This window comes from Brachypodium distachyon, chromosome 4, assembly GCF_000005505.3.
Source record: "Brachypodium distachyon strain Bd21 chromosome 4, Brachypodium_distachyon_v3.0, whole genome shotgun sequence".
Classification (NCBI taxonomy): domain Eukaryota; kingdom Viridiplantae; phylum Streptophyta; class Magnoliopsida; order Poales; family Poaceae; genus Brachypodium; species Brachypodium distachyon.
Genome location: NC_016134.3, coordinates 18345021 through 18405968, shown reverse-complemented (window position 1 = coordinate 18405968; position 60948 = coordinate 18345021). Strand labels below are relative to the sequence as shown.

Genomic DNA, 60948 nt, shown 5'->3' with positions numbered 1-60948 from the left:
AAAATCACGAGCGGCCCCTTGGCGGCCTGAAAATTTCGTGCCGGGGTCCTCAGAAAGCCAGAAATTCACAACAAAACCTCAGCAGCTTCATCATCCTGCGAAAGAAGTCCCCCGATCTCCAAACTTCGCAAGAAGACCTCCGTGGCCTTGGTTTTTCACAAGACCTCGAAATGTCTGTTTCTTCAGAAATAGACTTCACGACCGGTGAAGCCTCGCGAAGGAACCCACCTGGGTTTGGTTTCTCATCGAGAAACTAGCCTAGCCAGTGGTTCTCCACGCAAAAGATTCTAAGGCCCTAATTTTCTGCTGGAAAAATTCCTAGGAGCCCTTGCGATGTGTCAAAATTCACAAAGCCGCAAATTTTGTGCAACAAGCCCACCTAGGTCTATCTTCCTCCTCGAGGAAGGTTACCTAGCTGGTGGCTCCCCAACGCAACATCTCCAAGGTCACTCCCGAAACTACGAGTATCTCACAAGGCAGCCCACCTAGGCCCAGTTTCCTCGTGAAACCTACCTAGCCGGTGGCTCGCCCCAAGGAGAGCTACGCTCCAGGTGTCGGAAGAAGAATCTCAGCGTGCCATCAACGTTGAAGTTGACCCGAAGGCATTCCCAATGCCTCCGGCTCAAGGGGGCTACTGTTGTAATATAATAAAATCCTTACATGGGCCGGGCCACAATTCTACGTGGCGACGACCAAGTCAACTAATCCCAAAGACCGATCAACTTGCCAACAAGGCATAGCCATGCCAACTAGGCGCCGGTCAAAGAAGTCAACGAGTCAAGCCTCCCATGCCATGGTCAAAGGAGAAGGGGAGCTTGAGTAGGAGCCAAGAAAGGTGTAGGGATGAGTTTACCACTTTGGCCTCATTTTTCCTCTCCCTCAAGGGTAGCTATGGTCTTTTGTCATGGACCCCTAGGCTATAAATACCCCCCATGGGATATGTATCATTCACTCTCCATTAGAATAAGATCAAAGGGGAGAGTGCTAGAGCCACCTAAGGAGCCCGCTCTCGAGTGCTTGGGTTGAGCCTAGTCTCGACCTCGGGGACGCGACTTAGGAAGCCTAGTTTCGAGGTTCCGGGCCGTCTAGTACGACCTCGACTCGAAGTAGAGGGATCGTGTTAGTCTCGAGGGTATTTCTACCTCGCTACTTGGGAAGACAAGTTCGGCCCAAGTTCGAGGCGGTCCCTAGAGATCTCTCGCCATAAGTGATTTGGGAAGACGAGTTTGGCCCAAACACGCGGCTAACGACCCCCACGAAGCCTCTCCTAACATAGGACTAATTCGTACCCGTAGGGTCGACCGAACCTATTCAAAAAATATCGACGTGTCAACTTGTCCAAATGTACGGCAACCTTCGCTATAAGGCCGGCGTACACCCCTACATACTATTCTCGCATTTGTGCCATCGAGCATTGGCACCCCATACTCCTGTTGTTTTCTAGAACAACAACAGGAACAAATGATAATAATATGATTCAATTAAAAGAAATATGAATATTGTAGGACAAAACGAATTTATCATTCATAACACCTATGCTTATGCAGCAAAACAATATATATGAGTAATTTTGATGTACGTGTGCATCAAAATATGCTTATTTGCCAGATCTTAGGAAGATTGACATACATGTATGAAAATATGTGTACTTGGTGAAATATTTATATAGGTGAAGGTGAAAAATCCTAGGTATCAAAATATTAAATTTAAAAAACCCACCAAAATGGATTGCTTGTGGTCTACAACACATGATGTGAATGGTACAACAAAACAACACATTGAGAGTTAAGATTTCAATTTGCCACCGCATTGCAAATTTTATGCGAAAAACATCTACGATCGAGGCAGCTCGTACTAATTGCACTGATCATTCGCTAAGGGCGTCTCAATGTCAGTTCTGAAAGCGGCGCCCACTATCCAGGCAGTGGGGGCTAGGGCTGGCTAACGAGCATGCTCGTTCCGTTAAGAGCTCGGTTCGTTAAGAGCTCGGATCGTTAAGATCGTTATCGTTAACGATCTGAGACCATTGTTCGGTTCGGTTCGTTAACAGCTCGCGAGCGCTCGTTAAACACGTTAAAAACTCGTTAAGAAAAATATATGGCATGTTGATCTAATTATTTTGGCATTACCTATTTGCTTGGGATAATTTTTGGCAGCAAACAAAATATATCAAAAGCTGTACAACGCTATAAAGATTGGATATAACACAACAGAAGAGAAATAACAACACAATACTGACATCAAAATAAGTTTCAGTAACCACTCACAAAATGATGTACGAGACGAGCTCGCTAACGAATTTAACGAGCGCTGGCGAGCTTGCTCTTTAAGATCGTTAAGCTTAACGATCTGAAAGAGAAGCCCTGAAAGAGAAGCCCTGTTTGGTTTTTTAGTTAACGAACCGAACTCTTAACGAACCGAGTTAGCGAGCTTCAATAAGATCTTTTCTTCCAGACCCAGCGGGAGCGTGGATTAGGGTTGTCCAACTATCAAATAATCCTGCAACATTTGCCCTCCAAACGTGGAGCCCTTCAGGCAGTAAACGTATTCCTGACATCCGCCTTCCACGGCAATAAGCGACTCCCAAGTTGCGGAAACGCCGGAAAGGCAACGCAAAGAGGCTTTGTCGTTTGGCCGAGAACGCTGCCACGCCGCACCGTCCCGCAGGCGCCGCGCAGCAGCCACTCCAGCCAGCAGCACCAGCAACAAAACCCCGACTCGTGAAGAGGCGGCGGCGGCAGCTAGCCACGTCGCGCATCTCCCTCCTCCGCGATCTCTCCTCTACCCTCCTCTCCCCGCTCGCCTGAGTTGCCATGGCGGCCACGCTCCTCCGCCGGGCGCTCCACCTCCGCCGCGTCCTCCCCTCCCCTTCCACCCACGCCCTCCTCCCCGCCGCCTCCCAGCGCCTCCTCTCCGGCTTCACCACCACAGCCTCCACTCAGCGGAACACCGCCGCTACCCCCATCGACCTCTCCTCCGATGAGAGCCGCCGCCGCCTCGTCAACAGGTGCTCCCTCTTCCTCCCTTTCTACTATCGATTTCTCCACCTTTGGGATCACCAAGGAGGACGGTCCCTGATTTGAGATGTCGGGTCTGCGTGTACGTGTTGTGCTTTGCAGCTTGGTGTACAGGAGCAAGCAGAGGGGGTTCCTGGAGCTGGACCTGGTCCTCGGAACCTGGGTCGAGCAGCACATACGCTCCATGGATGAGGCCAACATCCGCTCTCTGCTTCAAGTCCTCGACCTCGTAAGCTATCCTGCTCCTGCCACTCCTCTTATCGTTCGTTGTCACGCTATAGTTTGGTGTGAGTGGCGATTTGTCTGATTTCTGTACAAACCGGTGTCCACTGTGATGCTCAATTGATTTTCGCCCTGTGTTACCGTTGGCACGGTCAAATTGGCTCCTAACCATCCCAGGCTCCCAGCCAGCGTATCTGTGTAATATACAGGTTAATAATTGTCAGCAGGGACAAACTGTATTGCTCATGCATCTTTTTGATGTTGTACCCCCTCCGATCCTAAATTCTTGTCTTTGAACTAAAACAACGACGACAAGAATTTAGGGTGGGAGGGGGTATGTACCTATTCACAAAGTGTGCAGTCCGTTGGCAGCATTGCAGAAATGTTATTATGCCCCCTAGTTCTAGTGAAAATCTTAAAGTAATTTGGCGGCTGGATACGTAACTTGGGCAAAACCGAGTATTATCAGATAGGATTGGGGAGGAAGAAAGCACATGAGAGAAGCATGAGCTTGACTTGTTTTCAATTCGATTATTCGTGCCGTTGCCAGGAGGTGCTAGGGAGCAGAGCCTGTGATGCCAATTGTCAAAGACATATACGTCTGTAGTATCTATGTAACACAAAGTTAAACCATACTTCTGTTACCAGTATAGTTATGGCAGCTAACAAACGAAAACCCTATGATGTCTTTTGACATCACAGGATACATGTAGCTTCGCCACTGTCCGTTGCATGGTAGGGATTAGGGAGTATTTGTACCCAACCGCACACGGTCCATCTTTCATTTGAATCAAACAAATTCCTCCCCCAACGCCGCAACGTTGGTGGCTTGTAGGTGGCAGTCGGTTCGGATTTTCCCAGGCGAACCTATGCCTTACCCGCCACCCGAACCCGACAGCCTGCCCGTTGCCCGGCCGCCAACTTGCTCATGGGCATAAAACCATACCCGTATCCGTACCCGACGGGTTACCCAACGGGTACCCATCAGGCAAGAGCACAAGTCCAATGTAGAAAGCACACGGTGCAGTTCAAACTTCAAAGCACACACATACAGAGCATTATTGCTCAAATTGAAAGCATAGTGCATCACATACACACACAATCTGTTCGGCTCACACAGTTAAAGCACAAAGTGCAGTTCAAACTTCAAAGCATCATAAAGAAAGTTTGATACATCATTATTTTGACATGCTTAAGCCGAAAGAAGCAACAGCACAGCAGCATTTTTTCACCATACTTCAAATTTAATCTTCTTCCTCTAGGCTTCAGTTATGATGGCTTCATTCTCATCCTGGATATGGAAAGATAAATAAGATTAAGAATTCAAATCAAAGATACGGAGAGAACATGTGCTGCACTGTAAAATCATTGATTAGTTGTAAGAATATGTTACCATGATTTCTTCATCATCCTCAAGAACAGTTTGAAATTCTGCAAAGAGGGTTGAATTGCAATCCCCTAATGCAAATATTCCTAGTGAACCAACAATTAGTAAAGAAATAACTCTTGTATAAGGAAAGCAAAGACATCATATAGAAGATTACCTAACATGTCAGCACTAGACCAAGCTTGCATACACATAAGGGCTTAAGCCATATTTGGTGCAAGCTGACTACGATGTGCACTTAGTATCCTCCCACTAGTGCTAAAGGCAGATTCTGACGCCACGGTTGTTACGGGAATAGGCAAAATATCATGAGCCATTCTTTGCAAAGAAGGATACTTGATACCTCTAAATTTCCACCAAGTAATGATGTCCAAATCTGTAGCTCTAGGGAGAGTAGGCTCTTCCAAATACAAATCCAGTTCAGTCCGCAATTGAGCAGCAGAAGTAACGGGCTGCGAGGACATATATTGATCAAACAATTGAGCCACTAAGGCAATTCCAGCACCTTGGAAAACATCAGCAGTGCTAGCATTCTCTGGTGTATTTGTATACATACTCTCAGAAGTTTGATATTGCTCCAACAAATCAACCATTAACTTCTTTATTTTTTCCACCTCCCTGTTTGCATGTTTATATCCATAGAGAGAGCCAAACATAGCCTGCAGCATGTGAAGCTTATATCTTGGATCAAGGACTGTTGCAACAGCCATCAGACCGTGCACATCTTTCCAATACTTTTCAAACTTTAATTTCATTTCCTCCGACATCTTCTGCACAAGCTGATTCTGACTAGTACCCCATTGCCTTATAGCCAAACGAATGCTACATATTTTGGGGAAGAAGGGATTGGATGTAACATATTTTGACCCAGAGAATAGCTCAGTGATTTCAAAGAACATTTTTAGCCTATCACAAAGTTCTGATGCCAATTTCCAATCTTCTTGGGTTGGGCAGCAAGTAAACAGTTCTTCACGTGTGCTTAGCTTTTCAAAAATCAGAATGTAACGTAATGCAATGATTAACATTGTATAAGTTGAATTCCACCTAGTTTTACAATTTAGGTATAACCTTTTACTATAGTCAATGTTCAGAGTGGGTGCCATCTTTTCAAACTTCTCATGCCTTTTAGGGGTGGCTGACCAAAATGCAACACTATCACGAATCCTTCCAATGCCAATCTCCATCACTCTCATTCCATCTTTCACAATCAGATTTGATATATGTGCACAACAACGCATATGCAAATATTTACCCTCGACCATAAGAGATTCAGTAGCCAACTTTTCTCACAAAATGTCGACAACCTTATCATTTGTTGTGCAGTTGTCAAGAGTATGGTGGATACCTTCTTCTCAAGAGGCCAGTCAACAAGACATTCATGGAGGGCTTGACATATAACGTCGGCATTATGTGGGCATGGCACATAAACAAACCTAATACATAAGAAACATGCAGGTTCAGATTCACAATGATTAAGAAAACATTTCAGATTGATAGTGATAAAGAAACAACTCATAATCACAATGCTTACCTCAAATGAAGCTCTTTAGTTGCAAAGATTCATCAACAAAGTGTGCGGTGACTGCCATATACCCTTTCTTTTGATGGCCTGCAGTCCACAAGTCTGGTGATGGCTACACGATTTTCTAAATTTGCGAAGTACTTCACCATCTTTTCCTTTTGGGCTGCATACATGATTAAAATATCCTTTCGAATGGTATTCCTTGAGACCATCTTGAACAATGGTTGCAATGTTGAACAGAATTTCCTAAAACCATCATGATCAACCATAGCTAAAGGATATTCATGAACACAGATCATTAATGCCAGATCTTTCCGAGCAACTTGGTCAAAAATAGTGTTCTCTAAATTGACTTTACCACAATCACCTTTCAACAGCCTCAAATTTTGTTGCTGTAATCCTACTGGTTCACTCTTAGCAGGACAAGCTGTCAAATGAGTGTCCAAATGTTTAGTGTCATTATTACTGCCTGCACTGAGCCAATGTTTACAATACATGCACTGGGCTTGCAATTTCCCTCGTATCCATCTTTTCTTTAACGCATTCCATACAGGAGATGTAAGCTTCCTCTTTTTACCACCTCTTTTAGGCCCACTAGATTCATCTACTTCATGAGGCAGTACCTTGTGGTGCTTGTGTGTGGACAGTGTCACCTGTACCTTGTGATTGTGAAGCCGATGAGCTCCGGTCACATTTCCGCCCATCGTTGAGCTTTGTGCTGCTTGTGAGGAGCTATTACCCGGTGACGCCATGCCTGCTGCTCTTGCTCTGGTGCTCTGCGCCTTCGACACGCAGCCGCAGCTTCGCCCTCCTCCGACTCGCAGCTGCAGCGACGCAGTCGCAGCTTTGCCCTCCTGCCGGACATGGCCAAGTATCACTTGAGCCTGGAGGTGGAGGGTAAATGGAGTGGAGTGGCGGCGGACTGGATCCTGGAGATGGAGGAGAGAGTGGTGGTGCGAGATGGATCGCTGGAGGGGGGGAGAACGGCGGCGGGCGGACTGGAGGGAGGAGTGGAATGGGTGGTCTCGTCGCCTGGAGCCTGGAGGTGTGCTAGGTTTAGCTGATGCATTTTTGGGCTATTGGGCTGGAGGAGGAGTTGGGTTGGGTAGGCAGTGAGTTTAGATTCTTTGTTTTTTTTAATGACAGTCAGTACAGTACCAGCTTCAGCAGCTTACGGATCCGCTTGTCATATAATTAAAAGTAATATTTATTGAATTAAGTTATTAACCGGGCGACCCGTCGGGTACCACGGGTATAAACCTATACCCATACCCTACCCGTGAGTAATTCGGGCGACCCGTCGGGTATACACATGGGCGTAAACATCGACCATACCCGACCCGAATCTTGCCCGTGGGCGAGATTGCCATCTTTACTGGTCTGCCGCCAATTTGGTCCTTCAGCATCCTCTTACCCAGTGTAGCTCTGCCCATGGTAGCCACAGCGGTGCTCACAGATTTATACATAGTTTTTTGGGTTCGATTCCACATGTTGCATGCTGCAAGTGTTAAATATAGTTTGATGTTCATAGGTCTCTCTGTAAGGCTCTGACTAGACAATCACTCATTCACTTTTAATGGATTTCAGTTTCAGGGTTTAGTGTCTTAGATTTACCTCTCTGCCAAGAAATCTTTCTCAAAAGCATAGGTTATTCAGATGTCTTTCGTCTGCAGTCTTATCTGGTTCTGTTGTGACGCACTGCATAATGAATATATCAACTTGCTCTTATGGTGCCAAGCATTCAAATCATCATTTGAACATGATACACAAAATAGCTAGTTTCTGGTGATAGATCTCTGACCTTCATCTCTGTCTGTGTTAGTTTGTTGACAAATAATATCAGATGCCAATTTCAGTCCATATGGCTGTTGTAACATCCCCTCTGTGCTTGGGTTGAATATCTCTGGTACTAGCTTTAGTTCTTCTGTGAATCATGAGGCAGTTGCAGAACATCATAAAATACTCTTCCAGATGATACAGTGATTTTACCTTTCTCAGCTGATAGAGTATCTGTTCTTCGGTTATAATCTCTACTTCAGGATTTTAAAGTGTACTATGCAGAGCATGTTCTTACCGATTAGCATTTAGTGCTAATTTATGGTAGTCCTTCACTGTCAGCCGCTCTAAATAATTTATGCACCTCAATGCTCTTGCCTTTTCTGAGCATCTTCCATACAAGAATTCTTGTATGCTGCTTTATATGTGCAGACTGGTTCTAATTATAGAATGGTTTGATTCATCAGGAGAATCCAGATTTGTGGAAATGGCTTACTGGTCAGGAGCAACCACCAGAGGCTGTGAACTCCAATCCGGTATGTGATACCGTAAATAACTATTCTTCTGTCATGTTGATACTCTCTGGTTGCTTCTGTACTGATAATTTCTGCCCAAACAGGTATTTATTGCTATTAAGTCAAAGGTCACAGATAACCTGAGCAAGCACGCTTCTCCGGAGACCCGGTCAGCACCTGGTCAGCCATGGGTGAGAGGGTGGGATGACAAGAGAGGCATAGATGGACCTAAGTACGGAAATCAGTGATGAGATGCTTGAAATAAAGCGTACACATTAAATAAGATGATCTTCTCTTCATCCTTGTTATGATGCTTGTGTAGTATAAAGTAAATCATGGTGAGCATTACATAAGATCATCTTAACTTTCATCATTGTATATGATGCTTGTGTAGAATAAAGTAAATCATGGTAAACAATTGGATTCATTGCATTTGTGCTAATATGCTTTCCTCGTTACTATTGAAGAAAAGGGAACAATTGTAGTGTTAACATGTAACCAAATGTCTCCTCATTCCAGTTCCTAGTAATTGGCAATATATTCCATAAATGTAATGCCTGAAATCTTTAATATCACGCTGTGCATCATAGGGTCGGTGTAGAAGCAAACAAGAATGACAAATATCTGGATGTTGACGTGCAAATCACTTATTACACTTTATACACAGGGAAAATAAAAATCTGAAATAGATCGCTCTTACTTACACAACAGATGAATGAACGAAATAATAACACGAGGCAACTATAAGATTACATGACAAAACAGCTGTAAGAAGAAACTGCCTTCGTGGATTAATAGCACAACAGTCCTCCGAAATCTTCAGAGAAGGGGACATCATTCTTTGCACACTGTAGAACCTAAGGACCAGCTGGGGCTTGCTGGGCACGGATCACCATTTCTTCAGTGGTAGTCCCTATAATCTCATTTGCCCGCTTCAGTGGAACACATAAGATTCTCCCGATCGAGTCCTGGGTACAGAGTTACTCTAAGAATCGAAACTTTTGAAGAGATCTGTATTCAACCAGGAGCCTTACCCGAGAAACAATACCAAGCTTCTCTAGCTTCTTGACAGCATCAACGACATCGAAATTGCACTCGACACCAAACTCTTCCTTGATGAGCTGTTCACAGCGTAAATCAAGATCCTGCAAAGAACAGTAAACAGTATCCTTAGGGGAAGTATACTTGCTTCAATAAAGCAAGCCATACAAATGCTTCTAGTGTGAGACTGTTTGCTCATACTCCCTCCGTCTCATATTAAGTGGCTTAAATTTACTCAAATATGGATGTATCTATGCCTAAAAAGCGTCTAGATACATGTATTACAAAGTCACTTAATATGGGACGGAGAGAGTATGTGCCAAAAAAAGAATTTACGCAATCAAATGATGAATGTTAACGAACTGTGATGTCACAGAAATTTATCCAAGTCTGTTACTGAAAGTTCAGATGAATCAGAAAATATTTTGTGCAACTAGACTACAGGAAAATCATGGTCATGTCAGCATATTATTTACTCAGCAAGAAAATAATGGAGGCACAAGCTGTGGTGCAAATGCAGTAAAAGCAGATTCAGAAACATTAATGGAGTAATAAAACAAAATGAGGTAAACAGTAGACTTTAATCTAACATAAAAATTGGCAGCATAGATGGCAAATATGGAATTCTCTCCACATAATATGCTTACTTGTATAGTTGCCTTTCCTTGCTCCATCAAAATATAATAAGATACGATGATCTCTTTAACCTGAAAGAAGTTTCGGAGATGTCAGCAGACCATTGCACGTACAAGACCAGCTACACATAGTGAAGAGACTGTCAGTGGTTCCGTACTTCTTGCTGGATAACGTCATCGCACAAGTGCAGAAGTGTTCCTTTCCCACTATCAAGCTGCTTATCATACATTGATTTGGTAATTAAATTCTGATAAGTCACCATATTTGCCTGAAACCTGTTCAGCAAGAGACAATTTTATCCCATGGAAGTGTCAGGGTATTAACCATTTTGGTACACAATTGTCATTTATCAAATGGCACTATATGTTAATTCACTTACGTGAAGTAGATTTTAGCACAGTATCCAACCAAACCAGAAACTATTGCTGTCACAACCCATATATCAGCCTTTGGCATTTCAAGAGAACCTATTAGAGTGACCTGAGAATAAGATGCGTTTGAGATGGTCAAAGATTAACTCTCTAGCATGTTTGGTATCTAAAGCATAAGACACATACCAAACCAAGCACAGCAGAAATAAGAAACTTGACCCAATCCATAGGCGTTAAACTGGGGTTCTTCTTCTCTGGCTACATCACAAGTACTAATGTCAGGTATGTACTGAGAGGAAATAAATAAACCTGCCAAAACTATATATGCTGCAAACATCACTTATGAAGCGCACATCAGGCAATTTGTATTACCAAGACTAACTCCATGTCAGCCATTGGAATGTTCTTGAAATGCTTCACAAATATTCCTCGATCTGGCTTAGTTTCTTTGCAAGCCCTCCTGTAATCAGAATAATCAACTGCATCAATATGTCAACTCTGAAGGTAAGAAACTGCGTTGTTATTTAAGCAAAGACAATGGAAATGTTCACAGCATATTTACCTATATACCACGATCATCCTTTCAAATGTAGGCTCTTGAATTGTCATCTGTCTTAGTAGATTCTTTATGCTGCCATAAAAAGGACAAATACGGATTGGATGGTGAGTTCAATTTTCGTCAACAAAAATAATAATATAAAGCGAGTCCTAATCTAAAACCTCAGCTCCATTTTTTCTAGGCGAATGCGCTCAACAAAGAGGTCAGCTTCTTCTTCTTCATTAACTTCGTCAGTCTTCTTTGTGTCCTTTTTTGGCCTTAATTGCCGCTTCTTGGAGAACAGTTTATCAATCCTGTTGTTAAAATAGAAATATGTCATTTTAGTGCATTATCGTATTAAAAGATACGTTCACTTTAGGGGGAAAAACATGATGCTAATTCTGGATCACACTATCATACATTGTGACTTTGAGCAAGAATCTCCAAAATCGTGATATGATTACATCTACTTTCTCCATGAAGAAGTAATCTGTTGTCAGGTCGATTCCAATGCCTCGACGGAAGACAATATACTACAAAGGCATGGTTGAGGTGATCAGAATGCATATAAAAGATTTTCAGAACTGAAAACTGATTTCAACATCAAATGCAACTTCTACATGTTGGTGAGTTATGGGTAGCAACTAAAAAGAGAGGAAGTCATTATAACATTAGAACAAAAAAGCTGGTTTCCTCCTTTTTATTTTCCTATTTATCAATGCATCCATCATCATGTGTGAAAGAAAAGTAAAATGTAAAGCAGATACCACTTAGGGTCCGCGACGAGTACCTTATCAACGAATGCTGGTAGATTATCATGAGGGTGCTCTTTAAAGTACTTTGTCAACAACTTCTTGTCTACCTACAATCGTGCACAAATTAGTTAAACAATTCAATGTCTTGTGAGCACAAATAGTTGTGATCCTTAATCTAAACTGGTACAAAGGTACAAAAGTAGTTTCTGACCTTAGATTCATCAACTTTGATTGGAAGGTTCAAAAGATACTGTCCAGAATGAGCTACTTCATTCTCTTCATCAGATAACAACTTGAAGTTGCTCTTATCCATTATCTACTTAAGACCAGGAATATATTTTGGAACAGAGCGAGTATTGTTATCATCAGATAAAATCTCAGAGATAACATATATTAAAACGAAAAAGATGCAGATTGTGGTCCAACCTGAAATAGATAAGTCAAAAAGTTGAGTTCAAGAGTTTCAATCTCATTGGGTGTCAGGCTCTGCTGCTCCAAACTCTTCTCACCAGAAACAGGATCGAATAGCGCGTACAATTGCTGAACCACAGAATAACTATTCAGCTAAAATAAACTATGCAAACATGGAGACAGTTCCAGAATAATTAGAGAAGAGAAGAGGGGCCTACCATTAGATCTTCGAATTGCAGGAGATACCATGCACGGACGGTGTACTCCACCCTCTTACATAGCTTCATAAACTCGGCACGGTCCTTGTCTTGCTCTGAAGAGTAATTCAGGAACATGAATCAGCTATGTTTTTTCGGAAAAGGGTGAACTCTCCGGCCTCTGCATCGAAACAATGCACACAGCCATTTTTTTTACAGAAACACATAATTGCAAAATTATATCAGCTATGTGAATGTAAACAAAACCACACCATTTCAAGTAAACAGTACCAATAAAATTCATATAAAACCAACTCATAGAACTACAAGACGACATAAAGATATTGGATTAGAGCCTCACTTAAATGAAGTGGAATCCACCCTGTCCGTGATTCGTGCTAGAACGCATCAGTGCCGAACTGTTTTCTTTTTTGCGCATTTCCTTTGGGCAATCAGCTTGTTTTTTTTTTCCTTTTTTTTGGAAAGGGGAAGAATGAGCTAGTAAAAAACCCCAAATGGTATTTTTAGCAGAGAGAACAACAATCTATCTAACTAACATTCTCCCAATGTTCCAAAGATATCGTTCCAATTATCGCCTCTTGGTCCGGTCATGGCAATTGGAAATGAAAAACAAGTAAACGATGGATAATACAAGATACGGAGAGAGATCATTCCTCTATGGTACAATCAACCTGATCACCGTAATCGCAACCAAAATCAACGATTTCCCGTCCCATTATCAAGGAACGCAATGCCTCCGGGGCAGCAGGCAGGCCAATGCGACGCGCGCAACGATCAAAGCAAACCCAAGAGACGGGCGCGGATTGATAGATAGGACATGATACCGATGAGGTAGGCGAGCTTCATGGCGAGCTTGGGCTTGAGGATGGGGATGACGGACTCCCTCTCGAGCCGTATGACCTCCTTCACGACCCCGTCCTTGGTCTCCTTCGCCTTGGCCTCCATCACTGCCGCCGCCGCCGTCCCGGGCCCGTCAGGCTTCTTCCCCAGCGCGTCCAGCATTGGTCCTGGCGACCGGAGAGACATATAGCAGAGGCGGCCGTGGCCGGGATTCGAAACTTGGGGTCGAGGGAAGGGATGGAGTCGGTTTGCAGGAAGATGGAAAGCGATCAATGTCGAGGCAGAGGGCCAGGGAGAGAAAGAGAAAGAGAGCCTTTTGTTGGTACCACCCGTGGCACCAACGCTCTGTTGCCAGCCCGAGAACCTTGCCATTTGCTCTCTCTCATCCTTGAAATGTAACGCGGAATGAATCTATGACCCTGAAAAACATCGTAGTATTTCCAAAACGAGGGTCTTTTGGTGCAAACGAATTTCAAGAATTTTTCAAATGATTCTAATTTTGAGGGATATATTTTCTATATGCCTCATCTCGAAGCCAAATTTCTTTTGTTTCCTTGAGATCCAAAATAAGTTTGGGTATGCATTTTCTTATGGTGCAAACAAACATCTTCTATTTCCTATTTTTGTGTTTTGAATTTCCATATGATTTAACACGGCATGTCATTCTATTAAATTTGGGAATGCTTGTACGGTTGAGAACCAGGTGGTGACTATGATTGTTTTGCAAAATTGTGCCCGATAGTAGGATTTATTCTGGTGGTGTTGGCATCTCATGAATAATACTCCGTCAATTAACTGACGCGGGAAGGTAAGCATTGAAATTTCTCTTACGTTTTTTAATTTTGTTTGATTCATCTTCTTTGGGCTCCTTTAAGTTGGCGGAGGCTGATTTCAAAGGGAGGGGAATAGCTAAAATGAACCGGCAAAGATGAGGCAAACACGAAAATCACATAACGAATCCGTCTCTGAACTAAACCACTCAAACGGCAGGCAATCGCCACAATGCCACGACATGGGTGTATATGCAAAAAGTCAGCATCTTTTGGGGTCCCAAGTTTTTAATATTTGGGTTATAAACGGTTATACTTAACATTTGCTTTGGCCCATCTTAACTTAACGTTTTATTGGCCACATGTCTCCGCGGTTGGATGGGTCCCACACCTTTTTATACTAGATGATGTCCCGCACGTTGTTGCGAAAATTTAAGTTAACATACGTGAGCTTTGAGAAAAAATTTAGTTAACACACGTGAGTGAAAAGGAGCAAGAAAAAAGTATCCAGTGAAATTGTATAATGGAATTGTATGATAGATTATAGATTTTTCAATTAGTTGAGATAGCTTGATGAAAAATAGTATGCATGCATGTGCAAAAAATATGAGTTTCCCATTAAATAGGTGTGAACAAATTAATGATGTGGCATGCTTCCATGTTGAGAGAAATCAAGTAGTGGTTTTCTCCTACTTAGATATAGAAGATTTCTAATTGTTTTGCTCCTCTCCGGCTGTCTCCAAATCTGCGCTGACACCTCCCAATCAGCACCTAGTTGCCTCCCAATCCCCGCAACCCTCCTATAAAACCCCCACCCCCGCCCCGCACCCCTCCCCCCACCTTGCCACGCACCCCGCCGCCTCATCCTGACCCGCTACGTTGTTATGAACCCTCCCCTGCTGCCGCCACCGTCCACCGCCACGGGGCGCGGCCAGGGTGCCGCCTCATCCTGTCCCGTGGAAAACTCCGTTGATGCTAGGGCGGTGCGTTTTTGCACCGCTCGCACAGACCAAATCGATCCTCTTTACCGTCGTTCAAATCGAGTTGATGACTCGTTGACCATCCTCGAGAACGGCGGTGCCGCCGCCCAGGAGATCGTCCGGGACCTCTGGCAGATCCAGGAGCTTTGTACCGCTCGCCTGAGGGATTGGGAGATGGAGGAGCGCGCCGTGTGTGAGGCGGAGAGCACCGGCAGCGCCCCGACGCCTACCTGACGACCTGAGGGAGTGATCCTCGTCTCTGATGATGAGGATTAGTTTAGATTCATTTCGTATTACTATGTTAATTTAGTTTTCGGAAATGTATGCAAATCATGTGTTTTGTAAGGGTGAGTTGCACGGCGATGTTCCTTCCCACATGTTGGATTCGAACTGATCCAAAGTCGAAACTGATTCTGTGAATGTTGTTTATCAATATAAATATAATAGGCTTTCGACCAAAGAAAAGAAAAATCTTCGCAATAGTTTTTTTTTTTAGGAAATCTTTGCAATAGATGGCTATGTCCCAGGTAGCGGAACTTTTGGGAACCAACCGTGCAAAGGTCAAAATATAGTAGGCATTCAATATTTCAGCATGGCTAGTTGTGGACCAACAAAACAATACTCTATATTCGTTCTATATGACCATACGTATACAGAGAGGCAAACGTACGGCAGAAACAGTCTTAAATATTTCTTTTCCGCACACCAGGCGATTTTTCCTTTTCTTTCTTTTCTTCTCTTCATCTAATAGACACTGTTCAGGTAGAAGAATAAGGCGGCGAGTGCAACGATCCCAACGGCAATACCGATAGGCAAAGCTTTCCTGCAATGAGCAAAACACATTTGCCATGTTCACTATCAGTAATACTACTAGATTCCACTCTACGGAAATTGAGTTAAAAATCAAATAGATGTATATGAAAGGAAAGCGTCTTGAATTTACAGTTACTTACCCCACGCTTTCGTCCTTCTTCAGCTGCTCCTTGCGTGCCTTGCGTGCGTCGGTGGCGTTGGCGTTCTTGGCCACGGGTGGATCGTACGGCCTGAATCTTCTCTTGGGAGCAGCACAGACTGCATCCAAAAGCAGTGGTGATCGACGTTTCGTTAACAGGGTGAATGCCATGTATCCTTATATGTGTAGTACGGAGTAAGAACTAAGAAGTTCGTTTTTCTACAGAATTGAATTAACGACGATCACCATCAGAAATACGAGTGCAAAACAAACAAAGAACCCACGTTCTTCACCCTGAACCTGGTTCTTGCGTGCGTCGGCGGCGTTGGCGTTCTTGGAACACACTCGTACGCTGATTGGTTGTTGCAAAAAACTGCTGTACACTCACCAATATTAATGTTGTGGTTTCTACCAAAATCTTTTGTGGTCAACAATTTTTGTTAACAATTTAAACCAGTTTCCACGTTAATCAGTATATGTGCCCATGACATGACATGTATGTATACAGTACAGAGATGTCTGTGAGATATGGATGGTAAATTATTCTCACCAGGGCAGAAGTAATCATCGGACTGCTTCTCGAACGGAGTCCTGTCCTTGTATATGTACCTGCAACATGAACACAACACAATCAGAGTCACCACACACACATCCAAGCAGAACACCGCGAGTTCACTTCACTTCACCGTCGATCCCAACTCACCCGCAGTCCCGGCAGATGTAGGCCTGCTTCGACGCGACGCCGCCGAAGCGCATCGTGATCCGCGCCGCCGATGCTGAAGCCGCCATGGACGTCGCCCTGCCCGGCAGCCGCACCGACAGCGGCGGTGCGCAGAACGCCGACCGGAGCGCGGGCCCGGCCGCTGGCGCCGCGCGCAGCAGCGGCGACGGGGACTGCAGCTGCAAGGCCATTGCTGCAAGCTCTTCTTCTTCCCTGGCGCGCTCCCTTGTGTTCGAGCACTCGACACACAATCAGCAAAGAACCACCGATCGAGGAGGGGATAAGAACGAGGGACGATGGTTGGTGCTTGGAACTTGGAAGTGTTGCCCTTTTTCCTTTTTGCTAGCTCTCCGGCTGGTGTGGGCGTGCACGAGAGTCGAGAGATGAGATCGAGGGGCGAAGAGCGATGTGGCCGTGTGGGTAGCTTAGTGGAGATGCTGGGGACAGTGTGGAAGCTGCGTGGCGTTCGTGGCGTCCCTTCGCTCGCTATCCCTTTCCTCTGGACGGGGCTGCCACTTGTTTTGTTTCTGTTTTTTCAGTAGTTCTGTAATACTCCTACTTCATCTTTTTCGAAAAGGAGCGTGCACATTTTTTTTCAGGAATTCCAAAAGGCAAGGCACGAGCTCTCTTTCTCACCCGATCTGTCTAGGCTCGGCGATTTTGGGCAACAGAGCGAATGAAAATAGAGATGGAGGGAGTATAAAGGGCTGTTCTTCGCCGATTTTAAAACGCTAAAAAAAGAAATAATGCTGCAGAATACAAAAAGGTTGCAAAAATAAACCAGACATCGATAAGAAATAAAAAATAATTCTGTCTTCTTTTTGGGGGAAAAGATTTATTATTTTTATACATTATCTTGCAACGTATTTTTTTTAGGTTCTATTTTGGTTTCACGTCAACATGCGGATCGTTTACCACACATAATAATGTTCATCTGAACATCATGGAGGTTCAGAGGCAGCTTCAGGTCCCATTTCATATGGAAATCACTACTCTTGTTTGTTGGAAACGAATATATGTTCAACAATGTCAGGCCATCTCTTTTCAGATGCAAGAAGATATTCAAAGATGAGCTTAATCTCATTTTCCACAGAGCTATAAGAAAGAAATATTCTCATTTTCGTAGCTGGATAGACAATTTTAGATAGATTTGCCTGATAATTTTTGGGTATCAGCATTGTAAATAACTTTTAACTTTTTACTGATATATTGTTTTTCCTAAAAAAACATACGGTTCGTCTAGTAAAAAAGTATGAGGAAATTGCATGGCGGGTTCATTAACTTGACAAGGATATTCACTTTCATCCACTAACTCGTGAATTTGAAAAGAGCATCCATGAACTTGACAACTTGGTTCAAATTAGTCCAAATTGCCGAATTTGGCCTAATCTACGCCACACTAGCCGCCGACGTGGCAACGTAGGGTGTTTTTCGCAATTTTGCGAGTGACGTAAATTTGCACTTACCCCTGACAATCCTATTTTGTCGTCCGGCGGTCTAGGCAGCCACGTTGCTCGAGAAAATTACATAAAGCATTTATGTTCATGTCTTCTCCACCATTGGGTCTGTCCCTCTTCTGTTCCATCCTGAGCCCCAAGCTTTCTAGCCTCAACTTTTGGTCCATCTCAATCTCCAAATTGACAGCAGCGTTCTCATTTCCTGGACGAATACGTTGTCGATGCAAAACAGACAAATGCTAAAAAAAAGACGCAAAGAGAGAGACAAACTCAATGCAAAGGAGATGAACGGGAGAGATGCACTAGAAGCTACAATTGCTCTCCTCGACGTCTCGAGGCCAAAAAGACATGGAGTCGCCGGTCTCCATGCGAACGACTCCATCGACTACAACCACTCGAACGCCGACGAAGGCTTCAGCGTTGCAGCAGCTACGAACAAACCCTTCGATGGAGTAGACGGACGATGGCAGCGGCGGAACAGGGGCGAGAACTTCAGGAAAAAAAGAGAGGGGAATTTGCTTTAACCAGAAAATTGCGGCCTCTGTTTCTCAAAAAATAACAGCCGGTAAGAAAATGAGATCTACGAACATTCATCAGACATTCAGACGGCCCACCGTAAACTCTAATTACGTGACATCCCTCGTACCCTCCCGATAAAAATAAATTCCAAATAGAAAACGACCTTGGCGCCGTCTTCCCCTGCCTCCTCGCGCGGGCCGCTGCTGCGAAACCCTCCTACGCCGCCCGCAGCCGCGCACCCTCCTTCGCCGCTGCCGCCGGGACCCCGACCCGCTGTAAACTCGCCGCCGCGATCCACTCCTCCACCACCGCCCGCCGCGCGCCCTCCTCCTCCGCACTCCATCGCCGTCGCCATTTTTCCAACAGATAAGACCTTGGTGGTCGTGGAGGCACTACTTCTAGAACACTCAGGGCCTCATCTTTGTTGTTGACAGCAAATCAGAGCGTATTACACTATTATACTGAGGCCAGAGTTGAGCGTTCACAGAATGCTGAATGAGAAGTGCCATATAGTTGTTGAAATATTGGATTGTGTTGTCTTCTGTACATGCGCACCCTAATTTTAGTGAAACCATGTATTATTGAAGTTTTTTTTTATAGATCAACAAGATCATAGCCTCTGCTCCATTTCATTGTAGGACTGGTACTATAGATATGGAGAAACCTGGCTAAATTGTTAGTCACGTTCTTTTTTTCATGACTCCTCCTGGTAGGCAACTGTCTTTATCACTTGTCAGATTGATATGGAACGTGAAGCAGCACACCTAAAAGATGTCACCAAACCGTGCAGCCTCTGAGATGAGAAATGCAAGATTTTTCTTCTTCATAGTTGCATATTGTTAATTTTAGTTGTGCTTGTGTTCAACAAGTTTTATGTACCAGCGAAGATAAATGTCACCGGTATTTCAATTAATATTGGCCCATTCGCAAAAATAATAATTAATATTGGCTCCACGGTCCTTCAAAAAGATCTACGGAGTACTTTAAGATATCCATGATATTGACAAAAATATCTGTGAATATATGATTGGAGTTCTTAAATTTAAATTAACATCTGGTGCCAAGAAATACATAAATGGCTATTATGGAGCTTGGGACCGTGTTTGCTCCCCTTGGAGCTGCGGTGGTTTAGGTCTGCTCAACCTCTTTGCTGATGAAATTTCTGTTCAAATTCTTCTATTGTCGTGATGCTCCTTGGGTCAAGCTTATCTGGAATTCTCACTACGCGGACTCTATGCCTTCTGTCGATGATTATAAAGGCTCAGTTTGGTGGAAGGATTTGCTGGCTCTCGTTCCAGACTTCAAGGATTGTTCTCACTGCTTGCCCAGGAATGGCCCCTCCATCTATTTCTGGTTTGATGCTTGGGAGGTGGATTGGTTCCGCCTTCACTTCTCAAGGCTCTTCTCCTCCATCAACAAGAATATCCTCCTTCAAGTGTTTGCTACGGTTAATGATCCCATTGAAGCTTTGAGCTTTTACTATGCCCCTTTCTGATCAGGTGTTTCAAGAATACCATGCCATGCTCTTAATTGTTGACTCTATTGCTCATCACACCGATGACTCTGACCTTTGGCTCAGTGTTTTGGGGAATGGATCTTGTGCTCCTAAAAATTTCTATTCCCATTGTTTCTCTTCCCGTCAAAGATCTGTTGCTCACTCTTGGATTTGGAAGAGCAAGTGCGTGCCCAAGCTCAAAGGCTTCTGCTGGCTTCTCTCGCTTGAAAGGCTCAACAACCGTGGCCAGAAAGAACTGCAACAGAGATTCCCTTACTTCATGCCTTCTTTGCCCTTGTGGCGCTCGTAAATCCAGTTAGCACCTTTTCTTCATGCTTGGGCATCAATGGTTTCCGCAGGGATCCTTCATTGATTGATTTCGCTTTGCACGGGCCTCGGCGCCTGTATCCGGTGCCTCTGAGATCTTTACCGCTGCATGCTGGCAAATCTTGAACCAGCAAAATTGCCTTATCTTCAATCAATCTCCACCGTCCAAGGCCTCCTGACTTCGCTGATTCAAAGAGGATATTAGTCTTCAAACGTGCGGTTCAAGGATGGCGGCAAGGCTAACGTGCTTGCTTGGCTCGTTTCGGTCTCTTTAGAAAAACCTAGTCATACATAACAAGCTTTGCAGGCATGTGATCTTTTTCTCAAATTTGTGCCTATGTAGTCTTTGAGATTCACCACCAAAGAAGACATGTCATAGTTGCAAAATTATTTTCAATGATTTATTGCATTGTGATCGACATGTATTGTAGTTGAGAAAAATATTTTCAATGGTTTATTTCATTGTGACTTTGTGATTGCAGTAGCTTCAACCGAGAGAACTAGGCTTTTTGTAGCTCCACACATCTTCCAGATAATGCACATTTTCCCTGCAGAAACAATGCTAACTGTTGTTGCCTTTTGCGACTATCTTCTCAGTGATGAAAATTCGCTTGGGAAGCTTGACTCAGAAATCTGGACTTGGGGTGAACAAAACAATGAACTCTACACTGTACGTCCTGCAGACCGGCTTCTTTTAAGTTCAACTTTTCTTATTGTTGACAATGCTTCTACCAGAATAATCTCCTCTTTTACTGTAGGACGTAATAGTGTCTCGTTTTAATGTGACTTATTCTTCTATTGGTTATTGTATTTACTGAGAACAATTTATGTATTTCGTTAAATGCCATCGTTGTATGGAATTATTTACAAATTGATGTTGGTGCTAGAATATGTGTGTGTGTGTAGGTATATGTTGTCTATAGGCTGTAGTTAGCCCAAGCCCGTGTTGGCCCATGTAACTTGTGCATATAACCCTTGCTGCAGTACAAAAAAAACTTATTTGACCATTTCCTATTTTGCAAACATGGTATCAGAGCTGAGGTCTCAGGTTCGAGTCTCATTCCTTTCCCGCATTTCCGCAATTATTATCCACACCTACGTCGGACATAAGGGAAGCTTGTTTTGTTTCTTTCCACATCCACGTCGGATGTGAAGGAGGTGTTAAGTACTCTGCTTCTGCTTGACTTCACTACTAAGCTTTCAAGTCAAGTGATTCTTCCCCATCTTCCTCACCCACCTGAACATACATATGTGTCATCTGAGGATGGAGGACAGAAAACAAGCCAGAAGGCATCATTAGCAAGGAGGCAGTTGAATACTTTGAGTCAAAGCATCACTGATCTCTTTTCTGGATTGTAGCAAAATTTATCGAGGATGCTTATCTGCATCCGATCAAGAACTCCATAAGCACAAGATTTGGTCGGCGTGCCCACGACGGTTTTATGTATCTATGTGCTAGCTGCAAGACCAGATCTTGTCAAGATCAATGGCAGATCGATGAAAGAATCCATGTGCGGCGCCTTGGATGGAGGATTCCGGAACTAGTTTAGTACACCACCGATTCTTACTTAGGGGAAACAAAGAATTAATTTACTTTAAAGGCATGTGAGACTAATTAGTCTCATCGAAGGGGGGCAGCACTTGAGCTCATGTGACCTGTCTACGATTGGTGATCATCCAGGGTTTCACAAAGCACACTTGGTTTGTTCTTCATCTCTTTCCTTGTGCCTTTGCTCTTGTAAACTGCAATTTTTATGTCTTAGGACCACTTGATTTCTTGGATCTGTTGCGCTTTGGTCTCTGTGCGTGCTTGTCCTATCTAAATGATTAGATTCAGAGACAACACTTGCTGCAGGCAAAACTAAACCCTATACTGACCAGTGTGCAAGATAAGGTTTTGAAAACCTGTTGATATCTTGTGCTGGGAAATCACAAGATGCGCAAGATAAGGTTTGAAATTTAAGATCGCCAGTACTTAATTTGCTAGTAGCTTTTTTAGATCATCAGACTTTGAGTATGGTTTGTACCCATAAAAATGCATCCCAATAGGAGGCAAGGGAATGGTGTGATCTCACCAGTGTCAAGTGGTCCTCAGGACAGTCTTTGCGGTTGTACTTCACATAATATATCTCTTGAAACTAGGAAAATATTTTGTGGTGGTCCTGTGTGGTCTACCCATGCATCTCTTTGGAGGATGTTAACATTATTATCAGTGGTCAAGGATCACGTCACAGTTCACGCTGCTCCACCAGATGGAAGTGCCAAGTGGTTTCCTAAGAGTTCTTATTCTAATGCATAATGCTAGTGAGATGATCGCAAGAAGCTCTATGGGTCATCCAAGCAGGAATACTTTTTTTAGCTTGTCACAAGGTTTTAAATTGCATAAGAAAATATTAATTTATGTTGAAAAAGTAGTTATTATGCCTTTTTCTTCACATCAAGTAGTTAATGAGTAAGAAATATATGTTGGAGTATAGAAAAATAGAAAGACTTATCTCATTGAGTACTGTTTCTAATTGTTTAATATTATAATTTATGTATTTTAACTTTGATAAACTTATCATAATATATTTAGACTTGAAAATTTCCATATGCTACCATTGCCGAATGTAAATTTTTTGCTTTGATACCACATAAAGTGCACACAGTAACCATTTGATCCAAAATCCAAAACTGAAGAAAAATTGAGTAATGATGTATGATTCAACAGCCCCCTGTTAATGTTATGTGGGGCCAACATTACCAGCGGCGCACCAAGTCCAAAGATCCTCTAGGGGCACTGGATCGAGATAAGTTAGGAAGTTTAAATATAAGTTAGAAAACCAGTGTTGGTTATGGTAGAGTTTTTGTCCTGTGGAAGGTTTCTCTACTGTTATCATATCTGTTAGTCAAGATTAGGAGTTCTTCTTTTCCAAGTCAGTTGTAATCCGTAGGCTATATAATGCCCCGGACTGGTTATTCAGAATCAAGCAAGAAATTAATCCCTAAATAAATCTACGTCTCAGTCCCCTTCTTTGTTCCACAAATCCCTAGCTCTGGGGCGCTGCGGTTTCAATCCCCGGCCTCCCCTCGAGCACCCCTACGACCTGAGATCGGGGTCGGGGGCTGTTCCAACCTCTAGTTCTACCAATTAACCTGCTTCATTTTAAATCATATGCGCATTTGGAAATCTGAAAGCTAGCTAGCTCATCTCTGAAACCAAGATTCCATGATAAGTACCACATCACCATTGGCCGGTGCAGTCAACAAGTACAAGAAGTGATCAAATATTAATGCTTTTATTTGTACATTTGACGCAGGTAGCATATGGTCATATTTTTGCACCAAAATTTCAAGTCTACATATTATAACGTCATGTGCACTCGAATGTTAAGTGCAGTAGAACTTTTTGAAGTGGGAAAGAACTCTGGAATAATGGACGGGAACTAGGAACACACCAGTCACCAGAGGAGAAATATGCTTAGGTTAAGCATTCATGTTCCACATTATCATTTTGTACACATTGCAATGTAATTTATTACTGATGCAAGACCGGTCTTAGGAGCCAATGAACCAATAAACGTGTTCGCAATTTTCTTAATTCAGAATATAGTTATCACGGCATTCGCCAATAATAGTGAGTACCTAACTAACCTGTTTGTGGACAGAAGACTATTTGGTAATTGGACGTAGCTATATGAAGTACGAGACAACTGTGCTGTGACTTGAGCGGCGAACAAAAACAAACAATTGCTAAGCATTGACTTTATTTGAAGCAACAAGATAAAAAGTGGTGACAAAGCACTAAATCACATCATCTGAAACGTTAATCTTGCCAACAGACACCATTGACTATCTGATCGTGTGTCATCACGCACCAGGTCAAGTCATTTTAATGAGAATTACTATTGATTCCTACGTACTTCCTAGCGGCTATAACTGATACTGTTTTGTTTTCTTGTGGTTAGAGATTTGCTTTTCCAGGTTTCGATATGAATACAGCACAATGTGTGTTTTGACTTTGGAAGAGTATTAATTATTAACACATGGTTTTGGCATTTAGTACACCAAAACAAGTTGATACGTTCCCCCTTGTTTTCCTCCTCCTTTCCTGCCCTTTTCAAGGATCTTCTGTCCCCTGCAACTAAGCCTTGTCACCTACGTCTTTACTGCTTCCTTGCATTTTTTTCGTGCTATTACAATATAAGCAACCAAATCCAGCAGATCCCCAATCTACTGACATATTCGATAAACAACAACAAACTTATCCTCTCCCATTACTGTGTGAATTTGATTGATAAGCAATATCTAAACAAACTATTTTGAGAATATTTGTTTTCAGGCAGACAAGACCAATTGTTTAATGTCAAGTTAGTTGTCTCTATTTTGACCACACTTATTGCCGCTTTGCAATGCAGGTCTTAGTCACCAGTTATTGTAGTTCAGCTGAATGCTCTCAACATGGTTCCTAATTAGTTTATTAAAGATATTTATTAACATAAAATTGACATTGTTACACTAATAATAAGATAGCAAAAAAAAAGGTTGCATAACACATAGTGTTAAAAATATTTTCAAGTCATCTAGTGTCTTCACGGAGCTACAAAATCAAGTTGCATAACAAAGAATGTGCAGAAAGTTGCTGAAGTCAGCTAGCACTATGTAGCAGTTTTTGCAGAGCTACAGAAATCAACTTGCATAACACACAATGCGCAGAAAGTTGTTGAAGTCAGCTAGCACTATTTACAAGTAACAAGTTGAACAAGTCCAGTCTTGGAGCGTATAGGACATACGAAAACACAAAATATTACATTTGAGGGTACAGAGATGCTAGACCAAACAGTAAGTAAATTCAGTTAAGAAGTCACACTAGGTGTGACTATTTGATGGACAACGTGAGAAAATCAAGTCAACTAGAATCACAAATCTTCTTGGCAGCAAAGAGAAAAGTAATGGACAGATGGTGAAAACCTGATCCCATGATCTCTCTGAATATTGTACCTGTCCTGACTCCTGACCGACTAAATCATCCGAAATCTATTTTAACTGATAAAAAAATAGATTAGAGCTTTTAAATGATGCAACAGTGCAGGGATCATATAATTGAACCTCCCACTGACAAGTTAGTATTTCCAATTGAGAAGTGAGATATGTATGTACTTGTTGGCATGCATGATTAGGTCTGCAAGCTCCAGAGCATAAGAGTAACCGATCTGTCATGTTCTTTGTCATTCTATTCCTGACTGAATTAAGATATCTCAAGAAGTCAGCTTAGCAATAATGTACTAAAATGCTTTCTTGATAAGAACCCACAACGCATCAACAAGAAGAGGCATATCTAATGTATTAAAGTAACCCAAGGAACAGGTCACTGAAAGGTCGGAAATGGTATTATGCTGATTATTTTTTGCCTGCAAATATTTCTGCCAGAGTCAAACTCAGTGTCTGGTCAATAGATTATGGTTGATGAGTTAACAGTCCAATTTCGGTCAAGGTATCAAATGGACTCCATTAGATTACACCTGAGAGGGCATCAAAGAAACTATTTCTTTTGCTTCTTAGAACCTGCAGTTCGTCAGAAGACAAGCTGAATAGGTGCAAGCTCAGATGCAGCATTTATTTTAGCATTTGCATTTTATACTTATATTATGTGTCGATCAGTTCCCGATGTATCACGGGAGAAGATAGAATCAAACGACTGACCCACCCTTTCTTAACAATCCATGAAACACTAAATTTTCCCTTTTTTTTGCTGTGAGTAATTTGCTGTCATTTTCTCATGGCTATGTATTCAGAGATTTGACAAAATTGATGCACAAAACTAAGATCAAAAGCTGTGCAGAAAAAGGGAATTGGTCCTCAAAATTCTGCAAATTTGACTTCTGAAATGAGTAAAATGACAGCTAAGGGACATAAGGAGTATACGCAAGTAGAGGAACATAAAAGAGACAAGTGATCGATTGAAGCTAAGGTGGGGGCAACTATATATAGTATGAACCTTTGACCCATAATACCTGCATCTCATCACAAGCTCCAAGACATGGCCACATGTTGTAGGTCCTTCTCTTCACACATATAACTTGCACACTGCCTGCCCTTGTGCTCTGTTCCCCATAAATTTGTTGCACCACCACAGATAAAAATTACAAGTTCACGAACTCACGAAGTGACCAGACAACAAAACTCATTCCACGCAGAGCTCTATCGTGAGACCAAGAGCTAGAAGGTCACCAGCTCCTGCCATAAATACAGTAGCTGCACAAGCGCCCCCTCTCCATATCCTGGCACAGGCTTATGCATGCATGGATCTAGCAATGCCGACAGCGACGTCCACGTCTCCTACTGAGCCGGAGATGCCAATGTCTCTGCCGCCGTCTATGATCCCGGCCTGCGACCCGCAGGACGGGCCGGCTTGCATGAAGCTCATCGAGGACCTGACCACCCACGCCGGTGCCGTCCAGCGGCGCGTCCTTAGGGAGATCCTCGCCAGGAACTCCCGCACCGACTACCTCCGCGGCTTCCTCGGCGTCGACGCCGATGCCGATGCCGATGCCGAGCGCGGCGCGGCCTTCTTCAGGGAGCGCGTGCCCGTGGTGGAGTACGAGGACGTGAAGCCGTACATCGAGCGCATCGCCAACGGGGCCCCTTCCAGCCTCATCTGCGCCGCGCCCATCACGGAGCTCCTGACGAGCTCCGGCACGTCGGGCGGGCAGCCGAAGCTGATGCCGGCCACGGAGGAGGAGCTGGACCGCAAGACATTCATGTACAGCCTCCTGGTGCCCCTCATGAACGCCCACGTGCCCGGGCTGGACCAAGGCCGGGGCATGTACCTACTGTTCGTGAAGCCGGAGATCACGACGCCCTCGGGGCTCGTGGCACGCCCCGTGCTGACAAGCTACTACAAGAGCCGCCACTTCAGGAACCGCCCCGACAGCCCTTACACGCGCTACACGAGCCCCGACGAGGCCATCCTCTGCCCGGACAGCCAGCAGAGCATGTACGCGCAGCTGCTCTGCGGGCTTTCCCGCCGGGGCGAGGTGCTCCGGGCCGGGGCCGTCTTCGCCTCGGCGTTCCTCCGCGCCATCAAGTTCCTCGAGGCCCACTGGCGCGCGCTCTGCGCCGACATCCGCGCCGGCCAGAGCGCGTCCCGGGTGCACGACCCGGCGTGCCTCGAGGGCGTGTCCAAGGTCGTGGCCATGCCGGACCCGGCGCTCGCGGACGCCATCGAGGCCGAGTGCTCGGGTTCCTCGTGGAGGGGCATCGTGAGGCGGCTGTGGCCCAGGTGCAAGTACATCGACGTCGTGGTGACGGGGTCCATGGCGCAGTACGTGCCGATGCTCGAGTTCTACGGGGGTGGCCTGCCGCTGGTGTCGACGATGTACGCGTCGTCCGAGTGCTTCTTTGGGATTAATCTCCGGCCGCTGGACCGGCCCGAGGACGTGGCGTACACGCTGCTGCCTAATATGTGTTACTATGAGTTTATTGAGGTGGAGAAGGATGGGGAGGAGGTCCGGGAGGGGGAGATGGTCGGGCTCGTCGGCGTCCGGCTCGGCTGCTACTACGAGCTCGTCGTCACCACCTTCGCAGGTATGTGTGTTGTCCTTGCATTTTATTATTATTGCCACGTCTGCTTGTCTTCTTCTGTGTTTGACTTCTTTGGTCGTCTGGCTCCTTCCCAATTAACTCGCTGATTGTCCAACACCTGTACCGTCAGATTCAGAAATCTACGGCTGGGATTGGTTAGCCGCCATGGTGGCCAAATTAAACCCGAAATCGTAGATTTGGACTAAAATGAACAAACCTGCCAAATATAAGGTCCCGTATTTCAAGTTTGCAAGTTAATGGATGAAACTGAACATGTCTGCCAAGTTAAAAGTCCTGTAATTCCCTTCCCTTAAAAACAGCTTTCAACTTTGCATGTGTTATCGAGCCCAACAACAATTGTTTGATATATGTCAAGACAATGTAACTTGTGAGCGTAAGAAACACACGTGTTTTTTTCAATAAGTTCTAACTTTGTTTTAAGTCAAACTTTTTAAAGTTTGACGAAATTTTATAGAAGATTTTCGTGCATTCCCGATTGTGAATTAGTTTTACTTCGTTCGATCCAAAATTCTTGTCATTGATTTAGTTATTAAATTATACTAGTGTGTTTATTTCATATTGTAGATATGAATGTATTTTTCTGTAAATTTGATTAAACTTTAAGAAAGAATAGCGTATAGAAAAACAGAGTACTATTTGCTATTACAAACAACATACTACTCCATATAGGTAAATATAGTGTAAGGTCGGTGGCACCCCCACCAAGTTTGACCACACTTTTCGTTAGCGAGGCATCACTTCACATTAATTTGCATCTGCATAAATAAACCGAACATGACATCAGAGTTGATTGATTCAGGATACCATAAATTATTTTATTGACATTGAAAGTTGTTTAAGACACTGAATCAAATGGATAGCCAGAGTATGGAAGTGGGTCACAAAGTCAAGGTGTCTCCTATTGGAACTTGTATGACCCCAGATCTGTCCCTAACAATTTGGTTGATTTAAATGGTTTATCCTCAATAAATGAAGAGGCTTAAAGTAAGGTGAGTCATATATTTATGATCAGTGAGTAGAGTTTCCTGGGAGAGCCAGTTTTGTTCACAATTCGCGATAGAGTATATATGTGTATGTTTATCATCCCTTTGGTTCACTATTTGCAATCAAGGAACACGTAAAGACAGAATCGTACCAACTATTTGCTGTCTGCTGTTAATCGAATCAAGCTTGTATAGTAGTACTCTGTTATCTTAAATCAACTTTGTTAACTTTGATCGAGTATATATAAAAGAGATATCAACATATATAACACCAAACAAATGCAATATGAAAATATATTTCATAACACTCCTAATTGGTATTTATATGTTTGTCTTTTCTGTACAAACTAAATCAAAATTGAAAAAGTTTGACTTAGGAAAACTCAAGTGTACAAACATTCCGGAACGTAAGCAGTATTTATCATCAAACTTTAGCTACAAACATTCTTGATGTATCTACTCACCTGGATTTAGTTACCAAAGAAAATTGTCGGCTACCGTCGGTAACCGTATTTGCTAGTGCCCAGTAGTAAATGGTTTTTTCACGAAATATCAGTATGTTTTCTTGAGGTTTTTAAACTTAAGCAACAGTTGAATAGTCCCAAATGGTTAAACTTAAGCAACAATTCAAATGCAAGTATACCCTGAAGAGAGAGAGCTCCGCCTACTACTATACTTGCATTTGAATTACATAGATTCAGTACATAACCTTTTCAAAAATTATCCTAACATTTGATCAGAAACCCTTTCTGATAAATAAATGGAAGTTCCCTCAAAAAAAAAAGGAAGCTCGCAGTTAGCCGTAAATCTCAGTCCCAAGAGAATAAAAGAGTGAAAAACCCGAGGGCTAGGCCTGCGAGAAAATGAAATGTCGGCCTTGATTGGATGCGAGCCCTTAATTCATTTCGGTACTACTATTACGCATGGCTCTCACAGGACTCGCACGGCCTGCTAAGTAACCTCTTCCTTGGCCCAACATTTCCTTTATTGATTAATGGGCTGCTAAAAAACATATTGATTAATGGGCTACTGGTGGCGCGTGTTGCAGGGCTGTACCGGTACCGTGTGGGCGACATCCTGCAAGTCTCGGGCTTCCACAACGCGGCGCCGCAGTTCCGGTTCGTGCAGCGCCGCAACGTGGTCCTGAGCGTGGACACGGACAAGACCACCGAGGACGACCTCCTCCGCGCCGTCACCGCCGCCAAGCCGCTCCTCGCGCCCCTCCGCCGCCTCCTCTCCGAGTACACCGCCTACGCCGACGCCTCCTCCATCCCGGGCCACTACGTCCTCTTCTGGGAGCTCACCCCTAATCCCCTTGACGCCGCCCCCGCCGTCGACGAAGAAGAAGAAGAGGAAGAGGCTTCCCGATTCGCGGGGGCCATGGCCGCGTGCTGCGCGTCCGTGGAGGCCGGGCTGGACGCGGTCTACCGGCGGTGCCGGAGCCGCGACCGGTCCGTCGGCCCGCTGGAGATCCGGGTCGTGTCCCCGGGCGCCTTCGACGCGCTCATGGACCTCTGCGTGTCCGCGGGCTCCTCCGTGAACCAGTACAAGACGCCCCGATGCATCAAGCACCCGGACGCCATCGCCGTCCTCGAGGCGTACGTCGTGGGACGGTTCTTCAGCGACGCCGTGCCGCACTGGGAGCCGTTCAGGATCGTCGAGCCCACGGCGGTGGCCACAATGTCTGCTGCACCTGATCAGGCGGCGACGGCTGACACGGATTAAAGGTTTCAGTAGATATATTATTGATTGATGTATGTGCATGTGTAATGTCTAGAGGGATGTTGTTCTGAGTGTTGATTTAATTACTTCGTTCGTAAGTGGGTGCGTGCGTGCGTGCGTGTTCGATTGTTACACATTTGAGATTGATCGTATTGTTTGGTTGGGTCATGCGTGGATGCGTGCATCGCCTATGGGTATTTCAATTGGTCATTGACTCTGTTAATTGTTGGTGAATCAAGACAGATGTGTTTACTTTTCTTCTTCTTTTTTGCGTGGGTTGAGAAATCGAGGAGTAAATGTTGTATCTTAAGCCAGTTCTGTTTTTTCAAAGAGAATGTTGTTCTTAATCTTACCTGATGCATCTCCAATTCAGAACAGTTGTTTTTTCTTTTTCGAAAACATTGATTACCTTTATTTATTCGATAAAGACAGTTCAACCGATCGAAAAACTGAAATGGCAACAAAGATTCTAGGTAAATTGAAAGTTACACCAATTGGCATCATCATTGGCATCATGAAATCGTGAAAGGTTAATCTACAAATTTGTCAAACGACATACGGAGTAGGTTTTTAAGAAAGTCACATGAGTCAAAGAAACCAATAGGTGAGAACCGAGAACATAAGACTGCGAACGCACTATTGCGAGGGGACACGCTCACACATAGGGACGGACCTATGCAGGAATATCCCGCTGTCCTCATCTCGTTCACTTATAAATTTCAAGAATATTTAGTTTTTTGGTTTTACATTTTCCTTCTACCTTTTGTTCTTTCTTTATAGTTTTTTTTGTGGAGAACACATGCAACAAAGAAAAATTTCTCATACACATGAACAATTTGTTTGAAGTGCATGAATGTTTTCAAAGTCACAAAAACTTTACCGAAACACATGAACATTTATTTTGTTATTCGTGAATATTTATTCCTCCTTATTTTGATACTTATGAACATTATTTTTTTAGATATACATTTTTTTGTGATCTACTTTAAAATTTTAAAAATAAACTACTTCCTCCGTCCAACAAAAGATGTTTCAACTTTAACTAAATTTGAATGCATTTATATACCGAGTCATGCCTAGATACATCCAAATTTTAACAAACTTCAGACATCTTTTGTTGAACGGAAGGAAAATTTAATTTGCATTTCAGTGAAAGTGGCCAAGTGTCTGCAAACGACAATAGCATAACTCCACTCTACACGCATGCAGTCAGGAAGCAAGCACCACCATTTGAAGAATGTAGTTTTTTTTAGATGTTGAACAACGTAGTTAGTGGTGGCAGGATATTGCCCGCTAAGAGCTCTCGTCCCATGAGCTAACACTAACACGAGATGATCCGTAGGCTTCAAAGTGTTTTTCGTGTTTGTGTCCACCTTTTATTTTCACTCTTGGTATGCATGTCGGCCCAAAATTCTCGATCGACAGTCTGGAAAGCCTGTTAAATCCAAAGGTATAATTGGGTCAGGTTGGGCTTTAATCTGACTGGACAAAATTCGCTCTTACTTCTAGACTGCCTTCTTTGTACTACAAAAAAAAACACCAATTGCTTCTTCCGTTTTTCTTTTAAATATAAGGTGTTCTAGTTATATAAATTCGCATGACACATTTTTGTAGTATACATGTTAATTTTGTAAAGATTAATATATTTTTCTATAAATTTAATCAAACTTTTTAAAATTGACTCACGGCAAATCTGAGATTGGTAAATCCGGTACAAAATAACTAACATCCTTAACCAATCTAGCGAGCATGATGTTACGTTCCTTGGGCACGCCATGGCCGAAGGCCGACGTTTGGGTACATACGGCCCAAACCCATAAGAGATCACCGTTGCTCTTCACATCCCAAAAGCCCGGACTAATGGGAGGGTAAGGTTTTCTCTTATAAGCTGGTCGCAGCCTCCTCCCATAAGCGAGGTGGGACTAAACTCTGAGACGCTCCAACGGCCTCAGGCCGTGACACATGAGCTAGAAAAACGTTGCCGCTGCAGCAGAGCCAAATTGGCATGCCTGGTTAGAAATGAAGTGAAAACTAGTGGGCTTGGCTTTGCAGTTTGCGATCAGAACCAAATACTGTAAAATACCGTAGATACTAACTACTAGTGCTTATCCGGCAGGCACAGGGTTGTTAGCCTGTTCTGTTGAGATCCTAACCCCTTTGTAATCTCTTTATAAACCCTAACTCTTGTTGTATAAATACAAAGCACGGGCAGGGATGTTCCCCACGCCAAAACCAAATCTTTTCACTTGGTATCAGAGCCTGATCCAATCTACACCATGTCGTCTGCTGCGCTCTCCAGTTCTGAGCTAGTCGGAGCGATCTCGTCTCCTGTCGGGGCTACCATGTTGTCGACGCTCGGCGGTCTCATCAGCGTCCGGCTGAACCGCGACAACTTTCTGCTCTGGCGCGCGCAGGTTGAAGCAGCTCTTTGCGGGCCGAACCTCTTCGGCCACCTCGACGGCACCATCGCCGCCCCAGACGACATGATCACCGAGGGCACGAGCGGCGATGCTGCTCGGCGCATTGTCAATCCGGCCTACATGCGTTGGTTCCAGCAGGACAAAACTGTCCTCAGCGTCCTCCTCTCCTCAATGTCGGAGGGAGTCCTTCCGCTGAGGTCTGGGTTGCTCTACTTGCCATGTTCTCGTCTCAGAACAGCGCTCGGATGGCTCAGATCCGCTACCAGCTGTCCAACCTGAAGAAGAAGAACATGTCAGTGACCGACTTCTTCCACAAGATGAAGGCACTCGCTGACACGATGGCATCGATCGGCAAGGTGCTCAACGAGGAAGAGGTCATCGGATACATGCTCGCTGGACTCGGACCTGAGTATGAATCCCTTGTATCCTCTATAACCACACGTGCAGAGCCTGTCACGCTCAATGATTTTTACTCATACTTGTTGAGCCATGAAACTCGCATTGAGCAACTCAGCTCGACCATGGAGTTTCAGTCGTCCGGTAACAGCACGACTCACCACAGCAACAACAACCACTCCCGCTCCTCCAACCGCGGCAACCGTGGCGACCGCGGTGATCGCGGTTGTAATAGCCCGAGAGCAACTTTTACATTTAAGCCCTTGTTTGGACCTGTTTGTAATTTATTTAAATGCTGCATGACAATTACATTTGCATCCATGCCATGCCATGTCTATTATTTGTGTCACATGAGTTTTAAACTTGCATCTCAAATTGTGGTTTGAATGCTTGTTGTGTAATTTGGCTAGAAGATTCAAATATGAATCACCCTCCTTTGAGTTTGAATTCTTTTCCCTCTATTTTTCAAATGAGATTCAAATGGGTTTTGTTTTAAACCTTTGACCCCATTTGAATATTTTCCAAATACTAGTACCATATTTGTTTTCTCCTACTTCTTAGCTATTCAAAAGTTGTTTGAAATTTGAATCCAAAAACTATTTGCAAAAATAGAAAAAGAAAAGGGAAAAGAAAACCTTACCTGCTCACTTGGCCCGAGCCAGCCCAGCTGCCTCGGACCGCCTTCCCCGTGCGCCGCGTAGCCCAGCAGCGCGGCCCAGTTTCTCTCCTCGCGCGCGCGGCCTGCCAGCGCCCGCGGCCTAGTTTCCTTCGCGCAGCGCCCGTGTGCCGTTTCCCCGCAGCGAAAGCGCATTCTGCGAAATACGCCACCTCTCACACGCCTGTCTTCCTCCTCACCTTTTCTCCCTCCCGACCGGTGAGCCCCCCGGCCACGTCCCCTTCGACAGCGACACCCACGCCTCCACGCCGCCTTTATAAGCTGCTCCGCGCCCCTCCTGCTAACCCTAGGCCAGCAAAACCCTAGCCCAACTCCCTCTCTCTCCGCGCGGCGCCGTCGCCCGTCTTCGGCCGCGAGCTCGTCGCCGACGCGCCACCGTCTCCGGCCAAACAGCGGCAAGCCAACCGCGTCGTCAAGCGCGCCTCTCCTTCCTCTACGCGTGGGTGCAAGGAATTGGAGCGCGGACATCTAGACCGACGCCTAGGTCGTCTTCCCCAATTCCGGCCGCCGCTCGTCTCCGGCCAAATTCTGGCGAAACCGCTCGGCTATTCCTCGTCAGCTTCCTCGCACGTCATCGGGGTGAGTTTCTCTTCCTCCTGCCTCTTTCCACGCCGTTTTTCATGCACCCTAGCGTCGTAGCACCGCCCGCACGCCCCGCCGTGCCGCCGCCGAGCTTCGTCTCGTCGCCGCGCCGTCGTCTCCTTAAGGACACTGTGGTGGCCTTCCTGCCACCTAGGCTAGTCGTTTCCGCGCGCTTCCGTTTTTCCGAGTTAGAGTGTCCCTCCGCCGCTAGCTTGGTCGCCGGCGTCCATGCTCACTGTGGCCGCCGCGCGTGCTCCCAGGCCGCCCGCTTGGAATGGGTTAAGAGGGCTTGCGCCCTGTATCTTGTAAGATCCGAATCGCAGCCTGCCTGGCCACCTCGCTCGTCCGTTCGCTCGGTCAAACCAACCCGGGTTCGATCTTTCGTGGGCGTAGGGTAAAAACCCCACCTTTTTACTCTTTGGCCACGTCTGACAGGTGGGACCCGCTGGTCAGAGACCGCGGCAGCCAGCTCAGTGCACCCCGCCTCGTTAGCTTGTCCGGGCCCGCTGTCAGCCACACAGGCTAGCTGCGCCCGCGTAGTTTTAGTTCTCTGCGTGTTTTCCTTTGTTGTAAAATTTCAGAAATTGTTTTGTCTTGTTTAATTCCTAGAAAATGCATGCTATGTCCTATTTGGGCAAACCATATATGTTTTGGAATCAGAAAAATGCAAGGAATTTAATTGTGCAATTAGAATCACATTTTGAGGTGTCAAATTTCAAATCTGTTCCAGATTTGAAATTCAAACGTATGAACTTGTTTAGTCTCTAGTTTAAAATTGGTAACTCTTCTGTGGATAATGTAAACATCAAAGTTGATCCCCTTAACTAGTAGAACACAGTAGCATACTTGGTTAGGCCATTTGTGTATTTTAAAGCTGCTGTTTACCATGATCTAATCACCTAATGGTTAACTTTGTTGCTAGATAGAACCTTTTCACTTGCATATGGTCGCATCATGTTGTCACATGCCATCTCATGTTGTATTGTGCATTGCACCTATGAAGTGTTACTTATTCGCATATTGTATGATTTAGATCTTTACGATAGCGACTCCGTCTTACTCCGTCGACGATCCGGGTTCCTACACTTCTTCGGATCCCCTCTCTCGGTGCCCAGCGACCGAGAATCCAGGCAAGCAGCCATTCCTTGAACATGTTGTTTGTACCAATGCCTCTCTCTCATTCTTGCATTAAGTTACGTTCTTAGTTCTTGTCACGATGCCTCTAGGATTGCATAGCTTTAGTCAGCTCTACTAAAAATGCCTGTTGTGTTGTTCCTTATCCTATTGCCATGTCACATGTTGTTTTGCCCTAGTTGGTCATTAGAAGTCTTGCTTAGATTGCTCGTCTAGTGTCCTTACTTGGGATTATACAACTGCTACATTCACATGCTACTTTTCTGTATTTAATTGCAATTATTAAACTGTGACCTGTTATTACCTGCACAAGGGAACGATGGGAGGCCGTGCTAACGCATTGGTGTTTTGTTCCATTGGTGCCGACCTAAGTACTAAGTTCTCATTTTCGCCGACCCAAGAAACTTCGCGCTAACCGCTCGTGGGAGAATATATGGGTTCCCCCTCGGCTTAGTACTCGTTTCATAGCTCTTCCAGGGGCCACATAGTTCGGGCATTCCTTTTGGCATATCGCATATACACTGGTGTTGTGTTTGGAGACTTGTTGTTACTTTGCATACATATAGGACTGCGGCACTAGTCTGGATTGGTCATTCTGCAGACACTGAACCACTACCAGCTGTCCACGCAACTCTTGAGTCCGTACGACGCTTCGGCCGGGCTCTCGTTTCGGATTAGACTCAGTTGGGTGGTCCCCTGGATTAGTTGCGGGGCTTGGAAACGTCGTGTCGCTCAATCCTGCCGGCACATGCTTTTGCGTGTGTTCCATGCTAGTGGCATCAAGGGTTGGACGAACGTGTACGGGTAAATTGGCACACCCTGCAGGGATAAATCTTTCGGAAAGCCGTGTCCGCGGTTATGGATGACTTGGTTGGTCATTACTTGATCATAGAGAACTCATACCATTTAATTAACTTAATCTCTTAAGACTTGAGTAGTAATTAGCCTGAATCATGGATATGCTTAAAACTGCTTAAGTGTGAGTGCCTTTGGATCATTTCCTCACAAGGGGTTGAGGGGGTGATAAGAGGTTGTGTTCTGTTTGGTGTTAGTTGATAGAAGATCACCTCACTTGGTAGACGCTCCTTATCTTCTATCTAGATGATGTCATTAGTGTGTCTCTCCAGATATATATCACTGCTGCATAACCCACCTTTTACCCATCCTTTGAGACTTGTTGCATATCTAGTATAGATCTCCCGTAAGTCGTGCGAGTACTTTGTACTCAGTTGCTTTGCAACGTTGTTTTCCCCAGAGTTTCCGAAAGAACAGGTGAGTGGTTACTTCGTGGAGTTCGACGACTACAGCTTCGACGTTTAGCCAGAAGATTCCAGAGCAGGGTTCTGAGAACTTGTGGCGGCTCTCCTTTTCAGTTTCAGCTTTTTAGGCAATATTTGTAATTTGTCCGTACTCGGGCATAATTTGCTTTCGCTGGTGTAATGATGATTGTGGACATGTGTCCGTGAGTTGTAATAACTTGGTATTTTGCTCCATGTATGAGCTTGACTTCATTCTTGTGTCTTAGAGTGATGTAATGATATCATTGTTGTTCTAACCTACGGTGAACACCTTGCGTGTATGTTGTGAAGTGTTCGTCATAGGGAGGCATTGGGACTTGATTTAAGCGCGAGTTAGCATTTGGGGCTAAATTGCATAAATTCAGTCTCTGTGTCTCACAGCGGTGACCGCGGCCAGGCGAACCCCGGCTACCAGCAGTAGAACCGGGGCCAGCAGAACTCCGGTGGTGGCGCTGGCGGTGGACGTCCCAAGTCCACGTGCCAAATCTGCCACAAATACGGGCACGACGCACTGCGATGCCACAATCGATTCAACCACGCCTACTCCGTGGAAAGCTCCCGCGCCGCCTACTCTTCACCGACCGGCTACCATGTTGATACCAACTGGTATGCCGACACTGGCGCCACCGACCACCTCATGGGTGATCTCGACAGGCTGACCATGCATGAGCGCTACACCGGCAAGGATCAAGTTCAGGTCGCCAATGACGCAGGTTTGAAAATTTCGCATATCGGTCATTGTGTATTGCCCGACTCTTCCTCCTCCTTGAAACTTCGCAATGTTTTGCATGTCCCTAACATACACAAAAATCTCTCTATTTACCGTCTCGTTTGCGATAATGATGTCTTTGCTGAATTCCATAAATACTTCTTTTGTGTTAAGGACAAGGCAACGAAGAGGGTTCTTCTTCTCGGTAGAAGCAAGGGCGGGCTCTATCCAATTCCCCTGCATCACGTCGTGGCAATGGCATCGATGGCTTGGTCACCCCTCTCCTGCTGTAGCCGACACCATTCTTAGGGCAAATAATATTTCCTGCTCCTTAGATTCTTCAGTTTGTTATGCTTGTCAACAGGCACAGAGTCATAAGTTACCTTTTCCTGATTCGAGTCGTGTGTCTAAGTTTCCTCTTGAGCTTGTTCACTCGGATGTCTAGGGACCTGCCCGCACATCTGTCGGAGGTCTTAAATACTATGTCAGTTTTGTTGATGATTTCAATCGTTTTACCTGGCTTTACCTGCTTAAGCGAAAATCTGATGTTGAAGCTGCTTTTCATAACTTCAAAGCACATGCAGAACGCACGCTCAACACCAAAATCAAGGCATTCCAATCTGATTGGGGTGGCGAATATCATCGACTTCATCAACACTTCGAGGCACTCGGCATTGCCCGCCGTGTCTCCTGCCCACACACCTCCGCTCAGAATGGCATCGCAGAACGTAAGCACCGCCACATTGTCGAGATAGGACTTGCCCTCCTTGCCCATGCCTCTCTCCCTTTACGTTTTTGGGATGAAGCTTTCCTCACTGCTTGTTACCTTTTTAATCGCATGCCTTCTAAAGTTATTTCCAATGACAGCCCCATCTCTCACCTGCTTAATATCACTCCGGATTACTCTTCTCTGCGCACTTTTGGATGTGCCTGCTGGCCATACCTTCGCCCATACAACAACCGGAAGTTAGAGTTTCGCTTGCGTCAGTGTGTCTTCGTGGGCTACAGTAGCATGCATAAAGGATACAAGTGTCTAGACCGCTCTACGGGCCGTATCTATATCTCTCGTCATGTTGTGTTCGATGAGAATGTTTTTCCGTTTGCCTCCGACGTGCCTGGCTCTTCTTCTGCCGATCCATCCACCTTTCCTCTTGCCGAGCCGGTCGTGCACCTTGACTCTATGCGCTTTTATCATCCTGTCAATGCTAACAATGGTGCAGGACCTGCTACTCCCGTGGATGCATCTGGCTCGGACGCTCCATGCTTGCCGGATGCCTCGACCCCTGCTACACCAACGGCGGCATCTACTCCTGCCGCGTCACCTGCCGCGGCAGCTCAGTCGCCCACAACTCCTGCCGCGGCAGCCTGGTCACCCCTGCCTCCTGCCGCGATGCCTGCCGTGGCAGCCTCGTCGCCCGCGACTCCTGCCGCGACTTCTGCATCTCATGCCACGGCAGCGGAGTCGCCTTTGCCGGGTGCGCCTCCCTCGCCACTGGCCGTGACTCCACCGTCTCCGCCGAGCTCCATGGTGGTCACGCAGCTCCGCAACAACATTTGCATGGTCTGGAAGCCCACGGACGGGACGATCCGGTACGATCCGACTCGCCGGGCGTTCTTTGCGGTGCCAGCGTCGCACCGCCTCGCCCTCTCTGAGCCGTCGTGGCGCGCTGCCATGGAGGCAGAATTCTCTGTTCTCCAGTCGAATGGCACCTGGAGTCTAGTGCCTCGCCCTCCCGGGCGGCACGTGGTGAGTTGCAAATGGATCTTCAAAGTTAAGGAAAATTCTGACGAAGGCCCGCCTGGTTGCTCGCGGCTTCATCCAACCCCGGTCATCGACTACCTCGACACGTATAGTCCGGGGGTCAAGCCGGCCACCGTGCGCCTTGTTCTGTCCCTGGCCGTCTCCAAGCAGTGGCATCTTTGCCAGATCGACGTCAGCAACGCGTTTCTTCACGGCATGCTCACCGAGGAATTCTACATGCAGCAACCACCCGGTTTTGAAGACTCTCAGGCGCCGGATCATGTCTGTCGTCTCCACAAGTCCCTCTACGGCCTGAAGCAATCACCGCGTGCCTGGTATGCTCGGCTCAGTGACAAACTTCAGCAGCTTGGCTTTGTTCCTTCCACCCCGGACACCTCGCTGTTCATTCTCTCTCATGGCTCGGTGATGATCTATATGCTGGTCTATGTCGATGACATTGTTATTACCAGTTCCTGCCCCCGTGCAGCGGATCGCCTTCTACTGCAGCTCCAAGCCTCCTTCCCGATCAAAGATCTTGGTCCCCTGCGGTACTTTCTCAGAATTGAAGCTATGTCCACTTCAGGGGGAATGCACTTGTGCCAGCACAAATATGCCATGGACTTGCTTCACCGAGCTCACATGGAGAATTGCAGGCCGGTGTCTACTCCCATGTCGGTACAGGAACCTCTTTCTCGTGACATTGGCACACCTCTCCAGGGCGACGATGTCTTCCACTATAGAAGCATGGTTGGCGGCCTTCAGTACCTCACCATGACACGTCCAGATATTTCCTTCGCTGTCAACAAAGTGTGCCAGTACCTTGCTGCCCCGACTGATTCACATTGGGACGCCGTGAAGAGAATCTTGCGCTATGTCAAAGGCACTGTCAAAATTGGCATCAACATCCATCGTTCAGACTCCAATCTTCTTAGCGTGTTCACCGACGCAGATTGGGCAGGCTGCGCCGATGACCGCCGGTCTACTGGCGGCTACGCCGTGTTCTTCGGCCCGAACTTAATATCGTGGAGTGCTCGCAAACAACCCACTGTCTCACATTCCAGCAGAGAGGCGGAGTACAAGGCACTTGCTAATGGTGCTGCCGAAGTAACCTGGGTGCAAGCTTTGCTAAAGGAACCGCAGATTCCTCAGCCTCGACCCCCTGTCATTTGGTGTGATAATCTCGGTGCAACATACTTGACTGCTAATCCAGTTTTTCATGCCCGCACCAAGCACATTGAAGTGGATTTCCATTTTGTTCGTGAGAAGGTAGCACTTGGTGCTCTAGAGGTCCGGTTTGTCTCCTCCGGCGATCAACTTGCAGATGCATTCACTAAACCGGTGACCAAGCTTATGCTTGACAAGATGAAGTACAATCTCAACCTCGGAACTTCTGGTCGAGATTGAGGGGGAATGTAAAATAGCGTAGACACTAACTACTAGTGCTTATCCGGCAACAGGGTTGTTAGCCCGTTCTGTTGAGATCCTAACCCCTTTGTAATCTCTTTGTAAACCCTAACTCTTGTTGTATAAATACAAAGCATCGACATGGATGTTCCCCACGCCAAAACCAAATCTTTTCACTAATACTACCTTTTTTTTCCGAAAAGAGGAAAAAAGCCCCGGCTTCTAAAATCAATGCATAGATACATTTTTATTACGAAGTTCAGTATCAAATTATTAAAATTCATGGATCACATAACGCGGATATAAAAATCAGCCAACGGAAAAGAATATATAAAAATGTGTAGGCATCATGTAGCAAGAATTCTATTAGTGGACTGTCATCCAGCCTGACTGAATATATCCCAAATAACATAGTCTGTAGACAAGACCACAAACAGATCTAGCGTGTGGCCGTGTGGATAACCTTAAAAACTTAGCAACTCTAGTTTTGTTAAAACACTATCATTTTGGCAGTTCTATATAGCCAACAAAAAGCAGAAACTCCCACCCGAATTTGAGCTTTTAGTTTTTTTTATCAACGCCCTTTAACTAATTACCAAACATATTTGTGGCATTGGTTGAAGGTGGTAGATTAAAATTAACGTGAACAATTCTTCTAACAATTCTTCTAGCAAGCGTTGCATTGTCTCTGCCGATCCACAAAAGCAACATTGTTTACACCAATCCAATTACGCTTAGCAAGGTTATCTTTGGTGAGCAACACTTTTCTATAGAAAAACCGTATAAATATCTTAATTTTTAAAAGAATTTTAATCTTCCACAAAATACCAGTCCCCCCAAACCATAATAATTGCCGGGATTTAGTATACAAAGTTAACTTCGTACTAAATCCCCTGTACAAAGTTGTACTAGCTTTGTATTAAATGCCCAGACTTATTATGGACTGGAGGGAGTACTGGTTCAACAAGGACATGATCAAAATTACTGACCAACTCAAGAAACGGTACTAGGTTTCGATGACGCCGTTGTGGAAGGGTGACCGTGGCAGCCGGCAAAATCGGTGCGGAGGTCTAGTCAGGTCCAAGCTAACTCCATTAATGAATGTTCTTGGGGCCTTGGAAGGGCAGTTCCTCAATCCATCTGCTTCCACTCTCCAAGATGCGCCATTGTCTTTGTAGCATACGTGGTTTTGATCTGATCCGGTTGGAGGAGATGGTGGTGCGACGGTCTACTCCGGTAAGTGGCCGCTCATCGCGCGCCCAAGCGCCTCTTTGTGGCCTAGATGCTTGTAGAGGTCCTGGTGTGTGCAGATGCCGAAAGGTCATGGCACTGCGGTCTAAGGGTTATTGTTGGGGATGGATGGGTGGGGCGACCCAACACTCTTGTATGGGGATTTGAACTGTAATTTTTCAAATTGTAGAATGGTTGCAACTATAGTTTGCTAGCACTGTGGGGTTGCAACTGTATTTTTTTCGAAGATTAAAAAAGAATAATTGATCGACAAAATCAAGTTGCGAATCAATGCTACCAGCAACCAGCAACGCCTAAACTAAAAACTAAAATTAGGAAGCAATGCAGTTGTGTTGTTTTAGACCCGGTGAAACGCAAATCAACAATCCATCTATTAGTACATCCATCCCTATTTACGTGACCCATATATAAACTACTCCCATATCAGCCCAAATGGAAATTAGCTAGCAGGCCTAGAATGACAAACAATGCCTAGATTAGCCCCTCCGGAATAAACCTAATGGCAAACAAGCCAAGTTGCTGGAAGAATTGCACAGAGCAGTGAGCTCTATCCGGTCGATCGACTGAGCAACAGTTGGTCCTTTTAATTTTTGTAACAATTAACTGAAAGTTGTGCCATTTGTCAGCATTACCGTGGGGTTTCATCACATACCTCCTAGCTAAATGACAAAATCCCTCCAACTTCTGCCAACACTAGAAAAGGCTATTGTGACACACGGCTGATATGATAGAATGATATATAGGTTTTTTTTCCGAAAAGAATGGAATACCCCCGGCTTCTATATAGGCCTCTGCAGAATGATATATAGGTGGACCGTGAGGGCAAAAATATTGAAAAGGTACCTCGTGCGGCACAGGGGATCGCCTCTATGGATTTCCTCACGTTTCCTGCTAAATAGACAAAACCAAAATAGCAGCCGTGGTGCAGCTCGACGGTCGGCACTGATATGCAAGTGATAGGCCATCTGAAAAAACGACCAGCACTTGCAGCACGATCATCAAGGCCACTGCAACTTGCGATACCCGCGTGCGCCTTATAAGCTAAGGCCACGTGCAATCTTACACATGACCTAATTTCACATTATTTCCTTCGTTTCTAAATACTTGTCGCTGTTTTAGTGCAAACTTAAACTAAAAGAACGACCGCGACAAGTATTTAGTAACGGAGGGAATACTATATAAATCCATTATTAGGACAGGGTGAATTACTCCAACAGATTATAGTACTACGGAGTACGGAGTATTAGATTAGGAGGAGCAATTTTTTAGTGTATATATCTTCGATCTCTTTCGACCAGGACTGCTTTGAGGTAGGTGAGCTAGGTACATATCGATCGTGCAGTCGTTAGCGAAGCTTATGACGAGAACGTGTTCGATTTCTTGCCGCACGGAGCTTTGGCGGATCCTTACTAGAGAATGCGAGTTCCTTTGCGTCTTCCTTCGATATAAGACCATACACCAGTAGAAGGACGAAACTTATGTGGGCAAAACGTATTTTGGAAGCTTATGTTGAAGGCGATCGCATCTGTAATCGCCTCTGAAAGAGACGGTATGCTGGGTCCAACCCGTATTTCGAAATTTTAAACAACTCGAAATAATGTTCGGCTCATCCACACAGTCCAGTCTGATGGTTGATTTTTTATCCACGCTATCTTATCCGTGATCTGTGCTACACTGTTTCATAATTCTGCAACATAAATGATTGAGCGCATCGACACATGCAGAGGCCGGGGCCATTTTACCCTTTTTGAAAAATAAATTTGCTTTGCTTTGAATGAATGTGTCTATTTTTTATGAGTAAATTTAAGTGCGTTATGTAGTCTGCTAACTTGCATTGTGCATTTACTTTAGTCCCTCAACGCTGAAAATTGATGCACGTATGGTCCTAACTTGTTAAACGGCTCAACTTTGGTGCAGAGCAGTGACTTTTCCTCGCTATGGCTGTTGACTTGGCATGTTGACCACGGCATGGTGGTATCCTTTGGAAATATTCCCTAGATGCAATAATAAATATGTTATTACGATATTTTCTTGTTCTTGATAAATGTTTATTATCCATGGTATAATTGTATTAATAGAAAACTAAATACATGTGTGGATAAATAAACAAATACCGTGTTCCTAACACGCCTCTACTAGATTAGCTCGTTGATTAAAAGATGCTTAAGGTTTCCTGACCATAGACATGTGTTGTCATTTATTAACGAGGTCATATTATTAGAAGAATGATGTGATGGACAGACCCAAACCTAAACACAGCTTTTGATCGTGTCACTTAAGTTTAAATTGCTACTACTTTTATTGTGTCAAGTATCATTTTCTTAAACCATGAGATTATGCCACTCCCTGGTACCGGAAGAATACTTTGTGGACATCAACCGTCATCTCGTAACTGGGTGATCATAAAGGTGTTTTTCAGGTATCTCGGAAGATGCTTTTTGGGTTGTATGGATCAAGACTGGGATTTGTCACTCCATGTGACGGAGAGATATCTCTGAGCCCTCTCGGTAATATAACATCCTAATAAGATTGCAAGCATGTGACTAATGTGTTTAGTCACGGGGATATTATATTGCGGTACGAGTAAAGAGAACTTGCCGGTAATGAGATTGAACTAGGTATGGTGATACCGACGATCAAATCTCAGGCAAGTAATATATCGCAAGACAAAGAGAATTGGATACCGGATTAATTGAATCCTCGACATAGTGGTTCAACCGATGAGATCTTCGTGGAATATGTAGGAGCCAATATGGACATTCAGGTCCCGCTATTGGTTATTGATCAGAAATGTGTCTCGGTCATGTCCACATGTTCTCGAACCCGTAGGGTCATACACTTAACGCTTTATGTCGCTAGGATTTGATGAGATAAATAGATGGTGATATCGAATATTGATTCGGAGTCCAGGATGGGATCCAGCACATCACGAGGAGCTTCGGAATGGTCCGGAGATAAAGAATTATATATGGAAAAACTGTTTCGGAAAAGTTCGGAATATTTTCCGGTATTGACTGAAAATATTCTAGAAGGTTCCGGAAGTTCTCGGAAGGTTCTGAAATGTTCCGAATTATTCCTGAGAATTTAACTAATTAATTATCCCCTAATGGGTCTAGGCCCATTAGGGGAAAGGGGAGGCAGAAACTCCACCGTACGTGGTTGAACACCACGTACGTGGAGAAGCATGTGGGACAGGGAGGGAGTCGTCCCGGGACTCCTCTTTCCCTGGCCGGCCACATCTAGGGAAAAGGAATGGGGCGAAATTGAGGCAAGTTAATTCCTATAGGGATTACTTACCTATTTCTTGAGAGGCAAGGAAGGAAATAGCAGATTGTCTCCTCTGCCTGCCTTGCCGCCGGCCTTCTCCCCTATATAAGGAGGGGAGGGGCTGCCCCTGGTAAAACCCTGCTCCTCTCCCTGACCTCCTCTCACGCGCACGGTGAAGCCCTGTCCGCGAAGCTCTCCACCATATCCTACACCACGTCGTCGTGCTGCCGGGATTGAGATCGATCTCATCGAAAGTACCACTACGCCAACAACGATCCCGTGATCGTAACGCTTTGTGGTCTACGAGGGTATGATGCTCATAATCCCTCTCGTTACTTACATCTAGTAGATATTATCTTGGGTTTCTTCCGCACTTCTCGTAGGAAATTTTTTGTTTTCCATGCAACGAACCCAGCACCAAGTTGGCATTAGCCCACATGTCAGTTAACTGTTTGTATCTCTCTCACACACTTAACATTCAAATAACAATTTGCATACACAAATAGTGAATGTTTCATCAATAATTGGATAATCACTTCTGCAATTTATAAGAGTAACATGCTGAGACCGAGAGCAATCCTTTTCTAGTCACATCTTCCTCCCTAAGTAGTGCAAGTTATGCCACATGGAAATTAAATGGATGATATGGTCATCACATATATCTATCTAACCTTAATCATCATTGAGGTTTCCTCCAACATATAAACTAGGGTTTTTTATTTCTGTGCCCCTCTTTCCTTAGCTGTACTCAGTTATACCCGAGGCCAGAAACAGTGCTCGCTGCTACACTTGTTCGTTTCGTGATTCCTCGCAAATGCCCTCACGGAGCACCTGCTAACGGTCAAGCCCCTTGGACCGTTTGGTTCTGACGGGTGGGCCGCGGGGAGTGCTGACAGGTGGGCCCGGAGCCGCGTTTCTGACGTGTGGGGCTAGGAGGAGACAGTGCAAGCGGGCAGGTCTTAACGGGTCTGGTTCCTTTACATGCGGGCCACGTCCTGACAGGTGGGGTTGGTCGACTTAACTTAGATGTGGGGCAACGAAAAAAAGTGGCAGGTGGGTCCGTCGCCTATCTCTCTCATCCCTTTCCCAAATACGCCGCCGCCCCCGCCAAATACACCTCCATGCTCGCCTTGGCAACGGCGCCACCAGATACGCCTCTGTGGGCTCGCCAGCGAGACTTGCGAAGGGAAGCCTATCTCTCTCATCCCTTTCCCAAATATGCCGCCGCCCCTGCCAAATACGCCTCCGTGCTCCCCCTGGCAACGGGGCCGCCAGATACGCCTCCGCGGGCTCGCCGAAGAGACTTGCGAAGGGAAGCGGCGTCTACATAGCCTAATCGAAAAAAGAAAATTCTACCCGAGGCTACACTTGTTCGTTTTGCACAGAAATAAACTTTACAATAACAATTATGAAAGCGGTCACATCACAGGCAGTTCAATAAAGCGGTTCATCATCATAGAACAATTCATCATCATAGAACATGCAGTGCAAATTCTAACAATTAATGGCATTCATATAAAACTTTACAATTAACGGCATTCATATAAAACGACGCGGCCTATCACTCCTGGCCGCCGGCTTCCTCCACCGCTGCCACGCCAGGCTCGGCTGGCCCCTCCACAGGCGCCACCTCCGGCATGACGTACGGGAGGCCGTGCATCTGGCCGGCGTGGGGGAACGTGTTCGCCATGTTGGTATACACGTTGTATAGCGTGAATGCGATAAACTCGCATCCACACCAGTACACGCGGCCAAGGAGGTACTCGGCGTCGTGGCTGTTGGTGAGGTGCACTAGGATGGCCGTGTCGACGCCATCCTATCGGAGCTGCTCCACGCGGTACGTTGGAGGGCCTAGGGCCTCCCGGTGTAAGAAACCGGTGTGGAGGAAGTCCCTGACCAGCACCATCGGGCTCCTGCTACGCGACATCGCCCACACCTGGAGCGTACGCTCCACCAACACGCTCGATGGGAACAACCGCTCCTCCGTGAGGGGCGGCGGGTTGAAGGTGCGGCCTTGGAATGCCTTTGCCTGTCGGTTAACCGCACAGAAGAAGTGGAGAGAGGTGAAGATGTGTAGAAGAAGGAGAAGAATAGAAAGAAGTAGTTCCATGGCGCCGGGTTAAATATCGATGTTAAGGGGAAGGGGAGTGGTTTCCGGTGATGAGTGTTGGGTGGTGGGCTTTGAAAGCGGTTTGCATGAATGCTTGGGGACTCTACGCCGGAGCGGTTTGACTTGCGGAGGCGTGCGCGGCGGTCTTGCATGGGAAACCGGCGTGCGTGGGCAATTGCAGGGACTTGCATGGGAAACTGATGTGTTCCCGCGCGCCCTCTGGCCTTCAATATTCCTTAATTAATAGGGATCTTGACTTGCGGAGGCGTGCGGAAGTCTCTCGAAAGAGCTCTGTGCCTATATATTCTGTGCCATCATTCCGGCCTTTTCATCTAGCCTTCTTCCCTGATACCAAAGATCCATCGACATGGCGCGGTGGTCTGGGGACTCCTTTCAGTGCTCCTCCATTGAAGCGGAGAATAGGGAGCTTGACGGAGAGAGTCCGTAACGACGGACGGCATTCTTGACTTCATCAGACGAAGATGAAGTCAGTAGTAGGTGGCGCTGCACTAGCCGCCGTGGTCGTGGACGCCGCCGGTCTCCCTCACGGCGTCGAACTCCGACGCCGCCTCCGCCTCCACCAATGTCTGGTGTCAACCGAGGCGGCCATAAAAGGAAGGCCGTGTCTCCATCGCCGGCCCAGCCTGCTCCTTCGCTGGTGGTACGTTAACCGGCCCCACAACCTGCACCACCGCCACCGCCTCCTCCACCGCCGGCGCCTCCAGCCACTCCTACGGCCCTGCCGTTGCGCCGTGCGCCGCCGCCACCCTCGCCGCCTCCGCCGCCGCCGCCGACGGTACAAATCTCCATGGAAGTGCTCCGATCGTTGATCCATACACTGGAGACATGTACCAAGGCTTTGGAGAAGATCACCAGGAGCGTGGAATAAAATTCCATATGTATTTTTCCTTTTTTATATATTTCTATATGTAATGCTGGAGAGATGAACTATATATATATATATATATGTATTTTCAAGATCCATTCGAATTTCTATATGAGCCGCAAGAATCGTTGATAATGCAAAAACACTAAAAATAATAATGCAACAAACACTGAAAAAAGTGAGTTTGACTGCAAGTCAATGTAAAGAGTTTGAAAAAAAAATGAGCAGTAGCTTGTCAGATAGGCCTAGAACCGGAAGGACATCCTCTGACATAGCCTCCCTGACATAGAGTCACTGACATGTGGGATGGTCAGGCACGAGGCCCACCTTCCAGTGACCAAAATGCAGGGTAACGTACGTCAGGGGATCCATATCCGAACCGGCCATAACTATCAGTGTCGAGTGGCGGGCTTACATCAGTGGCGGGCTTTTCTTGACCTGCCACTGATAGAGTTTCATCCAATTTTCAAGTGTTGGGTACAAAAGGTTTGTAAATAAAGGTTTTAGAACATCTAAGAATTTTTGTTTGGTAAGTTTACATGTTACTTGTTCTTCTCAAAGAATTTGATAATTTCTGGAGCAATTTTACTATATTTCGTACATATTTTGGATTTTCAGCACATTTCGGTATTAAATGAAAAATCACCTTTTCAATACATTTACGACAAAAAATTAATTTAAGAAAGGTCCATTGGACCCATTGTAACCTATTAGAACGCGAACACATAGGTTTGAATGAAAATTAAATTTTTTATACCTTGATTACAGTGATTTACACTTAACTCAATAGTATAATAATGTTGATAATATGAAATATTTGTCCGAAAATTATGATTTTCTGCAAGTGTCAATATTTAGTGATACACTCATCACGTAAAAAAATCAGAGCATTATGTAAATTTCACAATGTATTTCATGTACATTGCACCACATCTCTCTTTCGGAGAAATGAACTCATTTTGACATTTGGATTTAAGACTTTGTCCAAATCTTGTAAAATTTGGCACACTAAGCACATTTGATATGTATTGCATGTATGCAAAAGCATTTTCAATTTGGAGGTGTTTTCATATTTTTTGAATTTCAAATTCAGTTCAATTTGTTGTGTTTGGGCCAAAATGATACGACATACATGATTTGAAGTTGCGGAACATCTATTGGAAGTATGCAAACATTGTTAGTACTTGACTTCTCGAAGAAAACTTAAAAAAAAAACTCTTTACTTTTGCAGATTTGAGTGGATTTGAGTGGATTTGAATCATGGTCAACGCGAAGTCAACTTTCTCAAATGGGTTTGAAATTTCAACTGTGTTCTTAACTTTTGTTATACTTTCTATCGGTGCAATCAGAAAATAATTTGGAGAAGGTGGAATCTTGGGGGGTTCTTCCAACTAAATCCATTTTGGTGTGCTAGGACAGCCAAATGTGGCTATTTTTTTCATGGTCAACTAAAGTCAACCTTCACAAAAACAAGTTGAAATTTGGTCATATTGCATAAATTTTCATTCGGATTCCATTTGTGCAGTCCGAAATCAATTTGGAGCAAGTTCACTTTCTAAGCTTTCTCCAAAATTGTCCATTTGGGTGGGCTGGGACAGCCAAGTGTCGCTATAAATTTCCTGGTCAACAAAAGTCAACCTTCTCAAAATATATTGAAATTTGGTGATCTTGCATAACTCTCCATTCGCTATTCATTTGTGCAATCAAAAATCAATTTGGAGCAAGTTAAATTGCGAAAGAAATTCATAGGAAATGATAAGTGCCGATAACAGTACATGCCCAGGTTCAGATAAAGAGCAACAACCTGCTCTTGATCTGTACAAATAGGTAGTGTTCGAACAAGAAACTAATACATAGACAACATACATCAAAATCAACATGGATTAAACAGAACACAACATCAACATGAATTAACCCCTCCTTTTAGAGGACATGAGCAATCTACAGCGGCAGCAAAACAGGGGAACTCATGGAGGCGAGTGAGATCTCCTCGTGGTATTCCAGAACCACCATAGTCCAGATAAGTTTCATCATCTGAAGAAGAATCAGAGTAGTCCCTGTTGTTATGGTCCGAACCATCAGTAAGAAGATGAAACCTATCGACCACGTTATGGACGTGGACGATGACCCCGAACGACACATCACGTCTGATTTCTGGTTCTGCCCCCGCTGCAATTGAATCATCAATGAGCTCATCAGCATATTCAGGAGCTGGTTCTGTGGCCGAAGTAGGCACTCTCATCAGCGACCGCTTCAGGATGGCACAAGGATCACGCATCCATGCTCTGAGCTTCATGCAGCGCGGATCAGTCCTACGCAGAATTGCCACGAACTCGCCTCCTAGCCCATTAATCAAATTCTTCACAAATTCCAGCTCTTGCGCATCCTCCATCAGTCCATCCAAACTAAGAACACAGCTAAAAGGCAGTTTTGATTCCTCTCAACAGAAGATGGAGGTCCAGGGGCGAAACGAGATGTCGCCGGCAGGGCACCTGATGTGCATCAGTTGCATCACCGCTGCCATGCAATCATCACTCGAATCAAAGCGAATCAGAAAGTTGCCGGGCGCAGGACATACTGTGATGCGCACTCCCCTTTTGAAGTTGTAGCGCTGCTTCAGAGCTGCCATGACCTCTTCAGCCAAAGTGGCCGGCGGATTGAGCGCTGATGCTGTATGGATGGTAGCAATGATGGCTTTACGTCGTAGCCTTCTCTTCCATTCTGGAGATGCGGGAAATCACTATCTCGGCCACATCGGGCCGGATATCAGGCTCCCCGCGGCAAAATATCTCCTCCTCGAATCGGCGGCAGTTACCGAGGTTGTGGTACGGAGGTGGGTTAGTGCTCACCATTGCCGCCTCCCGTTCGTTTCTAGACACGTACTAGCCGCAGTGCCGCCGCCGTCCTCCGCCGATTTAGGGTTCTGGTCGGGATTTGGGTGAGAGTAAAGGAGAGCAAGTAGGCTCCACATGTAAGGAAGGATGACACTCACCCCGCCTGTCATCTGAAGCCTCGTCCCAGCTGTCATCCTCTGGCTCGGCCCCAGTGGTCCGCGTTTTCTCGTCCCACCTGTCATTAACGATGACCGCCCCACCTGTCAGGACGCACGAACGTGGCCCGCATGTAAGGTAACCAGACCCGTTAAGACCTGCCCGCTTGCATTGTCTCCTCGCAGCCCCATCCGCCAGAAACGCGGCTCTGGCACCACCTGTCAGCACTCCCCGCGGCCCACCCGTCGGAAGCAAACGGTCAAAGGGGTTTGACCGTTAGCACGTGCTCCGTGAGGGCATTTGCGAGGAAGCAGAAAGCGAGCAAGTTTAGAAGCAAGCACAGTTATGAGGCCTGTGTATTCCTAAGTACAGCTAAGGGATGAGGGGCACAGAAATAAAAATCCCTATACACTAAAGATTCTCGGCTAGAAGAACATAGTTTGTCATGAAACATAAGTATACACTTTACAATTGTACATGGAGGATACTCTGTTCGGTGACTCATATCCTCCATTCTGTGACTCACATCACTAGTGAGTATTATTGGAACTTTTTCTGTACTTGCTGGCCCATAATCAAAGACGACATCATGGCCTCGCCAATGCTCTTGGCCAGCAGGAAACACGTAAGGTCCATATATGCAACACGAGCAACATCGTCCTCATCCCAAAGAAAGACGACGACGATTCGATCACAGACTTTTGCCCCATGCGCCTCATTCATGCGCGATGGCCAAGATCCTCTCGAAGGCAATGGCTTTAAAGCTGATCTCCCTTAGCCAAACAGCATTCGTTAAGACAAGGAGCATGGAAGACAACTTCATGTTCGTCCGCGGCATGGGACACCGTCTCCACCGAACCAAGGCCACGACTTTTTTTTTTCAATCTTGATATTGCCAAAGCTTTTGGTAGTGTCTGATGGGATTTCATTTTGGAGCTCCTCTAGCGCCAAAGTTTCCCCAATCGATTCACAACATGCCTTTCCAACATTTTTGTGTCTGCCACCTTGCAGGTTCCGCTTAATGCGATCCTGGGCAAAGCTTTCCGCAACGGCTAAGGTCTTCACAACGGAATTGTAAATCAAACGAACGGTTTGAAAGATAAAACATTTTGAAGTTCCATTTTACAAAATAAGACATGCATGCATGCTGCATGCATGCGGACTATTGATGTTGTGCTATGCATGCAAACCTGCTGTTGGCGCGGATAGACGGGCTATTCCGGCCCATCAATGAACAAAAAGAGAGTGATACTACGTCAATACGTTTGCGCCAATTGGATGGTGTGAAAACATTAAAGCACGAAAATGTTTCATGCAACTAAAAGCTGTACATACTTTGAAAACCTTTTGATATTCTTGGAAGATCTGTGGTGGAATCATGTAAATTTTAGAAGATCTTCCTGAATTTAAAACATCGGCCAAACACGCAAAACCCCTAACTGAAAGAATGGTTATTGTTTTTTGTCAAGATACATTTTCTCATGACGAACTATTATTAGCTGCAAACTGTTTTCCAAGGGGGCAGCTAGGTTTATTGGCGCCCTTGTGACAAAAGGTAAATATCCATGTCCAAATTAATAACAGAAGATTGAAAAGGAGTAAAAAACACTTGTGGACGTGGTATCTAGCACTTTAATCGCCTCTCTTTACGGCCAAATTGAGTTATGGACGTGCTACCTAATTATTTAACCTGTAATATTTATTTGGTCTTGCATCCCAATTCATGTCCGATCAGATAGATAGACACCTTTACTCGCAAAAAAGAAAAAGATAGATAGACACCCAGAGAGTACAGTGTCATTCGGTGAGACAGTGGATGTGATTTTCCTCAAAGGACCGAATTTCGTACAGGCTGACAACATTGCATGCTTTTGTTTCAGACAGATCAAAAGTTCAGAAAGGAACCTGGCCAGATTAATTAGTTGGTGGAAACTAATGTCGTCAATCAAATGGAGCAAGGAGAAAACATGAACATTCTCTTGATTTGGATGCGCATGCAGGGCTATTTAGCTAGCTACCTAAGCTCTTCCAATTGACACGTGACCTAACTATTGCATCACAAGGACTGGGACTGAACTAACCTGTCCTAGCTATCTGGTTGTTAGCTCAAAACGGAAACGTGTACGAAAATATTTCACGACCATTCTCTTAGGCTTTAATATGAGGGGCTGGTGACGTGCTTCCTAGCTCACGCTGACATATAGCATTCATGACAGTTAATTTGCAGGATTTAAAAATAAAAAAAACATGCATAGAAATTGTTTCATAAAAACACGAGATTTTATATTGGGAAACACAAGATTTTCCTAGGGAATAGAAAACACAAGATTTTGCAGTAGAACTTTACAAAAGATGCAGGAAATCTCTTTGAAAGATCTTATATTTGGCATATTTGTCATAGGGACAAGAAAAATTTCTTAAGAGTTGGACTCAATGAAAATCGTTCTTTGAAATTGCATGAAAAGTAGCCACAACAAAAATTTCGATGGGATACATTCCGACAAATGAAATTACAGCAAATGTAGGAAAATTTTCTTAAGTTTCCGATCCTACAAACTGTTATACAACATTATTTGAATAAAAAAAGGGCCTTAGCATGAAAGATGGTGCTTCCCGGCCTTAAGAATAAATAGCGTCTAAGGAAATGTGCAGTCATTTTGATTATTACAGATCTCATCAGAACCAACAATTGGTTGGATAGTTCGGGTGTTGGTTCTACCCCCAACCCAGCAATGATCAAACCTCAGGTTTTACAGACCGTGTTTCTTATTTAAGACTGATTTTCATTTTCGGTGATAGGTGACCTAACTGTGTCCCGTGAGGCGTCAGTGGCAACTTCGTCATTCTCGTGACGGCTTCATGACTCCGATCTTCTATATGTGTTGTGTGTGTGTGAGTGAGTGCGTGCGTGTGCATCTACGTGGTGTTTCTTAACAAAATTTATATTGGTCATGTGAATATATATGGAGCCACTAGATCTGACATGAAAATTTCTTTTGTAATATGTTATAATCCTCCATTTGTTTACTACCATATTCATTTGCAGGCGATGCACAAGATAGTGTCTATTAAAAAAACTACACGAATTTACGAAAGGATACCATATTCATTTGCAGGCGATGCACAAGATAGTGTCTATTAAAAAAACTACACGAATTTACGAAAGGATGGATAAGTAATTACGCAGCCAAGGGTATAGTTCAATATATTGTCAACACTGTAATTTATTTATTTTTGCGGGGGGAAACGTACTGTAATTTCTTATGACACATGGATATATTTACATCCGTCCGTATATAGCGTTTAGGTACGCCATGCAAGAATGTGAAAATGATTAAAAATCTACAGCAGGCGCAAAAAGCTTGCAAACCCTGCTAGTTTTCATTTTACCGTGTATATGTTTATTGCTATAATTGGCGGACAGGGGACCCCACAACTAAAGCCACAGTCTCCATGTCTTAAGCAAAAATGAGAGCTTCACGTACAATAAAACTCAACGAACTTGTTCAACAAGTTTTTTTAGTAAACACAGTAAAGACGCTGACGCTCACAAGTACGCATGCATACTCACCTCTATGAACACACGCACGTACACCCTACGCCTATGAGCACCCACGAGAGACTGGTATGGCACATCATCTTGAGATTGACGAAGACAGCACATGCGCCTCGTAGTTGACGGGTACGTCACACCCACTGAAAGCACAACTCCGGTTAGTTCATAAAATAAATCCAGGAAAATACGAGCACCCACGTCAAGTCGGAGACTTGAATCTGGGTGGGCTGGTTCCACCACAAGAAACCAATCACCTGAGTTAGGCTCAGTTCACAACCCTATTCACCAAGTTACATGTGTACAGAAAGAGTTCTTTAATTTTCTGGTGCAAATTAGATTTCAAAAAGAGTAAAATGCACCAGAGGTCCTACTTCTTTCGTAAAGATCCTAAGTTAGTCCTAATTCTTTGAAACTGCACGTTTTAGTCCCAATAATTTCAAAAGTGGTTCAACACAGGTCCTAATGTGGCATGGGCGCTTGTCTTCTGTCCACGTGGCTATTTGGGCCCACGTGCACATGTCGGGTGACAAGCTGTAATTCCTTTTGCCAAAAAAAAGCCGCCTCCTTCCTTTTTCTTCCTTTGCCCTCCCGCCCCTAAAATTTCCCACCAACACGGCAGCAAATCCCCACCTCAAAGCCATGGCCACCTCCGCCACCGCCCGCCTCGTCCTCGTCCTCGCCGCCGTGGTGATGCTAACGGGGAGAAAAAGGAAGAAAAATGCATCACAGCTCTTTTTGTTCCTCTGCTGCCGTCGTCACCAACGCCAGCGCCGGCAGAAAGAGGCCATGAACAATGACCTCGGCACGCAGCAGTAGAGCAGAGAAAGAGGAGAAGAGCAGAGAAAGAGCAATGAACCATTTGGACAGAAGAAACGCGCACATGCCACATTAGGACCTGTGCTGAACCACTTATGAAATTATTGGGACTAAAACGTGCAGTTTCAAAGAATTAGCACTAACTTGGGACCTTTGCGAAAGAATTAGGACCTCTGATGCATTTTACTCTTTCAAAAAATAATCATAGCAGGTACATGCATGCATGTCACAAGTTTTTTTTTTTTCGAAAATGAGGATAAACCCCGCCTCCTGCATCGACCGATGCACACAGCTATATTTCTTCAGCTCAAGAAGTGGGAATGTATCTACACTGGCTAGGATGGAAAACTTGGTAAAAACTGCGGAGAGGGTACTTATAGTGTAGTATGTCAAATGATTTGTTTGTGAAGAGATGCAGTAGATTCAGTTGAGGTGTTCACTCTCTAATTGTCTAGTACGTGGCCACTAGGGAGGCACGCGTTGCCAAAAGTACTCCTCTACAGACGAGACCGGATCGAAAACTAGCTTTATTATGTAAGCATAAAAAGTAACAGTATTTTTAGTTGACTGTACAAAATCTGTCGCCTGTGGTTGACTTTGTCGACCTCAAGACCTATCGGCCTTATTGAAGTTGCTGTGCTTGCGAACGTTCGCAAGGATAAGTGTATATAAGTTTCTGTGAATGCCCACGTCTATACTATGTTTTTAAAAAATTGATATTTTCTTCCGTCTGTCTCTCACACACACCTACCACATGTAGGCAACGTGACACAAAAGACCAAAGGTGGTCTAACAAGGATGTAGTTCAGTTTCAATAATGGGGGAAAAGTTTTCAAATCATGTAAAGAAAAATATAATTGAGTTTTATTAACTTTTGATGAATTTTGGCCACGCTGAATTTTAGGTTATCTAGTCCGAATTTCTTTCGAGGTACAAAATATTGAAGAAGTATTTCGGCACAAGATGGCCACGCCGGCGGTCTGGGGGGATGGGCTATTGGGCTGCATCTCTGGTGACTGCTTTTATTACCCCATGGTCATCGTTAAGCCATTTTTATTTAAACTTTGTTGTTTCCTTAAACCCGAATTGCTGTGATAACTTTATATTTGCTCTTAGAAAGGGAACCGTAAAATAATTGGCATTGAAAAAGAAATATATAATGACATCAGGGTGCTTGTCATGTGGGGCAAAGTCCTGTCCTTTAGCTGTTGGCCGTGTATTGAAAAGGGGCAGGAGACATCTCCATCAATATTGTGACAATCAAAAAGAAAACTTCAAATAGAAACACAATGTTACGATGTCAAAATGTTTAGGACCCATATGAATGTTTGAGTTATTTTTTGTGTGTATATGTAAGATTTTGAGACTACAACTTATTTTATTTTATTTTATTTGGAATTGTTTGACTTTTGGAACCCTCGGAAGCCATTGTGAACCTCTTTTCGACCAGCTCTCCACTTGTACCTTGTTCGTATAAATATCCGAAAGAAAAGGTAATACGGTCCAAAGTTTTATATGCCGGGATGAAAGAGCGCTCGGAATTAATGGACCGGAAAAAGCCAAAGCTGCTGTCATATCTCCCCCACCACGGGTGCAACGGAGATGCACAAAAAGCCTAATAAGCTTGTGTTATCCGGTACAACGCACGCCCTGAGCCCCTGATAACCCTGATATGCACTGAAAAGTGAAAACATACATATGCTACCAAACCAGCACTCTTTGTAGATTCGCGCGTGCGCCTTCCATGCATGACCTGATGTCGACCTATATATCCTATCCATTCTTGAATCCAATAATTAATAATCACTAGCATGCGTGCCCACGCGTTTGTTACGGGTCAACAAAATCACAAACTATTTATTTTCATTTTCTGTGTAGGCAACTCATGGCGCCGTTGAGGTCGGTATGTGGGTGTGGTGACGTCGGTTGTAAGACGAAGTAGGAGAAATCGTGAAAACCCCGGAGAAAAAGAAATAACGGACAATGACATATTGATGTAATTTTAACGAAGTTAACCTACGCCACCAACTCTAATTTAATAGATAATAATAAATAATGTGGCATCTTAGTGGGGCAATAATCCAAGAGATCTCACTATAAAGAACTTTTTCCTTTTCAAGGATCAACATGAGCATAATATATGCCCGCATGTTGGCTCCAAAACGGCAATAATCCATCCATTCTTAAATCCAATGATTGGGTTTTATCTCCTCTATGAGGGACTGCTACGGTGCTAGCTGGTGGGACAGATCGCCCGGCGAAAATAAGAAATTAAAGAATAACAAGTAGCCTCGGTGCTAGCTGCATCTCTGGTGGGCACAGATAGCCGCTAGAGGATCTGGTAACACCCATTTGGTCCTGGGTCCGACTTTTATTAAGAGCGAATTTTAGGTCGGAGGGTTAAAAATCTCCTTGTCTGTACCATACCAAAGCACAGGTCAAGGCCATCTTTGATTTCATGTGGCGTCACGGTGCTGCCGTGTATGGATGGGACATGAGATTCGGTGATTTTCTAGGCGTGTGTGATAAGATCTTCTTCTTTGAAACGATACCGGGAGGTATCTTCCCCCGCGGATCGGGTGCATTAGAAAATTAAAGCTACTTTATTTGTTGGTCTTTCCTAGGCTTGACAATGCACCGTGCAGGAATATATGCTGGGTCCGCTGCATACATATTGAAGAATGGATGGGGCAATTAAACAATTAAACATAGGTCTTAGTATTTTTACAATTTTTACTCTCAAATACCACTAAATTTCCACTTGCAACAAAACTATTAGGGCCCCGACCTCCCCTAAGTCAGTCCACGCACCAGTTGATCCAAATGTGTACAAAAGCATTAATCGTCACAGGTCTTAGTATATTTATCATTTCCTATAATTTTTACTTTCAAATACCACTAAATTTCCACTTGCAACAGAATTATTACGGCCCCCAACCCCCTACCTGCACGAGCTGATCCAATGCGTACAAAAGCATTACTCGTCATTATCCCAAAGCCCCTTCCTTTCCCTTCAAGATCCATAATTAATTAGTACAATTCTTAATAAGAAATAGCAGATAAAGTTCTTATTTTCTTTTCAGGTGAACTACAACGGGCATTAGCTGCCTAAACCATTTGACCTAAATGAAATAATTGGGATACACCGAGTAGAATTGCAGCAGATGTCAAAACAAACACAAGGATGAAAAACCAATGACTCCTGAAGCATCCCATGACAATGTGCCGTCCATGTGGACAAAGGACAACGAGCATAATGCATAGACAAGAAGCACGCAGTGCAGCCGAAAAGCTTTGAAATGCCAAGCAAACACCGTGACAATGTGCCGTCCATGTAGACAAAGGACAACGCGCAACTGAGACTGCGCAATGTCCTCTTCTGCGTCACTGGCATAGTCAAAAGGTCACACATGCCACCGATTCCAGGGTGGATCCGAAATGTGTAAGGGCAGGCCATGCCCCACCCTAAGAAATATACTACTCACTAGCACAATGCCCGTTACTACGGAATAATGTGCTCATGTAGAGCAATGCACCATCTTTAACCAGACAACGAGTTTTTGCTTCTTTCACCAATGGCTATTCTTACCCGTGTGTGCAACAAAACAAGAGTTTTTTTAAAAAAAAAGTACAACTAACCGAGTGACCATGTTTTATCTAGATGCAACTTTTGATAGCTATGGAGAAATCAAGCGGTGCATTTTTAACTCCAAGCGGTACATTTCTAACATCATGGCGAAAATGAAATCAGGTGACCACGTGAAATCAGGCGGTGACGTCTCATGTTAAAACTCCAAAGCGGTACATTTCTAACATCATGGCGAAAATGTTCCAGCATGAGTTCATGATTGTGCCTCGCTCTTCTCCCACCCCTTCTTCAGCGTTCACCATATCTCCAACCCACCCCGAGATATTCAAACTTCACCGTGCTTAATTATTGAGTCAAGCTCTAATGTTCTTCCTCAACATGTATTTGATGGATGCATGCATAAATCACATTCAGGTTCCTATACAACCTTAACCAAGCATGGTGCATCATATATATTGGAGACCATTGAAAGTTGAAACATCACCTTGCAGGTGAACACATTTTGAACACTATGACAACATCGATTAAACTGATGGGTACATGAATAGTTAGATAATTTTGACAAGTCAAATACGCTGATTAGGATATTTCTCGTGTGTGCCAGCCATCTCCAAGGGAAGGTATTTCTTTTTTCAGTGACAAGGCCAGGGGAAGGTACCAGCATTCCAGTGAGCATATTCTCTATGTGTTCTTAGCAGAAAAGCTCCTGGTCTACTGCAAGAAGAGTCGTGCTTGTAGTAAACCAGAAAATACAGAAGTTATCTCTAATCCAAAAGTTCCAATGAATATAACGCATTTTGCAACGGTTAGATATTTCAAGTGTGCTCCATGCTGACTCGACAACATAAAATACCTGAATCCAAGTATCGGAAGTTCTATGAATAAATAGAAAGGCACGATTACAGACTGCCTTGTATTAGAATATACAAAAATTTAGCTGAAATAAAAAACTGAAATCTAAAAAATGACAAGATATAGATTGTACCGGCTAGTAACATCATGAATCAAATAATTAGATTCAAAGGTCAGGAGATCAATCTGCTGCAAGTAAATTTGAGAAGTTTATCTCAATAGAACCCAAGAAACACATTAGCTTAATTATTCCAAATGCCAATTACAACATTTGAAGTATCAGATGTCATGTTGCCAGGGAAAAGATCTGTATTCCCTCTTATACTCTGACTCTCTGAGGTGTCCAGTGGCATAAAGCAATAAGCATCAGCATGCGCAATGTGAGAACACGAAGAAACTTCCATTCTACTTTTGGTACTTAAGCTAACAACCTGATCCCATGGAATCAAACATTTTCTCATGTGCCATCACGTGAGAAGAAACTGATTGGTTACCTCACGGTTTGCCTACAC

General features: G+C 44.6%; 4 protein-coding genes and 1 pseudogene across 4 annotated transcripts; 3 read left to right on the top strand and 2 right to left on the bottom strand.

Moving 5' to 3' along the window:
- Positions 1-2637: 2637 nt before the first annotated feature.
- On the top strand, positions 2638-8881 carry LOC100830558 (succinate dehydrogenase assembly factor 2, mitochondrial). Its single transcript, XM_003577468.4, has 4 exons — positions 2638-3007; positions 3120-3246; positions 8392-8460; positions 8544-8881. The coding sequence occupies exons 1-4, from the start codon at positions 2814-2816 to the stop codon at positions 8685-8687; spliced, it is 534 nt and encodes a 177-aa protein (XP_003577516.1). The 5' UTR covers positions 2638-2813; the 3' UTR covers positions 8688-8881.
- Positions 8882-9039: 158 nt separating this feature from the next.
- LOC100830251 lies at positions 9040-13544 on the bottom strand. Its single transcript, XM_003577467.4, has 15 exons — positions 13234-13544; positions 12410-12504; positions 12207-12320; positions 11992-12096; positions 11816-11887; positions 11446-11558; positions 11208-11339; positions 11050-11118; positions 10860-10947; positions 10674-10745; positions 10496-10596; positions 10274-10391; positions 10128-10187; positions 9474-9584; positions 9040-9407 (listed from the first exon to the last, which is right to left on the bottom strand). Exons 1-15 carry the CDS (start codon positions 13433-13435, stop codon positions 9297-9299), a joined length of 1563 nt encoding a protein of 520 aa, XP_003577515.2. The 5' UTR covers positions 13436-13544; the 3' UTR covers positions 9040-9296.
- Positions 13545-15554: 2010 nt separating this feature from the next.
- On the bottom strand, positions 15555-17116 carry LOC100829949. The gene is made up of 4 exons (XM_003577466.4): positions 16655-17116; positions 16502-16560; positions 15953-16070; positions 15555-15822 (listed from the first exon to the last, which is right to left on the bottom strand). The coding sequence occupies exons 1-4, from the start codon at positions 16861-16863 to the stop codon at positions 15744-15746; spliced, it is 465 nt and encodes a 154-aa protein (XP_003577514.1). The 5' UTR covers positions 16864-17116; the 3' UTR covers positions 15555-15743.
- Positions 17117-26469: 9353 nt separating this feature from the next.
- Positions 26470-31111, top strand: LOC100820934 (probable indole-3-acetic acid-amido synthetase GH3.13). The gene is made up of 2 exons (XM_003575966.4): positions 26470-28036; positions 30086-31111. The coding sequence occupies exons 1-2, from the start codon at positions 26752-26754 to the stop codon at positions 30760-30762; spliced, it is 1962 nt and encodes a 653-aa protein (XP_003576014.4). The 5' UTR covers positions 26470-26751; the 3' UTR covers positions 30763-31111.
- Positions 31112-33535: 2424 nt separating this feature from the next.
- LOC112269058 lies at positions 33536-33667 on the top strand (annotated as a pseudogene).
- The last annotated feature ends 27281 nt before the right edge of the window (positions 33668-60948 follow it).

Excerpts from the sequence above, each read along its gene's own strand:
- LOC100830251 (XM_003577467.4), bottom strand. The coding sequence starts at position 13,435 with ATGTCTCTCCGGTCGCCAGGACCAATGCTGGACGCGCTGGGGAAGAAG. Across the intron at positions 11,888-11,991 it reads TCAAAGTTGATGAATCTAAG|GTAGACAAGAAGTTGTTGAC; the intron begins GTCAGAAACTAC and ends GCACGATTGTAG. Across the intron at positions 9,585-10,127 it reads AAGGAAAGGCAACTATACAA|GATCTTGATTTACGCTGTGA; the intron begins GTAAGCATATTA and ends TGTTCTTTGCAG.
- LOC100820934 (XM_003575966.4), top strand. The coding sequence starts at position 26,752 with ATGGATCTAGCAATGCCGACAGCGACGTCCACGTCTCCTACTGAGCCG. Across the intron at positions 28,037-30,085 it reads CGTCGTCACCACCTTCGCAG|GGCTGTACCGGTACCGTGTG; the intron begins GTATGTGTGTTG and ends CGCGTGTTGCAG.
- LOC100830558 (XM_003577468.4), top strand. The coding sequence starts at position 2,814 with ATGGCGGCCACGCTCCTCCGCCGGGCGCTCCACCTCCGCCGCGTCCTC. Across the intron at positions 3,008-3,119 it reads CGCCGCCGCCTCGTCAACAG|CTTGGTGTACAGGAGCAAGC; the intron begins GTGCTCCCTCTT and ends TGTGCTTTGCAG. Across the intron at positions 8,461-8,543 it reads AGGCTGTGAACTCCAATCCG|GTATTTATTGCTATTAAGTC; the intron begins GTATGTGATACC and ends CTGCCCAAACAG.
- LOC100829949 (XM_003577466.4), bottom strand. The coding sequence starts at position 16,863 with ATGGCCTTGCAGCTGCAGTCCCCGTCGCCGCTGCTGCGCGCGGCGCCA. Across the intron at positions 16,561-16,654 it reads TACATCTGCCGGGACTGCGG|GTACATATACAAGGACAGGA; the intron begins GTGAGTTGGGAT and ends TTCATGTTGCAG. Across the intron at positions 15,823-15,952 it reads AAGAAGGACGAAAGCGTGGG|GAAAGCTTTGCCTATCGGTA; the intron begins GTAAGTAACTGT and ends TGCTCATTGCAG.